Source organism: Lolium rigidum, chromosome 6 (assembly GCF_022539505.1).
Source record: "Lolium rigidum isolate FL_2022 chromosome 6, APGP_CSIRO_Lrig_0.1, whole genome shotgun sequence".
Lineage (NCBI taxonomy): Eukaryota > Viridiplantae > Streptophyta > Magnoliopsida > Poales > Poaceae > Lolium > Lolium rigidum.
Genome location: NC_061513.1, coordinates 65,558,849 through 65,630,937, shown reverse-complemented (window position 1 = coordinate 65,630,937; position 72,089 = coordinate 65,558,849). Strand labels below are relative to the sequence as shown.

The following is a 72,089-nucleotide window of genomic DNA, read 5'->3' as shown; positions in this document are numbered from 1 at the left end:
CTCGGTCACACGTTCGGTGTTGATGAAGATGACGTCCTTCTCCCCGTTCCAGCGGGCAGCGGAAGTAGTAGCTCCTCCTTGAATCCGGCAGCACGACGGCGTGGTGGCGGTGGCAATGAAGAACTCCGGCGGAGCTTCGCTAAGCGTTGCGGGAGAGGTGGAGGAGAGGGGGCGGCTAGGGTTTGGGAGAGGGGGTGGCCGGCCACTATGGGGTGCGGCCTCCTTGAGGGCTTGTGATGGCCGGCCCCCTCCCCTATGCCCCTCATTATATAGGTGGAAGCCCCAAGAGTTGTAGTCCAAGTCTTCGAATAAGACCCCAACACCAAAACTTCCCAAAGGTGGGAAACCTACTCAAGGGGGGAGTCCTACCCAAGGTGGGACTCCCACCTTTTCCTTAGGTGGGGTGGCCGCACACTTTAGGTGGATCCCACCTGGGACTCCTCCCTTAGGGTTTGGCCGGCCAAGCTTGTGGAGTCCCTCCGGGACTCCACCTTCCATAGTGCGTTTCTTCCGGACTTTTCTAGAACCTTTCAGAACCTGCCATAAATGCACCGGATCATTTCCAAACTTGGAATATGACTTCATATATATGAATCTTATTCTCCGGACCATTCCGGAACTCCTCGTGATGTCTGGGATCTCATCCGAGACTTCGAACAATACTTCAAACTCCATTCCATATTCAAGTTCTACCATTACAACATAAAACCTTAAGTGTGTCACCCTACGGTTCGCGAACTATGTGAACATGGGTGAGAACTCTCTCTGACCAATAACCAATAGCGGTATCTGGAGATCCATAATGGCTCCCACATATTCAACGATGACTTTAGTGATCGAATGAACCATTCACATACGATACCAATTCCTTTTGTCACGCGATATTTTACTTGTCCGAGGTCTGATCATCGGTATCTCTCTATACCTTGTTCAACCTCGTCTCCCGACAAGTACTCTTTACTCGTACCGTGGTATGTGGTCTCTTATGAACTTATTCATATGCTTGCAAGACATTAGACGATATTCCACCGAGAGGGCCCAGAGTATATCTATCCGTCATCGGGATGGACAAATCCCACTGTTGATCCATATGCCTCAACTCATACTTTCCGGATACTTAATCCCACCTTTATAACCACCCATTTACGCAGTGGCGTTTGATGTAATCAAAGTACCTTTCCGGTATAAGTGATTTACATGATCTCATGGTCATAAGGACTAGGTAACTATGTATCGAAAGCTTATACCAAATAACTTAATGACATGATCTTATGCTACGCTTAATTGGGTGTGTCCATTACATCATTCATATAATGATATAACCTTGTTATTAATAACATCCAATGTTCATGATTATGAAACTAATCATCCATTAATCAACAAGCTAGTTAAGAGGCATACTAGGGACTCTTTGTTGTTTACATATCACACATGTATCAATGTTTCGGTTAATACAATTATAGCATGGTATATAAACATTATCATAAACACAAAAACATATAATAACCATTTATTATTGCCTCTTGGGCATATCTCCAACACTTGGAGTAGGTGACTCTTGGGATCGGGTCACCTCATCTCCTTGGGCCGGCAACACATGAGGAGGTGTTGTCGGCGGTGTCTGGTTTCTGGTTCCTTTCTACGGTCTCATGGCATTGACCGACTACTGGTACGGGACGGGAATCCAGCGAAAGTCGTGCAAGGCTACGGCCGGTGTGGGTGATGACGACGTCTTCGACGCCATTTACCTTCTTGGAGGCGCCACCAAATGTCCATCCTTTCATGTGGCTCGATCACGCCTCCTTGCAAAACTTGTGTGCTTCTTCGGTCAGGGCGAAATCTTTGTTCATCGACTCTAGGCTCACCCTCTCACCCTCTTTGTGCTTCTCGCCGCAACTGTCTCTAGGTTGCATTTACACGGTGGTTATCCCGGTTCTGTCGGCTACCTAGAAACCCAGGGGTGGTTGTCTAGCTTTGCGTCTTGCCACGGGTGTCGCCGATGATATCTTCTTCAAGCCGTGGACTCAGTGTGTCGTTGGACAAGCGTCAATGTTGCGTCTTTGGGGTGGTGTTTGGGCTAGGGCGAAAGCTCGGCAAGGCCTTAGCCATTGCAGGCGACGTCGACGCCCTTGGGCGCCGTCTTCCTCCTTGGAGGCGTCGCATTCAAGCCCTTGTCCTTCGGAATCTTGAATCATGAAGTCAACCAAGCTCCTTCGGTCACGGGCGTGCTCTGTTTCTGCTTGGGAGGTCTGTTAGTTTGGACAGTGTCGACACCGCGCCCTCTCAGCAGGATTCTTCATCTCTTCGCTGGGCTCAAGATCTCTACCTAGTTTCTAGTTAGCGTTGCTTGCTTGTTTTCCCTTTTTGTATCTCTTGCTGTCCTCCTATATTGTAATGTTGAGTTGGTAACCCCAACAGGTCCTTGTAAGCGTCGATGTACTGGTATCTATCATATCGGGTATTACTAATTTAACGCAGGGCTTAGACCTTCTCTTTAAAAATAAACGACGGCGCCAGTGTAGGATCTATCGTGGTGTATGCTCTTCACCTTCTTAATCAACGACAAGCAACCTGACGCCACCATGATATTCTAAAAGCCTCCTTCTCAGTAAAGTTGAGAGCATGCCTTACAGCGAAAGTTTCAGCTAGTTCTGAGTTATCAGCATGGTTCACATAACCCCCGCTAGCTGCTTGCACAGATCTAACCTTGTCTCGAATTATAACTCCTTTAGCCCATGCGCCCAGACTTAGAGAAGATCGTTGCATCAACGTTCATCATCATGGACCCAACCGGCAGCGGGGACTATTCTTAAAATAAACTCTCTTTAAAACGGATGCAAAAGCTTTGCCTCATCCATTAATTAAGAAGAAGGTGGCCAGGTTTTTAGAGAAAACCGAACGAAAATCTACAAAGACAAGGCCAAGCCCACACCCACCCACACGACGCCGTGAAGGGCGAAGCGCATACCGAGCCACCCTTGCTACCCACAGAAGCTACACAAACGAGAAGCTCGAGTTGGCCTATGTGCCAAACAGATGGTTCCCCACGAAAAAGCCGGTAGCTCCGATTTTGACGACGAGCCCCGGAGAGGAGATGCACAAGACCTGCGCCGAAAAGGACCTTCACCGCCAGACCGCCCCTCGAAGGTCATCGTACACCACCCAAAGGCAGCTTCGACTTCACAGCAAGAGGAGACCAACCTGAAGACATTCGGACACGCCGGGACGGAGCCGACTAACACGGTCTTGAAGCAACCAAACCATGCTCAACACCATTGGCGTTGCCACCCAAGCCCACCGTCGAGAGTCACCTTATCGCCCACGCGACCCAAGGTCAAGCACTCTTGAAGATGACGAACATTCGGAGCCGCCGCTCTGACATACCGCTGCTCCGTCGCGCCCTGCGCGTCCACCAAGACCACCACCTTCCGAGGCCGCCGCCCCGATGTACTACCGCTCGCTCTAGAGCTACAACGCCGAACGAACCGTCAACCCGCAGCCCAAGCTGCACAGGGCAAACGGCCGCAGACCACGGGCATCACACCAACTCATCCGGGGCCGCTGCCCCGACATAACGTCCGACCGTCCTCTCAAGGACACGTCCGCCCGAGCCGACTGCCCTGCCGCCCACGCGGCCAGGGTCGCCACCCAGGCTGTGGCAAGCCGCATCCTCGCACCATAGAGATGTTGCCGCACCGCCTTCCGGGGCCGCCGTCCCGGCACACATCCATCTACCCGAGGCCGCCGCCTCGGCATGCTCCAACACAGACGACAAGGCAAAGTAGCCCTGCAAACAAACCGCCATCGCCGAGTGAAGGTCATTCACTCCAAAGACGACGCCGCCAAGAAGGGGAGCGACGAGACCGCCGTCGTCGCTCGCTCCGGCCGAGGCAAGAGCTTGGGTTTTCACCCGGAGGGCACGAAGCCTCGAAGGCAGGAGAGGTAGGAGCTCCACAACGATGCCTCCAAGAAGGGGAACGGGGCCCCAGGGCGTTGCCATCGCCGGCACCGATTAAGTCGGGCAGAGCTTTCACCCGGAGCAAGCACCCTCCCTCCGAGGACTCCTTCACCGGTAGGACAGCCAGCATGCCATCACCGTCGTCCACCAAAACGACGCCGCTGCCTGGGGGCGTCGCCCCGGCACACCACCGCCATCCAGCTGTCGTTGCAATCCTGCAGCACCTCCATGGCAAGGGCCCCCCGTGCCGGCCTGCCGCAGCATCGCTGCATCGCCCAGACCACCCGCGCCCCCGAGCCAGCCCTCGTGGCCCAGATCCGGCCTGCCGCACACTGCCCCGCGCCAGAGGCCATGCGCCCCATCCCGCGCCACCACAAGCGGCACAGGCCGGTGCCGGAGCAGGCTACCACGCCGCCCGCGCGGCTGCAGCAGCAGGCCACGCTGCCACCAACACCAGTGACCTGGGGCTGCCGCCCCGGCCTACCGATTCTCCCGTGCGAGCCACGATGAGAAGACCCCTGCCCACCTTTGGGGACAGGGCCCGCCGCCACCGCGGCGATGGCCAGCGGCAGCGGCGGTGAGGGGTGGCAGCGGCGGCGGGGCGCTCCTTGGCGGCGCTAGGGTTAGCTCCCGAGCCGCCCAGGTCGAGGGACGCGAGAGCGTTTTTTGTCTCTCTTTTAAAATGAACTCTGGTTCTCACGCCTTGTGTATGTAGTCGATCTAAAATCATTCATAAGGATCAAGATCAAGTCAATATATGCCCTTACATTCCCTATCACACAACAAACATGATGAGGCACGGCCTCCCCATTCCTTGCGCTATTTCTATTTTCCCATATATGCCAAATATAGCTACTGGAAAAACAACCATGTGAGGATCAGGAAGCATCGATCGAAGACCCAGTCCAGTATCCATTGTCGCATGTTGTAGCATCTCCAACTGCTGGGGCTTCCTAGTCCGAAATCCGATGTAACGCCGGATGGATGTAAAACTCGGCCTGGGGAGGTCTATTTTTCCGGCGGCGAGCCCAGGGGAAAGACTGAATGTATTTGAATTCAAACATAAATAGATGAAAAACGTTGAAACCTAGGCAAAATTTAGAGATATTTAATATATATAGGCGAGTTTTTACATATATAGGTTGAATTCGTAATATATTTGAATTCGGCCAGAGGGAAACATAAACTAAAATTTAAAAACGGCGTTCTACATGCCGAAATGGCGGTATAACGCCATGTAGTCGCCGTCGTAGACCTTGACGTCGACCCCGACGAGGCAAACGACTTCATGCGCCGTGGCATCCAGGAGCTTCCGTGTTAGCGCGACACAGAAGGCACCGCCGCCGCCGCCGTCGGCATCCCCAGGATGGGGTAGTTGCCGCCCTAGATGTGCGCGAGCACATTCTCGAGTGTGTGGCCGGGCGCGCTCCACCAGCGGTGGCGGTCGGCAGGGTTGTTACGAGCCGGAGGAGGGGAGGACCGTCGTACGCCGCGAGTTCCCGTTCGTACCGGCGACGGAAGAACTCGTTCCAGGCGTCGTAGTTGTCGGGGAGGTACCGCTCCTCCGGGCGCTGCTCGTCGCTGAGGGTGACGAGCACAGCGTCGATCGCGGCGTCGAGCGCCTCGCCTCCCACCGGAAGCGGCGGGATCGGGACGCCCCCGCGCTCAGGCGCCATCCTCCGGGCGTGCGGAAGTCCGGCGGCGCCGGGTAACCCGCCATGTGCAGAAGTCGCGCCTCCCACTGGTGTAGGGAACGCCGGCCGAAGCCATTGTTCACTAAGCCGTCACCGTAGCCCGCCATTGCTCGCTCGAGGAGGATTGGGGAGAGAAGACTGGGCTGGGGAGAGAAGGGAGGCGGCGGTGGTGAATGCAGCCAGATGCGGTAGTTCCGCGATAAATAGAGGGTCGAGCGCGTGAATTCGAGGCGAAGACTGGCCGGCGGCGGGCTTTTACAGCGCGCGGAAGATGGTGCGATGAGGACGACGATCGGCCTTTCTCGCCGACAAGTCAGAGCCAGCAGCCGTGCGGGAAGTTTTCTCGACGTTTCACGCGCTTTCATTTCCTCCGGACTCCCCGAGCCTCCCCGGGGGGCCGGGGATGACCTAGGCTCTCCGGATGGATGAAAGCCCAAATCCAATCGAAATCGAGGATCCGAGGCCGTGAGTGGACCGTTTTCGTCCATCCGGATGAAAAAAAAGAGGTCCTGAGGGCTTTCCTGAGGACATGGCTGGAGATGCTCTTACTCCCAGATTCCTCTAACATAACGACAGTTGAAGAAACAGGGCTCCAACGTTTCATTTTTGTTGCAATAACCTTGTGGGGATTGAACGGAGATTTTTTAAAACTTGAGGCTGGATAAATTAATAACACCACATTGGTGGAAGATGCAACAGTGCTCATCCTGATTACAAGGACACCCAACACACCCAAGATGAACTAGAATCAAAACATGAACTAGACATCAAAAGTAAACCGGGCCGACCGGAAAGAGCTAAACAGCAAGCTACGCCGAAGATGAGGATCAAGCTGTACGCTGGGGCATTGTCGTCTCGCCTTTAGTCTCTGTCACCGGAGAGAACCCCTGTCTCTGCGCAGACAAGAAACACCATCATCGGTGGGCCAGAGCTCTCCCTAGAGCCCGTGCCGGCGAACCGACGAACACTGCCACCCCGCCAAGACACGAGCACCACCTTCACAGACATCGCCTCCAGGGAGCTTCACCGTCATCGCAAGCACCACCACCAACTGAGAGACACGCCGTTGGCTCCAAGACCGCGCCTTCAGCAAAGGAATGAGACCAAAAGGTTCCGCCGCCGTCCGATCAGCGGATCAAGATTCTCACCCGGAGCAACAGTAGGGGTAGAGAGGAAGCTGCGACGGCGTCTTTGGCAAGAAAGCGGCGCCCTTGGGCGCCACCGCCGCCGGCCCCGGACACGCTAGGCAGATTTTCACCCTAGCCAAAAGTTTGAATCTGAACCCGAGAGCGACCAGCAGCTGCTGGCCACTCCCACAGTTTGCCACTCCCCAGTAGACACGTCGCCCACGCGACCGTGACCACAAGGCAACACCCGAGTCGTCACCCTCGCCAAAGCGTCGCAACTCCAACCGACCAGGGTTGTCGCCCTGGCATCCAAAGGGCCCACCCTCGCCAGCCATCGAAGAAGACAAGCAGCTTGCACGAGGCCGGCCACCCTAGCCACCGCAGCGAGCTCAACTCCAATGCCACCTTCCACTGTCGTCGTCCCCATCGCCCGCACCATCATACACCTCTGTCGCGACCGCCACACGGAGGCAGTCCACATGCGTGCAAGAGGGTCCTGGTTAATTCTCTAAAACACGTGCCTCCTAGATTCTTTGGTGCAGATAACCAACTCCATTATTTCCACTGTAGTTTCTTCCTCCCCTCTTCTACACCTCACCGGAAGTTAGAGATTGTGTTATAATTGAGATGCACAATAAACGAAGAACGAAAAGTAAAACACTGCAGGGGATACGAGATTTTAACGTGTGAAACCCTTGCACCACACAAGGAAAAAACCACGGGCGCCAGCCAGCAAAACTTCACTATTTCGGTGGTGTTTACAAACGCCGTGGGTGTACAATGATGCGACAAAACCCTAGCGGCGGCTTACAGGGAATATATATAGACGGTGGCAACGATCCGTACCGGCTGGGCCTCGGTATGGGCTAACTTCAGACTCGCTTCGCTCGGCCCAAGCCTACCGGCGACGGGCCTCGCTCTGCTCGTCAGAAGTTAGCCTCTTCTTGGAATTTGGATCACAATATAACAAACTCCACCTTGAGACAAATTCCTTGTAGCATGAACTTCAACAATCACCTGAATCAACAAAGAAAACACTTGCCGGCGCCAATAGCCACTTGGGTTAAACGAGTTATACCAACCAAGCTTGAGCAAAGCTCAAACTTTGACACAGGGACGAGGCTTAGTCATCATATCAGCAGGATTATCATGAGTACTAATCTTGCATACCTTCACTTTACCTTTTGCAACCACATCTCTGATTGCGTGGTACTTAATATCAATGTGCTTTGTCCTCTCATGGAACATCTGATCTTTAGTAAGATAAATAGCACTTTGACTGTCACTAAACAACTTAATGCAAGAATTATCTCCACAAAGCTCAGCATATAAACCTTTCAGCCAAACAGCCTCTTTACCTGCCTCAACAATAGCCATGTACTCAGTAGTAGATTGTGCAACAGCATCCTCCAAAGTAGCCTTCCAGCTAACAGCACATCCACCAACAGTAAACACATAACCTGTGAGGGACCTTCTCTTATCCAAATCGCCAGCATAATCTGAATCCACATATCCGGCGAGCCCCTCACCAATCCTACCAAACCTCAAGCAAGCTTTTGATGTGCCGCGAAGGTACCTGAAAATCCACCGAACAGACTTTCCAATGTTCTTTACCGGGATTAGCCATGTATCGACTGACCAAACTCATAGCATATGACAGATCAGGACGTGAACAAACGATGGCATACATCAAGGAACCAACAGCACTAGAATAGGGAACTCGAGACATGTACTCAATATCATCTTCAGAGCTAGGACATTGCAAAGCTGACAACTTGAAATGAGAAGCAATAGGAGTAGTAACTGACTTTGCATCATGCATATTAAAAACGATGAAGTACTTTCTCAATGTACTTTTCCTGACTAAGAAACAACAAACTAGACTTTCTTTCCCTTTTAATTTCCATTCCTAGTAGCAGGACCAAGATCCTTCATCTCAAACTCACTACTTAATTGATTCTTTAAAATAGTGATCTCTTTCATGCTCTTGGCAGCAATCAACATATCATCAACATATAGCAGCAAATAAATAGGTGATCCATTAACAAACTTGATATACACACAACTATCATACTGAGATCTCTCAAAACCATGTGTAAGCATAAATGAATCAAACATTTTATACCACTGTCGTGGTGACTGTTTCAGACCATAAAGGGACCTCTTTAATTTGCAAACAAGATCCTCCTTACCAGGCATAACATAACCTTCAGGTTGGTCCATATATATCTCCTCCTCCAACTCACCATGCAGAAAAGCAGTCTTTACATCTAGCTGCTCAAGCTCAAGATCATGCATAGCAACAATACCAAAGAAAGCACGAATAGAACTATGCTTCACAACCGGGGAGAATACATCATTATAATCAACACCTGGAATTTGATCGAAACCTTTTGCTACTAACCTTGCCTTAAACCGTGAAGGCTCATTAGGAGACAAACCTTCCTTTCTTTTAAATATCCACTTGCAGCGGACAGCCTTCTTTTGTTTAGGCAAGTGCACAACATCCCATGTGCCATTCTTCTCAAGCGATTGCATCTCTTCTTGCATCGCACCTACCCACTTCTCTTTATTAACCGAAGCAATGGCTTCGGTATATGTAGCTGGTTCAATATCATGCTCCACCTGTTCAAGCACAACTCAAAGCATAATCAACAATATCACATTCTTGAATTAATCGGGTAGGAGGTGCAATATTTCTCTTAGGGCGGTCAGCAGCAATAGACCGTCCTTGTCGCTGAACAATAGGTGGTGAAGGTGGAACATCATTATCATCATTGTTGGTTTCAGGAACAACATTTTCATTCTCCTTTGCGTGCTCCACCTGCACGCCAATTCTGTGCTGCTCATCATCAGAAACATCAGGAGAATCAATAACATCAGAAATATCAGTAGACGGACTATCATTAAACATAACCGCCACATTAAAAACGACATTCCTGCTCAACACAATTTTCTCAGTTTCAGGATTCCATAATCTATATGCCTTAACTCCTGAACCATAACCAAGGAAGATGCACTTAACAAGCCCTTGGCTCCAACTTTCCATTATCAACATGAGCGTAAGCATTGCAACCAAAAACTCTCAAATCTGAATAATCAGCAGGCAAACCAGACCATACCTCAATTGGAGTTTTCTTATCAAGTGGAACAGAAGGTGACCTGTTGATGAGATAACATGCGGTGGAGGCTGCTTCAGCCCAAAAACTTCTATGCATCTTTGCATTAGACAACATGCAGCGAGCCCTCGAAATAATGGCCTTGTTCGTTTAGCCACGCCATTCTGTTGAGGGGTGTACGGAATGGTATGATGTCTTAACATCTCATCATTGCTGCAAAACTCATCAAATTCATTTGAACAAAACTCCATACCATTGTCAGTACGGAGTATCTTAACCTTCTTTTCAGTTTGGGTTTCTACCATAACTTTCCACTTCTTAAAAGCATTAAAAACATCAGATTTATGTTTCAGGAAATATGACCACACTTTCCTTGAGTAATCATCAATAATAGTAAGCATGTAATTAGCACCACCATTAGAAGTTCTACGGGACGGACCCCAAACATCAGCGTGTACATAATCTAAAATGCCTTTGGTGGTACGAACGGAAGCATTAAATTTTACTCTTTTATGCTTACCAAAAGTGCAGTGCTCACAGAACTCAAGCTTACCTAAATCGCAGCCATCAATTAGCTCTCTCTTTGCCAATTCTGCCATGCCAAGTTCACTCATATGTCCAAGACGCTTATGCCAACGGTTAGTCTTACTAGATTCATCAGAACTAACAGCAGCAACAATACCATGCAAAGTGCTACCTCTAAGGACATATAATTTTGCAGAATTCATATCACCAATCATAATAATGAGAGAACCTGATGATACCTTCAAAAGTTTGTTCCCACCTTTGTACTTGTACCCGTCACAATCAAGGGTACTCAAATAGATCAAATTCCTCGCCATGGAGGGTATGTGTTTCACTCCTGTCAACGTGCGTGTCATCCCATCATGGGTCTTGATCTAAACAGAACCAATGCCAACAATGTTGCACTGGTTGTCATTCCCCACACGCACAAAATCTCCACTCTGCACAGACTCATAAGAACTGAACCAATCTTTGTTACAGCAAAGATGAAACGAACATGCAGTATCAAGAATCCATTTATCATCACGTGAAACACATGCAGCCAAGACAGCTAAGCAATCTCCATCAGAACTATCACTACCATCATTACCAGCAACAACAGCAGCCTCACCCTTACCGGTGACAACGGTAGCCTTACCATTACCATCATTATTTTTCGGTTGGTAAGTTCCGTTCCTTTTCTCCTTGTTCTACAGCTTCCAACAATCATCAATATTGTGGTTAGATTTCTTACAATACCTGCAGAACTTGTCACGTCCTTTGGACTTTGAGCGACCTCTGTCGCCCTTGCTCTTATCTCTGTTGTTGTGGTAGCAGTTATCTCGCTGCTCAGGCCTGCCACGGACCTCTAATGCCTCCGCCTTGGAGGACGAACTTTCAGCCTGCACCATAGATTTCATTTTCTCCTTTTGTTGGAGAGCATCATAAACTTCCACGAGAGTTAGTTTGTCGCGGCTCAATAATATGGTGTCACGAAAATTACTGAAAGAATTAGGCAGCGAGCATAAAAGAAGAAGACCTAAATCCTCATCCTCATACTTAACTTCTATAGACTGCAGATCAGAAACAATCTCTTTCTAGGAAGATAGGTGATTCATTACCGAACCTCCCTCTTGCAACTTATGCGAGAACAGCTTCATCTTCACATGCAATCTGCCCGTGAGATCCTTGGACAAACATATCTCCTCTAGTTTGACCCATAACTCGGCGGTGGTTTTCTCCTGCTGCACTTCCTGCAGAATATTAATTGACAGATGGAGTTGAATCAACGATAAAGCCTGACGGCCTTTCCGCTTCTCCGCATCGGTCCAGGTATCCTTCGCTTTCTCGCCGAAAGCATCGATCGCTTCATCCAGATCTGAAGATTGGGCGAGAATCGCCCTCATCTTCACTTGCCCCAAAGCAAATCTTGTGGTGTAGTCCAGCTGCGGTAGATCGAACTTCAGTGACGACATCTCGTAAACCCTAGATCCAAAGAACACGGGCTCTGATACCACTTGTTATAATTGAGATGCACAATAAACGAAGAACGAAAAGTAAAACACTGCAGGGGACACGAGATTTTAACGTGGAAAACCTTTGCAACACACAAGGGAAAAACCACGGGTGCCAGCTAGTAAAACTTCACTATTTCGGTGGTGTTTACAAATGTCGTGCGTGTACAATGATGCGACAAAACCCTAGCGGCGGCTTACAGGGAATATATATAGACGGTGGCAACGATCCGTACCAGCTGGGCCTCGGTGTGGGCTAACTTCAGACTCGCTTCGCTCGGCCCAAGCCTACCGGCGACGGGCCTCGCTCTGCTCGTCAGAAGTTAGCCTCTTCTTGGAATTTGGATCACAATATAACAGATTGGTCTCCGCACCATCGGAAAAATGGATATAGAAATCTGGAAGCATCTCATTACATATGTGGCATGGAGGTAGACCTAGTGGCCTAACATATTCTCATCAGCCCTGGCCTTTTGCCTCATTTCCGCCCCGCTCCCCAATGGCAACTGATAATTTTGCAGCTAAAATAATTTAAATAGTGTACATACAAATAAACAACATAGTTCGCAATCAATGTAGTGCATCAAATAACCAACCTAGTTCACAAGAAAATAAATTAAGATGACTGCTGGTTTCTTCCAATAACCAATGATGCTCAATCAGATCCGCTTGAAGTCGACCGTCTGTTTGGTGATCACGGATCTCATGATGCATATAAAGGAACTAATCAAACGTTATCGGTCTAGGGGCGGTGCAACCATACCAATTCACCCTAAAATTGTCACTTTTTGTCATGGAGGCATTCATCAGCCTACCGAGATTGGAGCACACAAAACACCCGCTCCATATCCTTCCTACAATCCTATTGTTGTTTGGAAAACCTCATAGTTTTATGTTCTTGAGGAGCACGGATTATCTTCTCAAGTGCGGACTATTCATGCGGCATGTTGTATGTATAGCTATTCACATAAGCTTTCGTACGAAATGTCTGCTGAGGGATGCACTGTCATTCTTGAGGCAGTGGCATCGCATGATTTGTGGATTTGGCACTCTTTGTATGGAATGAACGGTTCCCACAATGGTATTAATATGCTCCACCTCTCTCTCGTATTAAACCGTCTTCTAGCCTAAGTGGGCCAGACTTGTGAAGACTGCTCGCCAGAAAACCAAGAGGTTTGCCCAAGGCAAAAGACTTGCAGAAAAGATGTGGAGCGAGCATTTGATGTGCTCCAACCTCGATGTGATATTGTTCATCACCCATCTAGAACATGTTCTTGGAGCGTCCTAATGGGCTCAATGACCACGGATGGTAATTTCACTATGATTTGGTCCAACCACATCCTATCCTAGGGCAATAACATGCGAGGAGTTTCTGCATATGAACGTTCAAGTCTCTGATAGCCAAGTTTCAAAACGTTTGTCGGATTTGATTGATCCTATATGTGCATTGGCAAGCCATGAAGAGAACGAGGAGTAGTCAATCACATCTCTTTTCTATACTATTATATTAGAGTTGGTAGTAGGTCGTACAACCCGTTTGGTGAAGGAGATTGGAAGCATCTAGGTCGTCGATCTATATCCGAAGTCACACAGGTTTCACCATGAATAAAAGGTAAGTTCAAAATAAATCACGGGACAAACAGAAATTAGGGATTTGACATGCAATTAATGAGATATAATTAATATCTTTCTATTAATCCTACCGCTGACCTCTCCCTTCCATCATTAGCTTTTTTTTGCGAGATATCCACCGATCTATTAATAATCATCAACAGCAACAGCAGTACAAATAACCCAAAAAGTAAAAAAAAAATTACAAATTGGTACTCAGACCACCTAGCGACGACTACAAACACTAGCACGAGCCGAAGGTGCGCCGCCGTCCTCGCCCCTCCATCGCCGGAGTCAGACAAAGCTTGTCGTAGTAGAGCTTGTTGTAGTAGACGGACGGGAAGTCGTCGTGCTAAGGTCCCAAAGGACCAGCGCACCAGAGCAGCAACCATCGTCAATGATGACAACCGTAGATCGGAAGAGACTATCATGAAACCACACCAATAAACACGAAAACCGACCGGATCCCAGAAGATCCGCCGGGCACACAACTCTGCGCGCCCTCCGTTGGCGCTAGATGCACCACCGGAGCGAGGATAGGGCAGGGAGAACAAATATTCTGACTTCAGGATGTAGCCGCCGCCTCACCGTCCCAAAAAAGAGACTGAAAAGCAAACTAAATTAAGAACGAAAACTCACTGCCGGCGAGGGACCGTGGTCCGCCACACCTCCAAGGCCCCAAGGCCACCGGAGGTGGAGCGGACCGGCGGTATCGCCGGCGAGGAGGACGGAACCCTAGATGGGTTTTGTGGCTTCTTTCCGCCGCCTCCTGGGTTCCTTCGCACGTACCGGTTCCCGTCGTCTATTCTTTTTCGCTTGGAGGTTGACCCTTGATCTGGTACTTCCATCGTTAGCTTTAATCATGCTATCAATCAAATCTACTACTTAACGAAAATAGCATCCCATCCACCACATCCCTGTCCAGTGTGCAGACGCACCGCTGCTTCCCTAGACCAATCTTAAGGGTCAACCACAGCAGAAGCAGACGTCGACCCTTCTCTCGCACATCTTCTGGCCCGTGCTCTTTCTCTCTCGAGCTTGTGGTTCACAGACCACAACGTGACGATGGCCAGGTGCCTGTCGCGCGTCCCTAAGATGAGGTCGCCGCGGCCGGCCACGTCGTGGAGGTGGCAGACCCCCGCGGCCTGGTGTTGGACGTGCCCAAGAAGTCCTCCGATCGGGCGCTCCTCTGCGGTGGCCACGCCTACGACTGGACCAACGAGATGATGTCGTGGAAGCAGTAGCACACAGCGTTCCATTTCCACCCGGAGCAGCACTGGACGGTAGATAATACGTCATCATCGCCATTTTTTCTATCGTGTTCAGTCTGCTGAAATCCATGCGCAACTCCTGGCCATGGTGGTACGAGATCAACGGCGTGTGGACCAGCTCCGCGACTCAGCTTCCCGGCGACATGATCGTGATGCTCTACACTGGCTCCATGGAGGACGACATGCAGGTGCAGAGCCAGGCGCCGGGGCCTGAGTGACGCACCTGCTCAAGACCTCCCTCGACGACGACCGGAAAGGCATTTATGATGCCTGGGCCAACAGGTGGATGCTAATTAAATGATGCGTCAATCGACGTGGGGATCAGACTCCGCTACAACTACGACAAGTTCTACATTCTATGATCTCGTGGGGCGGCGGCGCATGCTCTGGGCGTGGATCGGGGTGTTCGACAGCGAGCGCGCCGACATCCTCAAGGGATGGTCGCGCCTCCAGGTAACAACAATGCACAACCTTTCATTTCGGTTCATTTTATTTCTGGTATTTCGATGTACTTACTGCAATAGTTAGGTGAAGTATACACAAAACCTCCTGTAACTATTTCACAAGAACGAATTGAACGAGACACCGATGATCGACCGAGACTTGAGAGAGCTCTGCACTGTCAACAACAGAATTTGCAGCGTGCAACATTCTGTGCTACATTTGAGACAGGGAATACTGCCCGACAAGATAGAAGCATGCTTACTATGATGCCCCTTTGGCCTAATCCATGGATGACTATACAAGGCCCTGACCCAAAAACTACGCCTTAAACCCATTAACCTGTTACATGTCCTGGAAAACGCTCATTGACTATTCACCGGCCATGATGTGTATGTAGGCGGCATGTAACAAAGCAAGTTGTTCAACAAATCGTTGGGTAGGTCGTGCTTCCATTTATCCAAAACTAGATGCACGTCTTTTGCCTTGCTTAATCAAGCCAATTGTCAAGGGACCCATCAGGATATTTAGGCATCCAATAGGCTAGCGCAGAGTTTGAATTGCTTCTGGAATGCCACATGCGAATTAGCATATCATTTTCCTGTTGTGTGACCGCGACTTCTCTCTGACTGTTAGAAGCATCTTGGTACCGTAGCTAGTTCTGGCCGGGAGGAGCCAGATGCTCCAATCGGGAGGGTTTTACATGTGTAGCATGCTTTGCTTGTGCAGTTGCATTTAGGATTTACTTGACCGCAAAGGTATTGTGAATTTCATCTGCAGTCCACCAAAGTATGTGTGAATTAGGAGAGGAGAGCTAAGTAACTTCTCACATTTTCCTCCAAACTCTTCACCGTAACATCTTAGAGATATATTTTTCCAGATAAGTGAATGTCTCTAAAAATAGACACAAGTATTTTTTGTTCCTTTAAAGTTAACGATGAAGCATTCATCTATGGGAATGCATCTGTCGTGTTATATTTTACATTATGCTCTAATGAGATGTTAAAGTAGTGGTTCATCCAATATGCAGGCTCGGTATCCTACAATGCATTTATTTTCATGTGAATTATATGTGCTAATAAAAAGCATTATTTTACAGGATGTTCACGGACAGAGGAATTTTTTGGTACGCTTGCTCAAGTACCATGAAAATAAAGCAGAATAAAATATCCTTTACATTGTACTACAATATCTAAGGAGCATCGATGAGTACATATTCGTTAATACAAATAATTAGTCGATGTTTTATTTCATGTTCAAACGACGCCAATTATATCGGTTATCAAAATTTACTTCAAACCGGTACAATGTTTTGGATTTTAAGAATATATTGTGGCTTTTTCATGAATGCTAATTTTTTGTATTGACATGTTGCAAAGAAAAACATAGCCGTAGCAACGCACGGGCATTCAACTAGTTATTTGTTAATTATGAATTATACTCTTTCATTTTTCATGCACGACAATGCATGTAAATTTTGTTATTTATTTAAATGTACTAAGTTTGCTAAACATTATATTAAAACATTTGTTTTATTACCTATTTATGTGCCAATTTGGAAAAAATAGGGTGAGAATTAATATAAAAATGCCCAAGCCAGGGGAAATGCGTCGGCCGCTGAGACTACCCGAGCAAATGGTAAATCGTGGTCGGGCAGCCAATTGTGTCCACCATCCTGCCAAAACGGATGCAGACGATCACTTGGCGGATGATCGGGAAAAGATAGGGTGATACGTGGATGCTTGATCTGATGCTGCCAGGACTGGACAACATAGCAGAGATCCATGGAAAAAAAAGAGCTACAAGATGCATGGTACACGGACCAACCTACATCAGCCCGCATGATGTATGCTAGTGGCCGTAGCGTAGCATAGGTAAGGTATGATTACGGCGATCTCTTGACATAACAACTCGGTCTGTGTCCTCCTTGAAGGCTTGACTCCCGTGGACCTCGGGAAGCCCCAGGATCTCGTCGCACAGCGCAGATGTATAGCTTCGAGTAATATACTCCGGCAGTAATAGCATGCCAAAGCTCTACGTATTACCAGATTACACTAACAAGATTATAGGGGGAGCATCTACGTATTACCGGAAAGAAAGACATACGGTGAGAATGAGTTGGTGAGACGGGGTTGGTTTAGGGCAGTTAAACTACCAAATAGTAGCATTTTCGCGTGAAAATAGACACGGGACTTATGATTGGAGCAGAAGTGCAAAACCCGAAAGAAGATAACAACAATCTTATGATTCGCTTCCTTTGCCTTTCGATTCGGTCGGGGGATCTGCAACATGCGCTCAACTAAGTTTGCTCAGGATTAATTTCCTAGGGGCATCACGAGTAGAGCAAAAGGTGAAAAACCCCAATAGAAAATCAACTTTGGTTCATATGTCTAGATATAGCCATTGACTAGAAAACATATTTTGAAGTTTATATAAACTTTGGAAAAATATCTAGGTGTGCATTCAGATATTTTATACTCGGACCTAAAGTTTTGCGAAAAAAAAAGAATTTTTTTTGTTGGATGTATCAAAAGCACTCCAAAATAGCTTTTCATTTTTTTCTTTTATACACATGCCACAAAAAATCTCCAACTTCTGTAGAACTTTGTTTTTCAAATCAGGTTTTTTTTCTCGGCTGTGAATTCCGAAATATCGCAAAAAATCGGAATTCTCGTCCCCCTCTGAGAAATATTGCTACCGTTCAAAACAATTCTGACAAATTTGAAATTAAACTTCCAAATAAGATGCAATTGTCTACACATGGTCCCATAAGAAAGTCGAAACTATTGGTGTAGTGGACATGATTGATAGATCGCAAATATGGGCTAGCAACCTTCTGCTCGTGGCTCACATAGCGGTCTAATTTTGTTTTGGCATAAAAAATATTGAATTCGAAATTCGTTTGAAATAACTGGAATGGTAAAGAAGGGAGATTTTCGAGATTTCGCGGTTACCCGTAATAAAAGGTGCACCTGGGAAAAAGAGTAGCCCGAGAAAAAAGTACCTTGGTGCAAACATAGAATGTCCGCATGTACGACAAAGATTTTTAGAATTTGTTTGGACTTTTGAAATTAATTTAAATGAATTTTTCATAACTGGTGCATAGGACCTATGAGCCAAAATACCATGTCCCAAATTACATGAACAATGTTGGTTGACTTAGGTGCCCATCGCCTCTCCCCACACTGACGCGAGAGGTGAAACCCTAGCCCCGCTAACATTCCCCGACCCCGGCAACCCGCCTGCCACTGATGTTGACGGTGTTGGTCACAATAGTTGTGAGCCGAGCAGCGAAGATGATCGGGCTTGTTGATCTTGGCAGCGGCCCTTGTTCCAATTGCGGTCAAAGGATGGCCAAGGCAGCGTCCCAGGCTGTGCGGCGGAGTCTGACTATTCCTTCACATCATTGGGCTCAAAATTTGCCTTCCAAATTTGTCTCCCTTCCAAACCTGCGCCGCTTCACCACCTGCACCGCTTTGCCCTTGCCCTTCAGCTCTAGCGGGGCGGCGGCTGGCCTTCAGCGCCGCTATAAATAGCGTGTATGCCGTTCTTTTTATAGCCAAGCTACCGCATGCACGCATGCTCACACATCCACCGCCATTGTTGTTTTGGGGCCTTGCTTGCTCCACATACTGCTAGTAGTTAAAACCTTCTGTCCAGACGTCGCCATAGGCTGGGAACGGGTGGATTGGCACGAGACCACTCAACTCGCCAAATATGGCATCCTCCTGCCGCTCAACGCGGAGACGGTGTCCAAGGTTTCCGCAAGCAAGGCAGGGTTCCCGTGTTGCTTCTGCTTCGAAGTACAGTGCAGCTGCTAGAGCAAGAACAGCCTTTAGCTCTCGCACTCGTCCAGACAATTTTGAGAGACGGGCATCTCCAGGGCCATAAATCACACATGGTACTTCTACTTTGAAGATCGAGTATATTAACGCACTTTGCGCAGTGAACAAGCCAAATAGTACTACATATCATCACGAACGGACGGTTGGCTCTCAAACTAAACACAAACTAAACAGTGCGAACGCACATATATGTAGATGGTAAAAAAATTAACAGCCAACCTGGTAACAGTTCCGGCCTTCTACTTAAGAATAAAATTATGCCACATATAATATAACTACCATTGAACCCTAGCTACTTAAGAATATCATGATCCAACATAGTACCACATCAGGTCAAAAAAGCCGCGTTGCGAACAGACAACAAGCCTGGGGTTCCAGCCTTCTACTTGAGAATAACATGATCGCGCACACACATATATATAATTTAACCCTAGCTACTTAAGAATAAATGATCTGCGTATCATCACACCAGTTGGAAAAAACATGGAAACGAAGAGGCTGGGCCGCTGGGGTTCTCTTCACGAAGAAACATCATCTCCAAGTATCTGAAATGAACAAGTCACAAGGACAGTCATCTAAGAGTATCATGCATGTATGTGTTCATAGGATGAAACGGACAGGAAGTGCTGTGTGCAATTATTTATCATCAACACAAAATAGAGGAGTTCATAAAACTATAAAACTCGTTGAGTTAGCAATTATCTCAGACATCATTAACAGTATCTAATAAAGCTCATTGAGAAACTCATAAAAAGATCATGGTTGTGTTTTTAGCATGAGCACTTGACGGCAAAGAGCATACACAAAATTTAGAAGTCGACTGGGACATCATTATGAAACTAATGAGTGCTCCACTCTCAGTTAATATGAAACTAATGAGTCTCCACTCTCAGTTAATATAGTCCAGAGGATGCTAACATCAGGTTGCTCACCTCACTAGAAATCAAACCTGCAAATCTTCCTCAAATGGCCCTTCCAGCGGAATGGATCCGAGAGAACCAGTACGACGAATCCCCCCTTGCCCAGTTGACCGACGTCGCACATTACGCACAATCTCGGAGGAAGATCGGGGCAGCTGGATAATCCTGTGGTCCTGAGTGGCAGCTAAGGCCTGCTGCAGCTGGGCATGCGCCACCTCCTCCTGGAGAGCCCGTAACTCCGCCGAGAGGATGGGCTTCACCGGTGAGTACCCCAAGAAGCTTAGCCACAGGTACTACACCAAATACCAGCGAAGAGTCAGGAAAACCTTTACCTAATCTATTGCTAGCTGAACTAAATTATAGTTGATTCTAGTCTCACCCTGCCAGTCCTTCCGCCATCAAGCATGAAATCAACAAGATTCTGCGACCCAATCAACCTGATGCAAATCTGCAGGACATTTAGCCCTGCAGTTGCCCCGCACAGGGTCTGCAGAAATTAATGCAACCTCAGTCAAGCATAGTCGCGGAGGTTCATGAGAGTTGTCGGAGGACTAAACATGAAAAGTAGTATGAAGCCTAGAGTTAAGTTCAAAGAACAAACCAGCATAGTCCAAAGGCGATCACCAAACTCCTTCTCCTCCCCCAGGAAACTGAAGAAGTCAACCGCCGTGGTGAAGGTGGCTAGGGTAGTTGCGAGCAGCTTCATTTTGAACACAATGGGCTCATCATTCCTGAAGTTATCGTCTTTCTGCGTTGACAGCAAATGAGATCGTTAATTGGGCTACAAACAAACTAGTAGGACAATGAACTGATTTGTATAGAGAAGTAGGAAATTACCAATCTTATCATCACAGGCATTAAAGTTTGAAGGCATAATGCGAACATCACCAGCGCAAAGCAAAAGAAGGTCCCGCGATAGGGCATGTCAAAGTCCAGCTTGGGTAATACGGAAAGAATAGTAGTAAAACCGATGAAACAACCCGTCAGCAAGATCGTCTGCAAGACAAGCCGTCCATGTTAGCTAAATAATACACGCAGGAAAAATCAGCACCCGCGGAGCCTCGAGACTCAGGCTCCACGTACGGCGCTGATCTAACACCTAGAAAAGGACGAAAAAGAACAGGAACAGTACCAGATCTGTGGCAAGAACAGATCGAGTCTTCATCCCTGACATATAGAAGAACAACGCGAGAGTGCTGAAACACATTGAGATGTAGAGTTGGTTGATGGTGTCGTACACCTTCATATATTTCCCCTTTCCGAGGAAAAAAAGGAAGAACATGGTCTTGAGAGCGGTGACGACCAGATCCATGAGCAAGGTGAGCGGCCCAAAACAATCGAAAACTTTATGCCAGTAGCGAGTCGATTCAAACGCCAAGCTGCCAGGAAAAAAAAAAATCAAGCACGAGAAGAAGGGGAAAATAGCAACACTGCAAACGATCCAACATATCACGAACAAGAACATAAAGGCATCAAACGACGCTGGATTGCAAACTTTGTTGAAGAGACTAACAAGGGGAGGAAAGAAGAGGCCACTGACGCCGCGCAGCTCAACATAAACAGCCATAGAGGAACAGCCATCTTGAATCGGCGGAGGAGTAGGGGGAAGAACAGTAGAGAGACTAGAGTCTGGAGAGGCTTTGGGTGCTTTTAACACGGAAGAGAGGCGTGGAAGGAGAGATGGCTTGTCGTGTCACGTGGGTTTGCTCAGGAGGACCGAAAGAGATTCCCGGCAGGGAATTAGTATTGCTTTGCTTGTTTTGTGTTGTACGGTGACCGGTGCCCTAGTTTCAGTCAACCATCTCTCTTCAAAATCTATTTATCACAAAACGAATACAAAACCGGTTCAGGTTGTAAAACCAAAAAAAATGCAGATTGCAAATGCATGAGCCTATGAGTCAACTAGATGCAAAATGATAAATGGTGGGCAACTTGCCATTTGTAGTGGCAAAAAGTATTGGCTACGGACGAGGTTAGGGTTTTTTGCGACTTATGGGCGACCGCGCACCACCGCCGTACCAAAACTAGGATCACCATGAATCTTTGTGGTATTCAGGTATCAGAGGTCAAAGAAGAGTCCAAATCGTGTGGGAGGGGGTCTTTGGAGAGGAGACGCCTCGTTGTTTCCGATATGTCGAAGGAGAGATTGGATCGGGAGGTCTTTAAAAGCAACGTGCAGCAGGAGGGGATCTCTGATACTTTTGCCGTCGTTCACACTCCTCTCTTCGTCTACTACCCAGGCCTAGATGGAAATCATCTGCGTGCTCGACCGATGACTTCTGCTAGCAATGGGGGTAATTATTGGCAAACCGGTGAGGATCCTACCCACCTGAAGTTGCTGATAGGAGGCTCGTTCGTACCCGCGCGTGGCCATGGGAGGAGAGCGGCGGTTGGACAAGACATACCAGACAGCAGCAACTGGTAGGCGGCGGCAATGGAAGGATTGGCATATCTGAATGAGCTCCTAGAAGGGGAGGTAAACATGGAGGACAGTGAGGTAATTGAACTGGAGCCGGATGAGGAGGAACCACCGCCGGAGGTGGTGCAGCGTTGGAGGCTTGTGAGTAGGTACATCTTCAAGAGGAAGCCTGCCATTGACGACATGACGGATCACTTCAATGATGTTTGGCATCTACAATCAGGAGTAAACATTGCCCCTATGGGTAAGAATTGGTTCCATGTTACATTATATTCATAAGGTGTTTTCAATTTTGTTGCTAGAGGAGGGCCTTGGATCTATCGAGGTTCCCAATGGTCAGGCCGTCTGAGACAGTGTTGAATACAGTCCCAATATGGGTTCATGTGTATGTTCTCTGCCTTGGAACAGGCAGAAGAAAGCCATGGCACAACTCATTGGCAACAACTTAGGAAAGTATTTGGAGGCTGGCCTAGGGCTGATGGCTATCTTGAGAGTGTGTGTTGATATCCATGTCGACAAACGCCTTCGTGATAACATCACAACACAATTTAAAGGACAATTCAATGCTATTTGAAAGAGCAAAGTCTTCCCTAGTGTTTTGTGTGTTTGATAACAACACTACAATATAACTTCACCGTGTGCATAGTTGTTGAAATATATGTCGTAGGTACACGGTGTACTCATGACTCACTCGACATCGGAAGACCAAGATCATACTTACATATAGTTTGATAGGTTTTTCGGTTATTTGTGTGGGTGTCTGATACGTCCAAATTGCATCACTATTTTATATCATAATTTGCTGTTATTCATTGATATATTTCATATTGGGACACAATACTTACGTTATTTCATCTATTTTGCATGTTTCATGATTATTTGGAGATCAAGCACCGGAGCCAGGATTCTGCTGGAAAAAGCACCGTCGAATGCAATATTTCGGAAGATCAACTCGTGGAAGGGAGTTTTACCAAAAATCCTATTTTTCCGTATGACGAAGGAAGCCGAAGGAGGGGCCAGGAGGACCCGTGGTGGGCCCACACCATAGGGCGGCGCGGCCCATGCCCCGGCCGCGCCGCCATGTGGTCCGGGGGCCCACGACCCCTTTCGCCTCCTTTTCTTCGCGAAACCCTTCGTCCCGAAGACCTAAGCCACGAGAGGAATCCTCACGAAGGGTTACAGCCGCCTCGCGGGGCGGAGAACACCAGAGAGAAAAGAGCTCTCCGGCGGGCAGGAATCCGCCGGGGAAATTCCCTCCCGGAGGGGGAAATCGACGCTATCGTCACCGCCATCGAGCTGGACATCATCTCCATCACCATCATCATCATCTCCACCATCATCACCGCCATCTCCTCCGCAGCACCTCGTCACCGCCGTAGCAATTTGGGTTTGATCTTGATTGTTTGATAGGGGAAACTCTCCCGGTATCTATTCATACTTGTTGTTGATGCTATTGAGTGAAACCATTGAACCAAGTTTATGTTCAGATTGTTATTCATCATCATATCACCTCTGATCATGTTCCATATGATGTCTCGTGAGTAGTTCGTTTAGTTCTTGAGGACATGGGTGAAGTCTAATTGTTAGTAGTGAACTATGGTTGAGTAATATTCAATGTTATGATATTTAAGTTGTGGTGTTATTCTTCTAGTGGTGTCGTGTGAACGTCGACTACACGACACTTCACCATTTATGGGCCTAGGGGAATGCATCTTGTACTCGTTTGCCAATTGCGGGGTTGCCGGAGTGACAGAAACCTAAACCCCCGTTGGTATATCGATGCAGGAGGGATCGCAGGATCTCGCAGTTTAAGGCTGTGGTTAGATTTATCTTAATTACTTTCTTGTAGTTGCGGATGCTTGCAAGGGGTATAATCACAAGTATGTATTAGTCCTAGGAAGGGCGGTACATTAGCACAGGTTCACCCACACAACACTTATCAAAACAATGAAGATTAATCAGCTGTATGTAGCGAAAGCACTAGACTAAAATCCCGTGTGTCCTCGAGAACGTTTGGTCATTATAAGTAAACAAACCGGCTTGTCCTTTGTGCTAAAAAGGATTGGGCCACTCGCTGCAATTATTTCTCTCGCATTTTACTTACTTGTACTTTATTCATCCGTTACATCAAAACCCCCGAATATTTGTCTGTGAGCATTTACAGTGAAACCTTCATCGAAACTGCTTGTCAACACCTTCTGCTCCTCGTTGGGATCGACATTCTTACTTATCGAAGATACTACGATACACCCCCTATACTTGTGGGCCATCAGTGTCGTGAGGCAACCGTTGGAGAGGGCTTGAAGAGATGTGGAAAACATGTGTTCCAACCATCGTCGGTAGTACCAGTGCTGAGAGCGGTAGTACAACTACCGCCTTCAAGACCAGGTACACGTAAGCTGGAACCTTTGTGACGGTAGTACCGGTTCTCCCGCAGAACCGGTACTACCACTTGAGGTACCGCTGGAGTTACCGGCCATATGGTCCTTGCCCCATGGAAGTATTACGGTATCTGTGCGGTACCATGACCGGAACCACTGCTCGAGTCATCCTTCATGTGATTCGTGGTAGTACCGTTCAAGTACCGTAATTACATCCCAACGTGCGGCACTACCGCACCTAGTACCGCTCTAGTACCGCAAGGGATCCATTACTCAAAATACCTATGTCGGTACCTCGAGCGGTACTTGACCCGGTAATACCGGTCGTGCGGGATTTGCCCAGTTGGTTGGGATAACGGTCATATGGACGCGGTAGTACCGCTCGCTAGAGCGGTAGTACCGGTCGTGCGGGATATGTGGAACAGCTGGTTTTTGAACGACCCTATATATGAGGGGTCTGCTTCCCCAGCTCGCCCAAGCATCTATTCACTCTCTCTCTCTTCCATTGTTGCTGAGCTCAAATCTTGAGGATCTCCCTTCCCATCCAACCAATCAAGCCCATACTTTGAGAAGTGGTGGAGGGGATCTCGATTTATAGTTCCACCAAAAAAGATTCCACCAATTCCACCTAGTCCTTTGTGGATCTTGTATCTAGGGTTCCTTTGTGGGATCTTTTGGAGATGCGCCCCTATGGAGGTTAGCTTGGTGTTGTGCTAGCCCCATAGGGTGTTGGAAGCCTCCGGTGTTGTGGAGCTCGCCCCAACCTTGTGTGAAGGAGTGGCCGCCTCGACCGGCCTTGATAGTGGAGAGGTGAAGACTCCTTTATGGGGTTTTCAAGAGGAACAAGATGAAGCTTTCGTGGCTGTTGGCACCTCCTCAACACAGATGTACTCCCTTTTGTGGGAGGAACTACGGTAAACATATTGCGTCTCATCTCTGCTACCGTCTGCCTGGTTGTTTCGATTCTCTCTCACTTGCTCATTGCATATGATTTACTTGTTCTCTTGCATTGCATGATATCAGGATCACCGTAATTCCTATAGTTTTCATCTTTGCCTCCGCATCGCCTAAAACTAAAAAAGCACTAAAATTGGTATAGCGACCATTCGCCCCCTCCCCCTCTAGTTGTGCCACGATACATTCACCCTTAACATCAGGATAAAAATTAGAATTTTTTGCAACTAACATTGAAGGAGTTCCATATTCTCCTAAGGTTTTGCTAGGCCATGCTGCCTTAGCTGTGATGGATAAGTTTTCCATCATGGTACTTAAACTGTTTACGTCTACAACACGCGAGTTAGCTATATTTTGAATAACTTCCAGACGTCTAGAGTCTTGTACTCGATCAATAAAATTTGGTAGATAAACTCTACCTGAGCGTGTAGAACCTCTGTCCTCAACAGAGATCATCAAAACTTACAAGTGTCAAGAAACAAACACCCAACCCTTAGCTCCCCAACAATGATGCTAGAAAATACCTTGATAGCCAGCAAGAACACATGGTCATTCGTGCATATTTTTGTGGAAGTATTATTTTCTATTTTTATATCGTGTCCCAACAAGAAGCGTAGGAGGATGTTTATCTACGGTCTTTATGTCGCATCCAAGGTGTCACAAGTCTTAGGAGAATTGACTGCAAGAATTGGAATGGAAAATTCTGAATGTAAATGATAGGCTTTTGCAGTTTGATAATACAATAAAATAAAGTGCATAAAAATAAAAAGCTAATAAGAAATAAACGAGTTTATGCAGATGAAATGGTGGGCGCCGGGGATTCAGTTCATGGTGATAGTGAATGTGCCCGGTGTGATAAGTGAAAATGATTCTTCCTATTTATATCTGATAAGGTAAGCAGCCCATAAGAGATAAAGACTCCTCTTGGTAGATTTCATCTTCCTCCAAAAATCCTTCTGCATGTTACCAAAGCCATCGTCAGCGCAACTATTAAGGTGGTTAAACCGGAGTAAAGCTTTAAGCTTGGTGGTTCCTTGCGATTCCTCGAGCATTGCTAGATCCTCTTTGATATCGACCGTGTCACTCGGGGGGGGGGGGGGGGGGGCCGATTCATTAGCACACAAGTAAATATTTATGAGTTCTTGAGATCATGCTATATGGGCCCTTAAATTATATAACAACATTATGTGCACATAAACATTCATACTCATATATAATCGTCTTAATCATAGATTCACAAATAGGTGGAATAAAATTGGCACATCACATCTCACCAATCCCCTACATCTCCCATGTCATTAAGATCTACTCACACATGAGAGGATAATAACATAATGATATCACAGCAAAGTAAATGGAGTTCATATCGATATTACCGTAGAAAGCCACAATAGTTGAAGATCAAATCAAATACAAACCAAGATGGAATAGAGGTTTCAATCCCTAATCTTACAAGTATGAATCTCTCTCTCAGTACAAGTGGGGTGTGATGGATGAGGCGGTGATCTTGATGAGATTGATTTTCGGTGGAGTCGAGGATGACATTCTCCTTCTTCAGATTTGATATGTTTTATTCTGGGGTGAATGGTGGCTGTTGCTCGTTGTGTTTCTCGTCTCCTCTTCTTCATGAAATGGGTTTTGTTTGATAAGGGGAAGGTGGCACCGCCCAGTACAGGCGGACGGTACGGTCAACCTCGCCCGTACCGGTGCCTACTAAAGTCCCTAGATTGCCAGGATCAATTTGGCCTCGAAAGGAAATGTCTTTATTTCGTTGCAGTCAGTTCATAAATGTCCTTAGATCCTCCAGAAATGACGGTTTCCTGAAATACATAATTTAAAAGAAAGGTTTCGCCTGGATTGCGATATTAACATTAGTTGAAACACAAAATCCAATTAAAACTTAATGAAACCAAGAGATAAGTGGTGAAAAATCCATAGTAAAAAGCATCAAAATTTGGAGCTATTAGTGGTGTGGCACAGGCGCGCGGTATTCGACGAGCAATGTACTTCGGGTGAAAACCTAAGATCTGCGGATCGGGCAGTGAATGCACTCTCGTGTCATGTTCTTCTTGAAGACACCGTCTTGGAGATTACAGTGTTTCTTTGGATGATGTTTTCTCTTTGCATGGCGACCTTCAGGAGGCCTTGCGTTGTGCCCTGCTTCCTCTTCGAGTTTCCCTAGTGCTTCTTGTTGGGGTTCGAATGGCGGTGGTCGATGCACAGTGGTGGTCGGCCACTGGTGGCGCTGCCTACGGCGGGGAGTTCTGTTGACGGTGTGTGTGTTCGATGGCTCTCTTTAGGGTAAGCTCCGGCCCGACACTGTTTCTATCTGGTGTCTTCTCTGATTCTTCGTAGGCTTCGTAAGGTTCGCGATTGTCGTTTGCGTTTTCGGTTGTAGCCGTGTTGGCAATTCGTGTGGGTGTGTGTTGTAAGCTGGGTTCAACTCCTTGTACCTTGTCGCCGTTGAGGGCGTTATTAATTTAACTTTGGGCCTTTGACCTTTGATCTAAAAAAAACTTTGACATGATGTTTGAATATCAAATATTCTACCCTGAACAAACAAGTTCATCACTTTTCTCATGTGACGAACATAGCACATGCATTCACTTTATCCCTTGTGAGATAGCAAAATAAAAGGTAAGCCATAATAGATCATGAATTTTTTGTCACTATCCAGTCACTAAAACCATGCTATTCCATTTAACACACATATCACCCCACACGCGCTCTTGTATACAAGTTGGACCAGAACCAATACTTAAAAACGGGGTACATAATATGCATCTATCAATCTCACATAAAGTATATTCATATCTCATATCATCATATCATAGAATAAATATCCACCACATAGGTAATACATATATCACCATAATCATGTTGGGAAGATCATATGGCACTAAGAAATATGAAGAAAATGGGATAAATAGATCAAGATACTGCCACAAACCCTTAATCCAGAGGTGGACTACTCCTTCTTGATCATGGTGATGATGAGGAAGATCTTGGAGAAGGTGATATCCCTCCAGCGGAGGCCCCGGTGGAGTTTCCCCCCTCCATTTTTCTCTGCTGCAACCTCCGTCGTCGTGTTTCTGTGTTTTTGTGGCGCTCTCCTCCAGAGAACCCTCAAGGGTCATATATATAGTGGTTTTTAGGTCAAAATATGTCGATTCGCGAAAGAACCAAGCGATTTGGATGATCGATGGCCGAGAGAGGGCAGTAGCGCGCCCTAGTAGGGTGGGCGCGCCACCACCTCTCTTTTGGGCCTCATGCCCCTCCAGGTGTGATCCAAAAGCCCACGCTACTTCTCCTGATGAAAAAATGACCCTTCATAAATCCTAGCTAAATTTGACTCTGTATAGGTCTCTGAAAGTGAAAAATACACAAAACAGGGAATTCCTGTTCTGCAGAGTTATAAACCAAATAAAGGGGATCATTGTTAAATCCCCATAAATCAATGTAAAACATGGTATTATCATCATATGTGTTGCAAATATGTGGGAATTCATGTTAATAAAGGACATAGTTCATGTATGCATTTTACATGCATCAACATCCCCAAGCTTAACCTATGCTCGTCCTCGAGCATAAAGGTGATAAAACTAACATGAACTTTGGAATTTATTTTGTTGCTTCTGTGTAATCATGCAAAGTCTCACAAGTTTCAGTCAATAAAGAATGACAATAAGAAATATGAATTATAAAGTGATATCTCTCACATTCTACAAATCATGCATAACAATAAATAGCATTCTAAGAAACATCAATGACAAGTATTATGAACCATAAAGCATGCTTTGGAGAATCTTGTAGAATTGTTTGGAATACTCTTTGTCCTCTCTTTTGATTCTTTTGATACTCTTTAATCTCGAACACAAGAAAGTAAGTAGGCAATATATGTGCTAGTCCTCCAACAGAACAAAAAGGTAAAGAGAGCATAAGGTGAGATTTTAAGATGTGCAATTCATATCAACAATACTCATAAGGATGGGGTACCATGCATCTATTTGTTACATAGATATCTATGATTCATGTGTTTGACCTCTTATAAGTAAATATTTCCTCGTCCTCCTGGTGAAGGGTTACACCTCTTTCTACTCAACTTCAGGTTGTCATAGACCTCTCACATATTGTTTCAACCAAGTATGGGGTACCTCCATGCCGCCTGTACAAAGGACCTTAGGAGATTTTGAGTCTCAACTTTATAGGGCATCCATACCTTAGGAGCATCCTCTCTAAACTCTCTCTCTCACTTTTTTCTCTCTATATTTTTCTTTTCTTTCTTTCTTTTTTCCACTCACTCTATTTTTCTTTATTTAATTTTTCCTTTTCTCTCTTCCTATTGAGCATTCTCTTTGCTTATTCTTTCACCATTATTAAGCATGGCTTCATGTTTGTGGCCCATTGCTCTTCTCTAACAAATATGCAAACTCTAGTCCTTATTTTGACAACCCCCATCATTTCGCAAGAGATAACTATTAACAAACCCAAAAGAAGTAAAAATATAATCAAGGTAAAGAACCTAAAGTTGAAAGACATTCCCATGTCAGCATGGTTAAGGTCTAGCTCATACTTATAATTAGTCAAACCCATGACATGCATAGCGGTGTTTTCCTTCCATACCTTATTTTCTTATGAGATTTAAATTACAAAAAAAGGATATTTTGAAAAGGTTGGAGGCATAACACACATATTATACTTGGAATAGAAAGTTTTATGTAGGTAGGTATGATAAATTTTTGGGTTTGAGTTGAATTTAGAAACAAGTCTATGCTTGTGTGAGAATTCATTTTATGGGCTAGCAAGAGATCTAGAAGCATGCAATAGTATCCATAGTGATATTCATTCATAATCAAAAAATTATACTTAATGTTAAACATCTATGTATACTAGTAAGAATCAACAATAAATAAGGAACATAGCAAATCATCACTCAATAAAGCATTTTAAACTAGAAATGCCATGCACAAAATAAATTTCAGCTTTTAGTTGGCATTCCTCTTTTTTATTTTCATTACATGCAACTTATTTTTATTTGATCAATCAGAGATATGAAATTTGAGTACAATATCTCTCTCATAATCATGATAAGTGTTCAATATGATGGTCCTTTTTTATTTTAGAACAAAACTAGACACAAACAAAACAAAGACGCTCCAATTTTCTATGTTGCTCAAAAAACAAAGTTTAGAAATGTCCAAAATGACAGTTTTAAATTAGTCCAGTGGGGTTCCTTGGGCATCCCCAAGCTTATGGTATTCACCATTCTTGGATTTCTCTTGGTGTGGTGTTATTCCATTTCCTGTGGAAAAACTTTAACACAAACATTTCTTCCCATTCTTTTTTATGGGTGACATTAGTGGTATAAGAATAATATATTTGCTAACATTTTCTTCAGAGATAAACTATTTACTTTATGTACCAGAGATCACGTAAATTTCTACACATTCTCATGAATTCAAAAGATTCAAGAAAATTCAGTTTGGAATCCAAAAGAAAGGTGCAAACAAAAGAAGGCAGAATCTATCAAGAAATTTGACAATAGCAAACCTGAATCTTTTTAGACCACTTAGACATGTTAGGAATTTTAGAAAATTATCGTGCATATAGAGGATGAAACGTTACAGCTACTGCAAATTTATCAAGATTTCAGGAGCTACAAGACAAATCACAAAAATCGTGCGCTAAAAAGTGCAACGCAAAAATCAGGAACTCTTATTTTGTTTGCAACTTTATAACATCCAAATGGGTAAAAACTTGGTACTTTATTTAAAAACCAGAGAGTAAACAAAGAAAAATAACATGCTACAGGAAGAATTCAAAAGAGAAACCAAATATAAAACATCTCAGGTTGCATCCTGTGAAGTGCTTTCTTTATAGCCATATAGTTAGGCTTACTTGGTTCAAGTGGTATGGAGATCATGTGGTAGATATAATCTTGGTTCTACCTCATTCTTCCTTGGAAAGTGTTCCATACACTTCTTATGTGGTAATTGGAATTTTACATTCCCTTCTTTTGAATCAATAATAGATCTTGTGGTTCTCAAAAATGGTCTCCCAAGAATTATAGGACTAGAGGTATTGCTACCCATGTCCATGACAATAAAATCCACATGTACATATGTCATGTGAAATTCATCCATACCATAATTAACTCTTCCTAATGCTTTTTTAGTTTAATCATCAGCAAGTAAAATATCAATAGAGCATTTTTACATGTTTTTAAGATTAAGCAAATCATATAGCTCCTGATATAACTGAGACGCTAGATCCTAAATCTAGAATGACATGGTGTGTCTCTTTGTCTATAGAAATTAAAATCTTGGGGATCCAAGCATCTCCAATATTAGGTGGTATCATAGCTTCGTTGTTATATCTTTGTATCTTCTCTTTAATGACATAATTAGCAATATAAGAACCAAAACTAGCTTGATTAAAATTGTTAGTATGATCCTTACAGAATTTTTCAAGAATATAAATTAATTCATGTAAGCTACATTTATTAAGGTCTAATAATGGTTCTCTTACTTCACTAAGAAATTTTCACTTCTTCTATTTGTTTACCGTTTGCAAGCATAAGTGTTTCTTCTTCATTAATAAGTATAGGAGTGCTTTCTTTTCTTCAGTAGGTATAATGAAAAAAATTGAAGGGGAAGACCGTGAGGCAAAAAGCCCCACAGCAATTTTATTACCAATTATGACATAGGTACAAACAAGAAGAAAAAAGAAGAAAAGAAAACCCTACCTGTACAAACTACCACAAGTCCTTATACATTACTGTAAGCTGCCTATCCAGGCTAAAAAGGTTTTGAGATACTTATTCTTTATCCTATGCTCAAGCAAGGATACATCATGCATGAAATTTCTTCTCCAGCCAAAAAAATTAGGCCTCTCCCCCTGAAAGATTATCTTCTACTTCCTTCTCTATAGGTATAGTAATTTATTTTACGTGCAAGGATATAATTATATTCCATAATTCATTGTACGTTTCTTCAAATGAAAGTGTTGTATTTGCTGCAATATTATAGAATTCATACCAATAGCTGGTGGTCCTTGTGGTTTTCCCGCAGACATGCTCGATAGATTTGCTTGGTTGTAAACCAATTTTGATAAAGCTTTGTCTAAATAAGTTGCCTCGTATTGTAGCCCTTTTATTTCAGAGCTTATAAATGCAAGAGATTTAGGCAACTCCTCTATCATGATGGCATGGCTAGCTACTTGTTCAGTAAGTGTTTTATTTGCCTCTTGTTGTTTATCAGGGTCTCCACTCATTTGTGGGACTGTGCTGGACTTCCATTTGTTCTCGTTGGCATTAGGATACGGAAGTAAATTCCGGTTGTTGTAATGGGTTTGAGCATAAGGTGGTCTACCATAAGTATTAGCATAGTTGTTCCCATACCCATTATTACCAAAGTTTCTGGTGTAGTTGACACATACATTTTCATTCGTGTTTCCAACTAATTATTGTAGAGGAACAATATCATTATTTTGCTTTGATATGTAAGATAATATGGCTACATTTTTATTGGACAAAGGGTTTTCTTATTCCATAGAGTGTGCCATTGACTATGATTATGAGACATGCTATCTAATATGGCTTTAGCTTCAGGCACAGTTTTACTCATGATATTGTATTCAACCCATTATAAAAAGAGTGTAGGACGGTCAATTAATTTACTCCATGTGATGGGAAAGTTATAAGCATGTTTTTAATTATTTTCCAAGTTGTTGCTACATGGTCATTATCATTTTGTCTAAATTATAGGATGCTATTTCTATTTTGTAGGATCTTTACAGGTAGGCAATATTTTTCTATGAATGCTTCTTTAAGATCATCCCAGGAATTAATGCTAGAAGTAGGTAATGACAATAGCCATTCTTTAGATTTTCCTCTAAGTGAAAATGGGAATAATTTAACCTTGACAATATTGTTTTCCACATTTTTAAACTTTTACAAATCACATATTTCACAGAAACCATGCAAATGCACATATTGACTAGTGGTGCGTAGTTGACGTGGGAGTTAGAAATCTTTGTGGTGTAACTTTTCTTCAGTTCCCCGGCAACGGCACCAGAAAATATGCTTGATGGCGTGTATTTCACACGTTCGTTGGGCAACCCCAAGAGGAAGGTATGATGCGCACAGCAGCAAGTTTTACCTCAGAAAGAAACCAAGGTTTATCGAACCAGGAGGAGCCAAGAAGCACGTTGAAGGTTGATGGCGGCGGGATGTAGTGCGGCGCAACACCAGAGATTCCGGCGCCAACGTGGAACCTGCAAAACACAACCAAAGTACTTTGCCCCAACGAAACAGTGAGGTTGTCAATCTCACCGGCTTGCTGTATCAAAAGATTAACCGTATTGTGTAGAAGATGATTGTTTGCAGAGAAAACAGTAAAAACAAGTATTGCAGCAGATTTGTATTTCAGTATTAAAAGAATGGACCGGGGTCCACAGTTCACTAGAGGTGTCTCTCCCATAAGATAAAAGCATGTTGGGTGAACAAATTACAATCGGGCAATTGACAAATAGAGAGGGCATAACAATGCACATACATGACATGATAAGTATAGTGAGATTTAATTGGGCATTACGACAAAGTACATAGACCGCCATCCAACTGCATCTATGCCTAAAAAGTCCACCTTCAGGTTATCATCCGAATCCCCTCCACTATTAAGTTGCTAACAACAGACAATTGCATTAAGTATGGTGCGTAATGTAATCAACAACTACATCCTCGGACATAGCGCCAATGTTTTATCCCTAGTGGCAACAGCACAACACAACCTTAGAACTTTCTGTCACTCGTCCCGGTGTCAATGCGGCATGAACCCACTATCGAGCATAAATACTCCCTCTTGGAGTTAAAAGTAAAAACTTGGCCGCAGCCTCTACTAGTAACGGAGAGCATGCAAGATCATAAACAACACATATGTAATAACTTGATAATTAACATGACATGGTATTCTCTATCCATCGGATCCCGACAAACACAACATATAGAATTACAGTATAGATGATCTTGATCATGTTAGGCAGCTCACAAGATCCAATAATGAAGCACAATGAGGAGAAGACAACCATCTAGCTACTGCTATGGACCCATAGTCCAGGGGTGAACTACTCACTCATCACTCCGGAGGCGACCATGGCAGTAGTAGAGTCCTCCGGGAGATGAATCCCCTCTCCCGGCAGGGTGCCGGAGGAGATCTCCAGTAATCCCCCGAGATGGGATCGGCGGCGGCGGCGTCTCGGCAAGGTTTTCCGTATCGTGGTTTTTCGCATCGTGGGTTTCGCGACGGAGGCTTTAAGTAGGCGGAAGGGCAGAGTCGGGGCCCGACGAGGGGCCACACCATAGGCGGCGCGGGCCCCCTTGGCCGCGCCGCCATGTGGTGTCGCCACCTCGTGGCCCCACTTCGTATGTTCTTCGGTCTTCCGGAAGCTCCGTGGAAAAATAGGCCCCCGGGTCTTCGTTTCGTCCAATTCCGAGAATATTTCGTTACTAGGATTTCCGAAACCAAAAACAGCGAGAAAACGAGAACCGGCACTTCGGCATCTTGTTAATAGGTTAGTTCCGGAAAATGCACGAATATGACATAAAGTATGCATAAAACATGTAGGTATCATCAATAATATGGCATAGAACATAAGAAATTATCGATACGTCGGAGACGTATCAAGCATCCCCAAGCTTAGTTCTCGCTCGTCCCGAGCAGGTAAAACGATAACAAAGATAATTTCTGAAGTGATATGCCATCATAACCTTGATCATACTATTTGTAAACATATGTAGTGGATGCAGCGATCAAAACAATGGTAATGACATGAGTAAACAGGTGAATCATATAGCAAAGACTTTTCATGAATAGTACTTCAAGACAAGTATTAATAAGTCTTGCATAAGAGTTAACTCATAAAGCAATAAATCAAAGTAAAGGCATTGAAGCAACACAAAGGAAGATTAAGTTTCAGCGGTTGCTTTCAACTTGTAACATGTATATCTCATGGATAATTGTCAACATAGAGTAATATAACAAGTACAATATGCAAATATGTAGGAATCAATGCACAGATTCACACAAGTGTTTGCTTCTTGAGGTGGAGAGAGATAGGTGAACTGACTCAACATAAAAGTAAAGAGAATGGTCCTTCAAAGAGGAAAGCATCGATTGCTATATTTGTGCTAGAGCTTTTATTTTGAAAACATGAAACAATTTTGTCAACGGTAGTAATAAAGCATATGAGTTATGTACATTATATCTTACAAGTTGCAAGTCTCATGCATAGTATACTAATAGTGCCCGCACCTTGTCCTAATTAACTTGGACTACCGGATCTTTGCAATGCACATGTTTTGACCAAGTGTCACAATGGGGTACCTCCATGCCGCCCGTACAAAGGTCTAAGGAGAAAGCTCGCATTTTGGATTTCTCGCTTTTGATTATTCTCAACTTAGACATCCATACCGGGACAACATGGACAACTAGATAATGGACTCCTCTTTAATGCATAAGCATGTGGCAACAATTATTATTCTCATATGAGATTGAGGATATATGTCCAAACTGAAACTTCCACCATGAATCATGGCTTTAGTTAGCGGCCCAAAGTTCTTCTCTAACAATATGCATGCTCCAACCATGAAGGTGGTAGATCTCTCTTGCTTCGTACAAGACGGACATGCATAGCAACTCACATGATATCCAACAAAGAATAGTTGATGGCGTCCCCTAAGCATGGTTATCGCACAACAAGCAACTTAATAAGAGATAAAGTGCATAAGTACATATTCAATACCACAATAGTTTTTAAGCTATTTGTCCCATGAGCTATATATTGCAAAGGTGAATGATGGAATTTTAAAGGTAGCACTCAAGCAATTTACTTTGGAATGGCGGATAAATACCATGTAGTAGGTAGGTATGGTGGACACAAATGGCATAGTGGTTGGCTCAAGTATTTTGGATGCATGAGAAGTATTCCCTCTCGATACAAGGTTTAGGCTAGCAAGGTTATTTGAAACAAACACAAGGATGAACGGTACAGCAAAACTCACATAAAAGACATATGGTAAACATTATAAGACTCCATACCGTCTTCCTTGTTGTTCAAAACTCAATACTAGATGTTATCTAGACTCTAGAGAAACCAAATATGCAAACCAAATTAACAAGCTCTAAGCATTTCTTCATTAATGGGTGCAAAGTATATGATGCAAGAGCTTAAACATGAGCACAACAATTGCCAAGTATCAAATTATCCAAGACATTTTATAGTTACTACATGTAGCATTTTCCAATTCCAACCATATAACAATTTAACGAAGAAGAAACTTCGCCATGAATACTATGAGTAGAGTCTAAGGACATATTTGTCCATATGCTACAGCGGAGCGTGTCTCTCTCCCATAAAGTGAATGCTAGGATCCATTTTATTCAAACAAAACAAAAACAAAAACAAACCGACGCTCCAAGCAAAGTGCATAAGATGTGACGGAATAAAAATATAGTTTCAGGGGAGGAACCTGATAATGTTGTCGATGAAGAAGGGGATGCCTTGGGCATCCCCAAGCTTAGACGCTTGAGTCTGCTTAGAATATGCAGGGGTGAACCACCGGGGCATCCCCAAGCTTAGAGCTTTCACTCTCCTTGATCATATTGCATCATACTCCTCTCTTGATCCTTGAAAACTTCCTCCACACCAAACTCGAAACAACTCATTAGAGGGTTAGTGCATAATAAAAATTCACATGTTCAGAGGTGACACAATCATTCTTAACACTTCTGGACATTGCATAAAGCTACTGGACATTAGTGGATCAAAGAAATTCATCCAACATAGCAAAAGAGGCAATGCGAAATAAAAGACAGAATCTGTCAAAACAGAACAGTCCGTAAAGATGGATTTTATTAGGCCACCAGACTTGCTCAAACAAAAATTCTCAAATTGAATGAAAGTTGCGTACATATCTGAGGATCACTCACGTAAATTGGCATAATTTTCTGAGTTAACTACAGAGAATTAGACCCAGATTCGTGACAGCAAAGAAATCTGGAACTGCGCAGTAATCCAAATCTAGTACTTACTTTTCTATCAAAGACTTTACTTGGCACAACAAAACATAAAACTAAGATAAGGAGAGGTTGCTACAGTAGTAAACAACTTCCAAGACACAAATATAAAATAAAGTACTGTAGTAAAAACATGGGTTGTCTCCCATAAGCGCTTTTTTAACGCCTTTCAGCCTAGGCGCGAAAGTGTATCTCAAGTATTATCAAGAGATGGTGTGTCAACCTTACCTTGGGCTTTACCCTTACCTTTCTTATTGTTTTTCTTTCCCTTTGGTTTAGGAAATATATGATTTCCCCCTGGTATAGAGGTGAATTTCAGAGTGCCTTCTCCCACATCAATGATCTGCTCCCAATAGTTTCAACAGGGATCTCCCGAGTATGATTTTTCCTGTTTCAATAACAAGATAATCAATGGATATTGTTCTTCCAAGAATGGTTGTATGCAAACCTGCGGCTATTCCCTTAGGAATTATAATAGAGTTATCAATGAGAGTTATTTCTTCTCCTCCTTCATCGACTCCCCAAAGTTTCAAAGATTTATAAATGCTTTCGAGCATAAGGCAAAATTCATACATAATATCACAAGTAGGGCATGAAGAGTTCGATCTCCGATAACAATTTTAACAAGTAGGATCCCACAATGAAAGTTTAGAGTTCACTAAAACTTGTTCAAGACGATTACGAATGTGGCAATAGTTATCATCCAAGCGAGATGTACTTATCTCGAGATTGTTTAATCTACTATATATGCTAGTGAGGGCTGAATCAAAGTTGTTAGCTGAATCATGTGATGCAACCAACTTCTTTATGGCATTAAAAGCTTGATCCCCATTGCAATGAAGGAAATCTCCTCCCACTAAAGTATCCAAAGCATATCTATAGCGAACCATAAGACCAAAATAAAAATTACTAAGGAGCAAACTTAGAGTCATTTGAGGTTCAGCTTTACGATAAGAAGTAAAAATTCTAGACCAAGCATCCTTAAAACTCTCCTCATCCCCTTGTTTAAAAGTGAAGACTAATTCTTCAGGCGAAGAAGTAACAGGTTCAGAGCTAGACATGGTAACAAAAGTAACTAAATATTTTTTTTTGTATTTTTAATATAGAGTGCAAGACAATAAAGCAAACTAGATAAAGTAAATGCAAGTAACTAATTTTTTGTGTGTTTTTGATATAGCAAACAAGACAGTAAATAAAGTAAAGCTAGCAACTAATTTTTTTGTGTTTTGATATAATGCAGCAAACAAAGTAGTAAATAAAATAAAGCAAGACAAAAACAAAGTAAAGAGATTGAGAAGTGGAGACTCCCCTTGCAGCATGTCTTGATCTCCCCGCAACGGCGCCGTAAAATATGCCGGTGCGTAGTTGACGTGGGAGTTAGAAATCTTTGTGGTGTAACTTTTCTTCAGCCTCCCGGCAACGGCACCGTAAAATATGCTTGATGGCGTGTATTTCACACGTTCGTTGGGCAACCCCAAGAGGAAGGTATGATGCGCACAGCAGCAAGTTTTACCTCGTAAAGAAACCAAGGTTTATCGAACCAGGAGGAGCCAAGAAGCACGTTGAAGGTTGATGGCGGCGGGATGTAGTGCGGCGCAACACCGCAGATTCCGGCGCCAACGTGGAACCCGCAAAACACAACCAAAGTACTTTGCCCCAACGAAACAAAGGAGGTTGTCAATCTCACCGGCTTGCTCGTAACAAAGGATTAACCGTATTGTGTAGAAGATGATTGTTTGAAGAGAAAACAAGAAAAAACAAGTATTGCAAGCAGATTTGTATTTCAAGTATTAAAAGAATGGACCGGGGTCCACAGCTCACTAGAGGTGTCTCTCCCATAAGATAAAAGCATGTTGGGTGAACAAATTACAATCGGGCAATTGACAAATAGAGAGGGCATAACAATGCACATACATGACATGATAAGTATAGTGAGATTTAATTGGGCATTACGACAAAGTACATAGACCGCCATCCAACCGCATCTATGCCTAAAAAGTCCACCTTCAGGTTATCATCCGAACCCCTCCAGCATTAAGTTGCTAAAAACAGACAATTGCATTAAGTATGGTGCGTAATGTAATCAACAACTACATCCTCTGACATAGAGCCAATGTTTTATCCCTAGTGGCAACAAAGACAACACAACCTTAGAACTTTCTCGTCACTCGTCCTGGTGTCAATGCGTGCATGAACCCACTATCGAGCATAAATACTCCCTCTTGGAGTTAAAAGTAAAAACTTGGCCAGAGCCTCTACTAGTAACGGAGAGCATGCAAGATCATAAACAACACATATTTAATAACTTGATAATTAACATGACATGGTATTCTCTATCCATCGGATCCCGACAAACACAACATATAGAATTACAGATAGATGATCTTGATCATGTTAGGCAGCTCACAAGATCCAATAATGAAGCACAATGAGGAGAAGACAACCATCTAGCTACCGCTATGGACCCATAGTCCAGGGGTGAACTACTCATTCATCACTCCGGAGGCGACCATGGCGGTGTAGAGTCCTCCGGGAGATGAATCCCCTCTCCGGCAGTGGTGCCGGAGGAGATCTCCGGAATCCCCCGAGATGGGATCGGCGGCGGCGGCGTCTCGGCAAGGTTTTCCGTATCGTGGTTTTTCGCATCGGGGTTTCGCGACGGAGGCTTTAAGTAGGCGGAGGGGCAGTAGTCGGGGCCCGACGAGGGGCCACACCATAGGGTGGCGCGGCCCCCCTTGGCCGCGCCGCCATGTGGTGTCGCCACCTCGTGGCCCCACTTCGTATGTTCTTCGGTCTTCTGGAAGCTCCGTGGAAAAATAGGCCCCTGGGTCTTCGTTTCGTCCAATTCCGAGAATATTTCGTTACTAGGATTTCTGAAACCAAAAACAAGCAGTAAAACATGAACCGGCACTTCGGCATCTTGTTAATAGGTTAGTTCCAGAAAATGCACGAATATGACATAAAGTGTGCATAAAACATGTAGGTATCATCAATAATATGGCATAGAACATAAGAAATTATCGATACGTCGGAGACGTATGAACTAGCACTACCACCAAAGTGTTCCCTAGTTAGTAGATTTAATAACCTAGGACTTACTTCAAAGCTTCCAGGTGTTGTGATAGGCTTAGCAATAAAGTGATCATTGGGAGTGTTTGTGTATTCCCGCATGATTTTTAGAAGATAGTTACTACTAATTTTTTGTGTTTTTGTATTTTAAAAGAAGGAACTAAAAACTAAACTAAAAGCAAGCCAAGTAAAGTACTTTGCAAAATCTAAAAGAGAAACGAGAGCTCACAGTTGTGCAACCTCCACAAGCTTGGGTGTTTGCACTAAGTTGATGATGATGATGACGCCAAAAAATACCTTTGCAGTCACCATGGAAATTGTTTTGCTCCTAGCTTGATGAAGATGCAGTTGTGAGATGCTATTCCCACTCCCCGGTAACGACGCCAAAAAATAGTCTTGATGGCGTTGGGACTCCAAGTGCAGAGTGTTGTGTCAGCAGAGTATTTTCCTCACAAGGGTGACTCGAGAGTTGTATCGAACTCTCGGGGAATGGATTAAAGAGTTATCTCTCCCTCTCTTCTTCTAGCAATCCTGCAAAATAAATTGAAGCCTTGTGTCCCCAACTCCACCGTGTGGTTGTCAAGCACAAGGTTTCGTGTAAGTAAAAGTAAAGTAAAGTAGTAACTAGAGTAAAGTAACTAAACAAGTAAAGTAAACTAAGTAAAAGCGGTAAAGGTTTGTTTGTTTTTTGGGTTTTGAGTGCAAATAAAATAGATAATTAATTTTGTATTTTCGGATTAAATAGTGCTGCAAATAAAAAGTAAGATAAATGCAATGGAAAGGTGTTTCTTATGATTAAAATTAGACCGGGGTTCATGGATTCACTTGCCTATTCTCTCTTTTAAGTTGTAGTGGACAATAACAATTCATCAATGAGATATAAAGAAAATAACTTCATCATGTGTATGATACGCATTCATACGATCATCACATCCTAACATACAGATGATGCAACACATCTCTCTTATACTCCACAAGACAGGAAACACTTCATGCAATCTTGTATTAAGAATTAACAGAGAATAGCCATAAGTACTTTGACATGATGTTTGAATATCAAATATGCTACCTTGAGCAAAGAAGATCATCACTTTTGTCACGTGACGAACATAGCACACGCATTCACTTTATCCCTAGAGAGATAGCAAAAGAAAAGGCAAAGCCATAATAGATCATGAATTTGTTGTCACGATCCAATCAATAAAACCATGCTATTCCATCTAACACACACACATCACCCCACACACTCTTGCATACAAGTTGGATCACAACCAATACTTAAGAACATGGTACATAATATGCATCTAAATACATCTTACACAAAGTATAGTTAACTCATAACATCATATCATAGAATAAAGATCCACCACATAGGTATTACATCATATATGACCATTATCATGTCGGGCAGCTCATATGGCACTAAGAACTATGAAGAACATGAGACAAATAGATCAAGCTACTGACACAAACCCATAGTCTGGAGGTGGACTACTCCCCTTTTATCATGGTGATGATGAGGAAGATGTTGGAGAAGGTGGAGATCCCTCCAGCGACGGCTCCGGCGGAGTTTCCCCCTCCAATCTTCTCTATTGCAGCGTTCATTTTCGTGTTTCCATGTTTCTGCAGCGCTCTCCTCAGAGAACCCTTGGGGGTCATATATAGTGCTTTTTAGGTCAAATTACGTCGGTTCACGAAAGAATCAGGCGATGTGGATGATCGACTGCCGAAAGAGGGCAGGTGGCGCGTCCTAGCAGGGTGGGCGAGCCACCACCCCTCTTTTGGGCATCAGGCCCCTCTAGGTGTGATCCAAAATCCCATGCTGCTTCTCCCAATGAAAAAAAGACCCTCGAGAAATCCTAGCTCAATTTGACTCTGCATAAATCTCTGAAAGTGAAAATACATAAAACAGGGAATTCCTGTTATGCAAAGTTATAAACCAAATAAAGGGGATCATTGGTAAAGAACCATATCATTGTAAAACATGGTATTATCATCATATATGTTGCAAATATGTGAGAATTAATGTTAATAAAGGACGAAGTTCACGTATGCAATTTACATGCATCAATTAGTCTCAACATTGTTGTAGTCAAGCTTTTTAGAGTGAACTAGTTTATGTTGTAGTTTGTAAATTTGTGATGTTATGTCTGAAGAACAATTAGTTTGTGATGCCAAAATTACATTTTCTAGTTAGTCTTGTATGGATTTGCAGTTTCTGGAGCGAAGAACTGAGTCAGATGTAACTGTCTTTATTTTTTCTGCTATATATAGTTATCACTTGCGCAAAATAGCATACCCATATCATGCCCACAAGTATAAGGGATCGCTGAAATCTTTGATAGAAGTACTATCCAAATTTATTGTTCGACTCAAGGGGAACACAAGAATATCAATAAGACTTTAGAAATTGAGACTTCGCTCTCAACCACACCTGTATATCAATATACTCACAAAGCAAGTGTTGATTTGCAGCAGTTGATTCAAATAGTAAACAGTAACAGTAGATTCCCAGTTTTCACCGGAAGTAGTATTTGTTTAACTTTAAGTGGCTAAAGCCTAGGCTTGAGGTAGTAGTGGGGTGTTGTATGGATAATATTGATCGTATAGTGTAATTCAACTAACATACATTCATCTCTAACTCAGTTGTGTGTAGGTGTGTGCTCCAAATATAGCTATCCATACTAACAAAGAGAATTTGCATAACATCTTTTATCCTTCTTGCCATTTTACTAGGGCCAACTTGGCACTACAAGCAATTAATTCTATCCTTTTGAATAGCTTGGAACAAAGCATTAAGATTTATGAACACACAATATCCTCGAACTATCACATATTTCCCTTGTTTTTCCTTATCTATCACCTTAGAGATTCTCAAGGTGAACATAATAATAAGCAATACACCTTGCAAATAGATACCAACCTCATATATATGATAAAGCAATATAGTTTCATTACTGAAATCATGTCACCCGAGCCCGAGTAACAAGCATTAAACATAGCAAAGGTGTACCAACACTCATACACGGATATCTTCAAGAAAAACACCTCAAATCTAGAAACATGTGGATGATTACATGGTCAATCTAATCCAAACCCCATCCACCTCTTAATCCTACAGAGAACTACTCACTCATGGCGATGGAGAGTGAGTCCATGGTGATTGGCGATGACGTTGGTGGCGGTGATGATGAAGAAGCCCTCGAAATCCCACTCTCCGAGGTGGAGAGCAGGATCAATATGGCCCCCAAAATGAAGATCGTGGTCTTGGCGGCGCTCTGTTTCACGAAACGTCTCGTCCTTCCAGAGGGGTAGGTTTTTAAGGTATATAAAGCACAACGCGAAAGGGGGAGGCGAGGCGACGACCGAGGGTCAAAAGGCACAGGGTGGCACGCCCTAAGGTACTGGGCGCGCCACCCGGTCCCTTTTGGGCCTCATGGATCCCCTCTCGTGATACAACTCTAGGCCCTCTATTTTGATGAAAAACTCCCCTGGTATTTTTTCCCAATTTTATTTCTTGCAAAAACTGACAGAATTGAGATTTTGCTAAAAACCGCATCAGATTCAGCAGTTTTTATCCAAGTATGGTGAGATTCCGGAGCAAATCTTTGAGAAAAGTGCTTGGGAAAGTAGATACATTTGATATGTATCTCCATATTGTTTCTATTTACCCGCTGCAAAGAACTACAATGCATTCAACGAAAATGAAAACTAGCATGGCAATATACAATGGAGAAGAGGGGAAGAACACATACTCCCCCAAGCTTGGGGTGAAGCTAGTAGCCGGGGTAGTCGGGGTTCAGCCCCCAACCGTATGATCCATCATCGTAGAACGGCCCTTGCTGCCACCAGTGTGAAGAATAACCATCATTCCCCCATTGGGAAGAATTTCCTTCCCTAGGGCGGTAGTCATGCGCTGCAGGTGCATTCCCCTAGGCGTCCGGTGCTGGAGGTGCGGGCACATACCATGTGTCCTGTGCAGGTGGTGCAGGATCGTACCATACCCCCTGAGGAGGTGAGGGTACCTCTTCCAAACCCTCCTGATGGGGAGGCCCAAGGACCTCCTTCGGCCATGCATCATCCGCGGGAGCTTCAGGAGCCAGCTCCATTCATGCTCTTCTTGCTCAATAATCCACTTGTTTGATAACCTGTCAAAATATTCAAGGGGAGGAAGCACAGTGCAAGTGAAACAACCACGCCTAACCATGAACTTATACATCAAAAATGATTTTTCCACACTCTTACAAGAATATCCATTTTAAGTAACATTGTAGAATCCAACAAGTTCGACTCTAGGACTTCAGTTCCAATATTTCTAAACTTCCTTCTGTAATTTTCTCATAGACCATAGTGTCAATGGCACATCATAGAGTGTTTTAGATTCATTGTGAGAGACAACATAAGACAAAGTTCTAGCAAGGATTATGCCCAAGTTAAAGTTGGGGTTTGTCCCATCTTTTGCACACCTCAACAAATAGATAATGGGACATGTGCAAGCAGTTGTATTCTTCCTAGCTAGGAATGCCCTAACTAGGAACAATGCAAAGTACCTCAGCCCTGGATGTTGAATATGATAAAGTTTACCCCTACGGATATTCAAATGAACATCCACACTATTGGTTCTCCAAAATTCTGGGAGTTGTTCATCAGTCACTAGGAATTTCTTCCTAGCTCCCAACATTTGGGACATTAATTGCCTTGCAAAATTCATCTATGGACATGACAAACCTATGTTGTTTCATAACAAATTTAACATCAAATGTGTTAGGGATGACCTTACCTTTCTTACTTACCCTTTCGTTGGTGTGTGCAAACCTGAATGTAGTGAGAAACTCGCGAGTTATCTCTGCATATGTCTTGTAGGGGTGGCTTGCAAATCCATCCAACATGGTCCTTTCCAAAAAGAAGGCACAATCTTCATGTATGTGCATCTCCTTAAGAATTCTTGGATCTTGCCACCTTGTGGTGTGCACATCCAAAGCTTCCGCCTAATAGATCATATCATCTTCTGTTTGTTGCTCATCATCCAATTTGATGGCCACTCTAGCATTCCTCCTTGATCGTAGGCCACTAAATAGCCTATTTCCTTTATCCATGAGAGTGATACTTGCAGCACTCTAATAAAAAACAAATAAAAATTTAGATGTAGAAAGTTATATATGCTCAAGAATACTCATAGAGGCCCTACAAAGCAAAACTACCAATTTTTTCACCCAAAATTTTGCAAATCTAGGGATTTATCATGCATAATATATGAAACCAAGAACAACATCCTCCTCAAAATATAAAGCATCATATCAAAAATAAACTGGATGGTGGAGGAGTCACATACTGAAGAGTAATTCTTGCAAAGAAATTTGCAAATGGCTGCCCAAATTGATAGATCAAAAATGGAGCAACAATAGGGCAGGGGAAAAAATTCGAAGGATACATGGCTGGGTATTGAGTCGAGGGGAAGACTTGGGCACTTGGCCCTCACCTGACACTCCTTGTGGGGCCCACAAGGCCAACTGGCCTGCAATGGTGGGTGCGCCACCCAGACTCGTTTCTCCCCTATTTGTTGTTTTGTGTTGTCCTTTTTCCTAGTGGATCCTCTATGTAGAAAAACGACCTGTGTATTTTTTGGTGATTTTTAGAACATATTTTATGTGTAAAATTTTCCAGTACTCATAAGCTGTTAAAAACTGGAAGAAAATAATTAAGGGAATTAAATGCTAAGTTGGAAAAATTGCAAGAAACTTTAATACTAATGTAACAATAATGTAAGAGGAATTATAATCTTATCATTATCATGTTAAGAATGAGGTTGATCAAGTCTCATTATTACTATGATATAGATAGAAAAAATGATTCAACAATAATAAAAAAGAAATTTCAGGGTACATCATAATGGATTGGAATTTTTCCAACAATTAATATTTGGTACTTTGATTTTGGAGGAGGAATTGGTATTTCAAAGCTTCCAATTTTAAGAACCTTTGGTTCAATAGCATTGGCACTTTTCTTTGGTAGCTCAATAGAATTCCTCTTTGGGAAATGTATAGTGTGCTCTTTTCCTTTTACATGCAAGGTGACCTTCCTTTCAGTGCAATTTATAACAACCCCTGCAGTATTTAAAAAGGTCTACCAAAAATAGTAGATAAGTTATCATCTTCATGCATTTCTAATAATACGAAGTCCGTAGAAATTTGCACATTAGCAATCATGATATGAACATCTTAACATATACCAATAGGAATAGCAATGGATTTATCAACCATTTCAAGAAAAACCTCAATGGAAACTAACTTATTTAAATTAAGCTTTTTATAAAGAGAAAATGGCATGATACTTACCCCTGCTCCAAGATCACATAGAACATACTTCACACATGTATTCTTAATAGTACAAGGAATAGTAGCATTATCTGAATCTCCATGCTTTTCTGGTTACTTTCCCTTAAAATAATAATCAGCAAGCATACACTACAAAAAAGTTTCCATGGCCGACGAATTGAAAGTCGCGCCTTGGTTGCCGATGCACCAACCCCGACGATTTTTGCTCTCTGTGTGGTGCATGTCAAAGCATTTTTTCTTTGTCATTTTTTTGGCCATCTAGCCCGACGTAAACGTGGAAAACGTCGCGTATGATGGCCCGGGATGTGGTGCATGATGAATTCTCGGGTGCGCCGGCCGAGTCAACGCAAATCCGCACTGCCCAGGGATGTATGGCCCATATGGCAGCGTCTCTAGCGATGTTTTGTTTCTCGGTCGCACCATCTCGTTCACGTTCTCTGATCGAGCCGTTTACGCTGCAGGATCATGGGTCCCGTATGTCATCCTCTATGTACAATCAAGTTTCTTTTCTTGGAGTTATTTTTGGCGCCTGATATTTGGTCACTTGCCTTTTTCTTTCAATCTCGTGTCGCCTTGGAAACGTTGAGACCGCTACTGCAAAATGGGACCCGCATGTCATCCTCTATGAACAATAAACATTTCCTTTCTTGGAGTTATTTTTGGCACCTCATATTTTGTCACTTGCCTTTTTCTTTCGATCCCGTGCCGCCTTGCAAATCTTGAGACCGCTACTGCAAAATGAGACCCGCATGTTATCCTCTATGAATAATAAACCTTTACTTTCTTGGAGTTATTTTTGGCACCTGATATTTTGTCACTTGCCTTTTTTTCAATCCAGTGTCGCCTTTGAAACGTTGAGACCGTTGCTGCAAAATGGGACCCGCATGTCTTCCTCTATGAACAATAAACATTTCCTTTCTTGGAGTTATTTTTGCCACCTGATATTGGTCACTTGTCTTTTTCTTTCAATCTCGTGCCACCTTTGAAATGTTGAGACCGCTGCTGCAAAATGGGACCCGCATGTCAACCTCTATGTACAATAGAAGTTTTTTTTCTTGGATTATTTTTGGCTCCTAATATTTGGTCACTTGCATTTTTCTTTCGATCTCATGCTGCCTCTGAAACATTGAGGAAGCTGATGGCTCATGGGTCCCTCATATCATCCTCTATGTACAATAAAAGCTTCCTTTCTTGGATATTTTTGACCCCTAATTTCTGGCTAGCTACTTCCTTTTTATTTTGATCCCGTGTCGTCTTGGAAACATTGAGATTGCTACTGCAAAATGGGACCCGCATGTCATCCTCTATGTATAATAAAGTTTCTATTTTTTGACTATTTTTGGCTCCTGATATTTGGTCACTTGCCTTTTCTTTCGATCACATGCTGCCTTGGAAAGGTTGAGGAAGGTGCTGGCTCATGGGACCCGCATGTCATCCTCTATGTACAAACAACTTTTTTTCTCGGATTTTTTTACCCCCTTATTTTTAGTCACTTGCCTCTTTCTTTCGATCTCATGCTGCCTTGGAAATATTGAGGATGCTACTGGCTCATTGGTCCCACATGTCAACCTCTATGAACAATAAACATTTCCTTTGTTGGATTTATTTTTGGCCCCTAATTTATGTCTATTTACATTTTTTCTTTTGATCCCCTGCCGTCTTTAAAACATTGAAGCCGCTCCTGCAGAATAGGACCTATATGTCATCCTCTCTGTACAATATACTTTTTCTTTCCTGGATTATTTGTGGCCCCTTATTTCTAGCAAATTGACTTTTTCTTTGGATCCCCTGGCGCCTTGTTAAGGTTGAGGCGGTTGCTGGCTCATGGGACCCATACGTTAGCCTCTATGTGCAATAAACCTTTTCTTTATTCGATTATTTTTGACCCTTTGATTTGGCTACATGGATTTTTCTTTCGATCTCCTGCGGCCTTTGAAATGTGAGGTCGTTGCTACAAAATGGGTCCCACATGTCAGCCTCTCTGAACGGTAAATTTCTTTTCTTGGATTTGTTAAACCCATGATTTCCTGCCTACTTGACCTTTTCTTTCGATCCCATGCCGTGTTGTTGACGTGGCAGGATGATGCGTCCCTAGTGTCAGCCTCTAGGTACAAGAAAGGTGTGATATCTCGATTATTTTTTACCATTGATACTGCGGGATATTTACCTTTTGACCTTGTTATAACTTTGAGGGACGATGACCTTGTTATAACTTTGAGGGACGATGACGTTGTTGGCTGATGGGTCCTGAATGTACGCCTCCTTGTACGATAAACTTGAGATATCTTGATTTTTTTACTCATGATATTGCGGGATACTTGCCTTTTTTCAATCCCTTCCGTTTGATTTTACATTTTAAAAGTGGAGGGACGATGCTGGCTAATTGGTCCCTGATGTCAGCCTTCCCGTACAAGAAACGTGTGATATCTTGATTAATTTGCAGACAATAAACAGTGTCTTCCGCTCTGAGCTATTGCAAATGGATAAATTAAATCTTTATTTTTACATAAAAAACTTACATGTTGAATCTCCTTTTATGTTTTTGCGAAGCATAGGACTTTCCTGTTTTAGAGTGGGCTGAAATTGCACGAGTCAAAAGGCGTCCACACTACAAGGAATATGGTTATATATAACAGTTAAAAAATGTCACGAATCGTCACTATAGTTGGTTTGTGACCATCAGTGATGGTTTCCTTTGGAACGTCACAAACGGTTGTCACGTTTTACGAACGTCATAACTGTTATGAAGTTTTAAAATGTCGTTGTTGACCTTGCTATGCCACGTAGGCAATCCGACGTGGCAAAGATTGTGACGGTTTGAAAACGTCGTTATTTGAAATCAGCCTGGCCCATTCAGTCTTTAATATGGGCCAAGCCCAGTAACGTTGAATTTTTTCCTTTGTTGGGCCATGACCTGTTACGAGCCCAGTTTTTATTGGACATTTTCCTTTTTGATTTCCTTTTTTTTTACCCATTGTTTTTTCGCAGCATGTTGAATTTGGCCTTGGCCTTTTTGAGGTCCATTACAATTTTTGGACTTGGCCTTTTTGGTGTCCATTTCAGTTTTGTGCTCTGGCCTTTTTAGGGTCCAGTTATTTTTTTGGGCTTTTGCCTTTTTCAGCCTTTTTTAATTCCCTCTTTTCTGAAATGCATGCAAATATACTAATAATAGATTTTTTGTTGGGCTGTAGCCTTTTAAGAGCCCATATATTTCCAGGCTACTTTGGGCCTCGGTCTTTTAACATACACCAAATATCCCAACAACACATCATTTAAATTAGAAAATTCAGGGAAGCTAAATACAAAAAATCAACCTTGCAAATATGCATAATTCACATCAGCATCACAACATATATAGCAAAATGACCAGGTTCAGAGGTTCATATATTCACCAACATGTTCAACTACAAAAAGTTCACAGATTCATCAAAATGACCACCAATTCGCAACAAAAAAAGGTTGCACAATAGACCAAGTTTCACAGCAAAGACATAGGACCATCAATAGCTTAATTCATAGCAAAACCCTCTCTAATTCCCAACAGATCTGTTGTTAGCTCCAAACAAGGCCATCATGTGAGCAACCCTAGCATCATTCTCTTCAGTACGCTTGAGCATCGCCTGGTAATCCATGTCACGTTGAGCTTGTGCGGCTTCAGCGACATCTGCTTTTTTCATGATGGCAACCACTTCTTCCTCTAACTTCTTCTTGATGGCAGCCCACTCCTCTTTCATCTCTGCACTTTGGTCTTGTGATCTCTTGAGCTTCTCTTCTAGATCAAGAACATGAGCAGATACATCAGCTGCACTAGACTTATTTAGCTTTCTACTGGAACCAGACTGAAGGCCAACATTCTTTAGGAATGTGCTTTCAACCACCTCAACAGTAGACTTTGGCGGTGTGCCTTCTGGCACAGGAATAGCCATCTCAGCTTCCATCTCGGCCTGGAGATCAGTTTCAAAAGGTGCATGGATTCAGAAAAGCACAGGTGCAAGAATGATTCAGACCTGTGAAATGCACAAGTCACTTACTATTGGAGCTTTAGCTTCCTCAGAGAAACCATCCTTCTTGCTGTAATTGGTAACCTTAAAAAAGTCAATTGCATCAAGCTCTTCACCCTTGCGCTCCTCCCTCTGGAAATGATGTTCACCAAGAATCAGAACATAATCTTGTGTAGATAAGAGTAAATTGCAAAAGGAAATTCTGAAAGAGGGTTCTTACAGTTGCATACACATGAGCAACATAGCTCCGAGAGCCAGTCTTCTGGGCAAATTTGACCGCAGAACGATTATCCTTGTTCTTCATACATGTAGTCTGCAGATGGGCACAATTATGTAAGCTATCCAACAATATGCACACTATAAATATGAGCAATATGTCTAGCATACATACAAAGATACCCTGTCACAACAATATGTATACATTTCTTTCGCTGAAGAAAAAAAAACATACCCTGTGTCTTGGGGTTACCCACAGAGCAGTGAGAGCTTGCCATTCTTCATCTGAGACACCCTTAGCAGGGGACTTGCGCTGACTTCATTTGCTTGCATTTTGTCAAAATAATCCCTCTTGAGGACGTAGCGCCTGTTCTTCGTCACGTTCTTCAGGATGTCACAACAAGCATTCTTGATGATATCCGACTCTGTGTCCATGTTGAAATTTGCCTACAAAGCAAACAAGGGAAATGACACAAAGTTAGTTATCATGAGATTTTAACAATGAGAGCAAGCACCCTATCAGTTAACCAATCAACTGGTGATCAAGAAGATTTTAACGAAGTTGGGCAACATATTCTTGTCCTTCTTGTACTCCTTGAAATGCGGAAAGACTGGCATATGTCCTCTCGCAATCATTCCACCCTCCGATGCAAACTTGGCAGCCAGCAAAGGCTTCTCAGGAAGTTTCATCCCTCCAGGAATCTCAATGGTAACCTTGGCTCCCAACCGTTGGGTAATCTTCTGCAGCCCTTTGCCCTTCCTTTTACACTTGACAACAATAGATAGTGCGGTTGCCACCGAATAGCATACATACAAAGACCATGTCAGAAAACAACACACATCCAAAAGAGTCTAGAAAGATAACAAATGCAGATGATAGTGTGAACAACTGTACAAAGGAACACTTGCATGCATCACTGAATTCAACCTCACGATCAAGAAAGTCATCAGAGTCAAAGTGCTCATGACCCCTGTCAGCAGATGCAGTAGGACTGGGGCCCTGCGCATAATACTTCCTTCATCCATTGACTGAGATCCTTCATCCATCTACAGTGAGCTTCTGTGATTTTTGCGAAGCGGGGTATCTTCATGATTGGTTGCAGACACCTCCGCCGCTGACCTCCTGGCGTCTCTTTTTGAAGGAAGTTCATCAACACAACGTCCAGAGGCCACTTTGTCCCTACTGGAGCATCAGCAAATACTCTTCCAGAAGGCATTTGAACTTGGTGTTTCTTGGAACCTCTTATCCTCCTTGGGGCTGCTGGCATTTTAATACCAACCTTCTTATTTCTACTCTTGCGGATATTCAATACCCCGTACAAATAGCAAAGACAATGGCATTACATAACAAGTTATAGCAAAACAAAAATAAAGCAAGCAGACAAAAGTAATCGCAGCCCTCCAAAAATGATGAGGAGTATGCACCTGCACAATTTCCTCCCCTAAACTGCCTTGAACCTCCTCCTCCTCCTGAGTTACTTGGTCATCTCTCGGATTATAGTCAGAGCTCTCGCCTAGTGTTATGGCAGATGACTCATTGATACGTCTCGAACGTATCTATAATTTTTGATGCTCCATGCTTGTTTTACACCAATTCATATATGTTTTGCTCATACTTCGTTGCACTTTTATACATTTTCCGACACTAACCTATTAACAAAAAAGTTAATATAGGAAACATTCTTGGAATTGGACGAAACAAAAGCTGAAGTCAATATTTTACCATAACGAAGACAGAGTCCAGATGGGAGTCGAAGGGGGGCAGCAGGGCGGCCACACCTACCTTAGGCGCGGCCTGGCCCTAGCCCACGCCTGGGGTAGTGTGGGCCACCCTGGCCTCCACCGACATCGCCCCTCCGCCTATTTATTCACGATCTCGAGAAAACCCTGGATACCCGAGCCTCCATCCACGAAAAGTTCCATCGCGGACGCCACTGCAGAACCCATCTCGGGGGGTTATGAAGCTCTTCCCGACACCCTGCCGGAGGGGGAAATCATCGTCGGAGGCATCTACATCGCCATGCCTGCCTCCGAAGTGATGCATGAGTAGCTCATCCATGGACTATGGGTCCATAACAGTATCTAGATGGTTATCTTCTCCAATTTGTGCCTCATCTTTAGATCTTGTGAGATGCCCTACATGATCAAGACCATCCTTATGTAATCTTACATGTTGTGTTCGCTGGGATCCGATGAATATTGTATACTATGTTGAGGTCGATTATATATTCATGTCATATGTTATTTGTGATCTTGCATGCTCTCCGTTGCTAGTAGATACTCTGGCCAAGTAGATTCATGTGACTCCAAGAGGGGGTATTTATGCTCGATAGTAGGTTCATATCTCTAGTAATCTGGGAGAGTGACACTAAATTCTAAGATTGTAGTTGTGTTGTTCCTATTAGGGAGAAAACAACAATGTTTTATCCAAGGGTAATTCTATTGTTTACTTCACACAAATTGCTTAATGCGACGATCTATTGCTTGCAACTTAATACTCAAAGGGGTTCAGACGATAACCGGAAGGTGGATTATTAGTCATACACGCAGTTGGATTATGGTCTATGTATTATGTTGTAATGCCCAAACTAATCTCATAGTAATCATCTTGTCATGTATGGTCGATATTCTGCCAATTGCCCAGCTGTAATTTGTTCACCCAACATGCTATTTATCTTTCTGGAGAGACACCTCTAGTGAACTGTGGACCCCGGTCCTTTCCTTCACACTAATAAATTCAACCACTGCAATCCTGTTCTTTTACTTACTGCAAAGCTCTGTTCTCTTTAATTACTGCAAACAACTCTTTTCACTCGATACGTTGATACGTCTCCAACGTATCGATAATTTCTTGTGTTCCATGCCACATTATTGATGTTATCTACATGTTTTATGCACACTTTATGTCATATTCGTGCATTTTCTGGAACTAACCTATTAACAAGATGCCGAAGTGCCGATTGCTCGTTTTCGCTGTTTTTGGTTTCAGAAATCCTAGTAAAGAAATATTCTCGGAATTGGACGAAATAAAAGCCCGGAGGCCTATTTTCTCACGAAGCTTCCGGAAGTCCGAAGGAGAGACGAAGAGGGGCCACGGGGCGCCAAACCCTAGGGCGGCGCGCCCCCTTGGCCGCGCCGGCCCGTGGTGTGGGCCCCCTGTGCCGCCTCTTGACCTGCCCTTCCGCCTACAAATAGCCTCCGTGACGAAACCCCCGCACCGAGAGCCACGATACGGAAAACATTGCGAGACGCCGTCGCCGCCGATCCCATCTCGGGGGATCCCGGAGATCGCCTCCGGCCCCCTGCCGGAGAGGGGAATCATCTCCCGGAGGACTCTACGCCGCCATGGTCGCCTCCGGAGTGATGAGTGAGTAGTCTACCCCTGGACTATGGGTCCATAGCAGTAGCTAGATGGTTGTCTTCTCCCCATTGTGCTATCATTGTCGGATCTTGTGAGCTGCCTATCATGATCAAGATCATCTATATGTAATTCTATATGTTGCGTTTGTTGGGATCCGATGAATAGAGAATACTTGTTATGTTGATTATCAAAGTTATGCTTATGTGTTGTTTATGATCTTGCATGCTCTCCGTTATTAGTAGATGCTCGGCCAAGTAGATGCTTTTAACTCCAAGAGGGAGTACTTATGCTCGATAGTGGGTTCATGCCTCGCATTGACACCAGGACGAGTGACAGAAAGTTCTAAGGTTGTGTTGTGCTTGTTGCCACTAGGGATAAAACATTGATGCTATGTCTAAGGATGTAGTTGTTGATTACATTACGCACCATACTTAATGCAATTGTCTGTTGTTTTGCAACTTAATACTGGAGGGGTTCGGATGATAACCTGAAGGTGGACTTTTTAGGCATAGATGCAGTTGGATGGCGGTCTATGTACTTTGTCGTAATGCCCAATTAAATCTCACTATACTCATCATGATATGTATGTGCATTGTCATGCTCTCTTTATTTGTCAATTGCCCAAGCTGTAATTTGTTCACCCAACATGCTTGTTCGTCTTATGGGAGAGACACCTCTAGTGAGCTGTGGACCCCGGTCCAATTCTCTTTCTTGAAATACAATCTACCGCAATACTTGTTTTACTGTTTTCTCTGCAAACAATCATCTTCCACACAATACGGTTAATCCTTTGTTACAGACAAGCCGGTGAGATTGACAACCTCATCTGTTTCGTTGGGGCAAAGTAGTTTGGTTGTGTTGTGCGGGTTCCACGTTGGCGCCGGAATCTGCGGTGTTGCGCCGCACTACATCCCGCCGCCATCAACCTTCAACGTGCTTCTTGGCTCCTCCTGGTTCGATAAACCTTGGTTTCTTTCTGAGGGAAAACTTGCTGCTGTGCGCATCATACCTTCCTCTTGGGGTTGCCCAACGAACGTGTGAAATACACGCCATCACTCCTCCACCCCTGCCGTCGTCGTCAACCTCCTCCTCGATCCACCCCTAGCGTCGGTGAGCTCCACCTCTCCCCTCCCCTCCCTCTTCCTCTACCCCTGCTCTGGATGTGTTGATGTTGTGCTCGATCTGGATGCTTGTTGTCTTGCTGTTGTTCTCTCGGATGTTGATGCTTTGCTCTGGACAAAATTACGGAGAGGATGATGTTGTGCTCGATCTGGGTCTTCGTTGTGCTTCTTGTTGTGGTCATCATGAATAAAAACAGATCAAACATTCTTTTTGTTTCTTGTCGCTGTTAGCTATATATTTTTCTATGCTCTGCTCGTGTGATGCTTGTGTTTTGGAGCAAGCAGCTGGCATGGCATGTGAGAGAGAGCATGAGAGAGTTCTTGGGGGCGGAGATGATGGCAACATCGGCATCGGTCTCGCATTGGTCCTGCTTTGAATTAGTAAGATCAAGTAGTGGCTTGAGTTCTCGTTGGTAACCAATACCAACAGAGAGCTACTTCATTTTGTCCCTGGTTGCCTCCTTAATTGATCCTGCTTTGAATTTCTTTTAAGGACTCTAGCTAGATTAGAGGGGAAAAAGATTGCTGATTTGTTGCCTATGATAATGGATCATCAAATGTTTCCCTTTGTCCCCTGGTTGCCTCCTTAATTGATGCCTTATGATCCAAATGATCCAAGTCCCTTGCATGATCCCATTTGTCCCTAATGTTGCTTAATTAAGATGAATAAATTCCCTCTAATCACCATTTGGAGATCAAGACTAGTTCTTGATATCCATTAGCTAGACTCCAATATTAAAAATGTCTCCCAAATATGGAGACAAACATTTTAACATTACCCCAATGTTATTTCTCTCAAATTGACAGTTTCGATGGTATGCTTGCTCCTCACTTGTACTTTATCAATTCCCTACTGATCCTAAGTACCCATGAATATCCGGTGGTGTTCTTCTCTGTTGTTTAGTTACTTGTCAACACATGTGTTTGCATGTGTGTGTGAGCTGCTTGTAGTGTCACTTGACTATTCAAGTTTCAATGTTGGTTACTTTTCCTCTAGTGCAAGAAATGGTTGAGCAGATGTTTATCCACTTGTTGGCCTTTATTCTTGGGTAGCTCAAAGTGTCATGCACTTACTCGGATCATCAAATGTTTCCCTTAATTTGTCCACTGGTTGCCTCCTTAATTGATGCATTATGATCCAAATTACTATATTATTGGATTGAGTGATATGGCTACTTGCTTGTTTGCTCTCCAAATGCTATATATGTGTATTTGACCATGCTTATGATGGATTTCTTTTAAGGACTCTAGCTAGATTAGAGGGGAAAAAGTTGCTTGCTTTGTTGCCTATGATAATGGATCATCAAATGTTTCCCTTTGTCCCTGGTTGCCTCCTTAATTGATGCCTTATGATCCAAATGACCCAAGTCCCTTGCATGATCCCATTTGTCCCTAATGTTGCTTAAGATGAATAAATTCCCTCTAATCACCATTTGGAGATCAAGACTAGTTCTTGATTTCCATTAGCTAGACTCCAATATTAAAAATGTCTCCCAAATATGGAGACAAACATTTTAACATTACCCCAAGTGATTTACTTGTCGATGATTAGATGGTTGGTCGATCACTCGTACACTCGGGGGTGGAGCAAGTGAGGCTTGGTGTGATGGCACAAATATCAATATCTTGTGCATCCTACCTGGCCTCACTTACTCCATCTCGGGATGTTAATATTTGTTTCGACCAACAAAGTATGAGGCATTCCATTTAGTTGATACCACTTGGCTCTTTCTTCCATTTTAGTGCCGATGATTAGAATGTTCGGTCAATCTGTACACTCGGGGTGTCGCTAGTGAGCCTGGTGTGATGGCACAAATATCAATCTCTTGTGCATCCTACCTGGCCTCACTAACGCCATCCGGGATGTTCATATTTGTTTCGACCAACAAAGTATGAGGCATTCCATTTAGTTCATACTAGCTACTTCTTAATTGCATTGGCCTTTCTTCCATTTTAGTGCCGATGATTAGAATGTTTGGTCACCTATACGCCGCAATATACTTTGTAGACGAGCCCCCTTTCCCTGGCCGCCGTTCCGTGAACGAGTCCTTGATGAGACAACAACGCCGACATGCCTCTCGCGCAGCACCACTTTTCTTCTCTCGCCGTCCAAGTACGTGAACGAGTCCTTAATGCCAAGACGGTGCCAGCCTCCCTAGCATCATGCCGACCCTGTTGTCGCGCTTCAGGCCGTGTCGATCATGCGCCCTGCACTCTTCGCCTTCTTGTCCGGTGAACTAATAGACTAATCGTTGGAATAAGGAAGCCGATGACGGCCGATCGCAATTTAATCTTGCGACCGGCTGTCATCGGTTTCCTTATTCCAACGATCAGCCTATTGGTTCACCGGGCAAGAAGGCGAACAGTGCGGGGCGCGGGACACACGGCTTGAAGCGCGGCAACACGGCCCGGCATAATGCTGGGCAGGCCGGCACGGTCTTTGCATCAAGGACTCGTTCACTGGACAGCGAGGGACTGGCGTGGTTCTGCGCCGGAGATGCAGATCGGCGTTGTTGTGTCGTCAAGCACCCGTTGACGGAACGCCGACCGGGGAAAGGGGGCCAAGGACGACAGCGATGACTACATCTCCTGCATTTTCCAGGAATGGCAGTTGGCCATGGCGGAGGGCCGGGAGTTCGTGTACCCGGCGACGATGACGGACGACGAGATTGCGAGGCTCGGCGTCCTCATCTCAGAGGTGGACCGACCGGTGCAGCCGCCGCTGCCCCGGTACGCCACCGGCATCATGCCGCCAAGACACACGGAGGAAGAGGCCCTACGACGGGCGCTCAAGGACTCTGCCCCGCAACCGGTACAACCGCCGCCTCCACCTCCACCACCGGCGTGGGCTGCTCCACCTACACAACCGGAGTGGGCTGCTCAAGATCCACCACCGGCGTGGGCTGCTCAACCTCCACCACCGGCGTGGGGTTGCTCAACCTCCACCAGCAGCGTGGGCTGCTCCACCTCCACCACCGCCGGCGGCACCGGCGTATGTTCCGCCGCCTGCCAACTGGCCGTGGCCGGTACCGAAGCTCATCGTGATCGCCGCCGACGACTAGTAGGCACATGCGTTCTTAGGTTTTATATTTTATTTTCCTTTGTTTTACTATGTAAATTATGTTTTTATGTTAAAAAAAATGCAAAATCGAAAAAATGTGTCGTGCCGCTGGAGTCACCCCAACACAAACGAACGCGCGGTCGATTTCGACCATTTACGCGACGCAAACGAACGCGCGCGGACATTTTAGGCGTCCGAAATACGTCCCCCGTTGGAGATGGCCTAACTAACCGACACACATGCGCTGCAAAAGTCCTCTACTCCCGGTTACGGTGCTGTCTAATGTGCCGGAACTATAAATACACATGCAAAGCAGCAAGTTGGCTTCATCTCATCTTCTCTCCAGCAAACACAAGTAGTAGTACCAAGCTGACCCGAGCAGGTAGGCATATGGCGCCCAAGCTTGCCGTTCTCGCCGTGCTCGCGTCTTTGCTCGGTGCCGTGTCCTGCGAATTGACAATCTCATTATACGCCGGCTACGGCTTTCCAACCCCGAATCCCAACCAGCCGTATAAGCTCCCACAGGCTTCTCCTCCCAAGAACCCTAACCCTAACCTCAAGGTCGGCTACTATGCCGACAAGAAATGCCCCCAGGCTGAGGAGATTGTGAAAAGGGCTGTGGAGAAAGCCACCGCAGGCGAAAAGGCCGGGCTCATCCGCCTCTTCTTCCATGATTGCTTTGTCGAGGTACCACAAATTTTACTCAGTTCGTGCAGTATTCATATAGTTTTGCATGCAGGATAATTAGAGTAGCTGGCTCACAATGTTGCCTGGGCGACGTGGTTCTCTTCAGGGCTGCGATGCCTCCGTCCTGCTGGCCGGCTCAGAGACGGAGAGGACGGCCATCCCGAACCTGAGCCTGCGTGGGTTCAACATAATCGACGCGGCAAAGGCTGCCCTCGAGGAGGAATGCAAGGGCGTCGTCTCCTGCGCCGACATCGTCGCCTTCGCCGGACGGGACGCCAGCTGCAGCCTAAGCGACGGCAAAATCAACTACGACGTGCCGGCTGGCCGCCTTGACGGGAAAGTATCACGCGCCAACGACACCTTCTTGAACCTGCCCCCACCCTTCGGCGGCCTCAAACTGATCACAGACATGTTCGCTGCAAAGGGGCTCGACCAAACCGACATGCTCGTGCTTTCCGGTGCGCACTCCATCGGCCGCTCTGCCTGCGGCTCCTTCGCCAACCCCTTCTCCAACCGTTTGCAGGCTGACAACTCCAGCACGGCGATGAACCGCACGCTCGCCGACCAACTGAACACGACATGCACTGCGGACAGCGTAAATGTGCCGCAGGATTACAAGACCCCCTACGCGTTGGACCACCAGTACTACAAGAACGTGCAGGAACACAATGTGCTCTTCACCTCCGATGCGGTACTGCTGGAGTCACCGGAGACCAAGGTCTTGGTGGATTTATTTGCCCGTGACCCTTTCTTTTTGTCGGATATTATTCCAATTGGCCGAAACCCCTGGTACGATGCATTCGCTAAAGCCATGGTGAAGATGGGAAACTGGGAGGTGAAGAACAGCACCGTGGGCGAGATCAGGCAATTCTGCGGGAAGGTCAATGACAAGACCTATTAGGGCTTGTTTGGTTGCTGGGGATGGATATCCCTGGGCAGCAAACCCCCACGGGGAATTTTCACGTGCGTACGGGATCCTCTCCCGCCGTGGAAAAGTTGCTTCTACCGTTTGGTCACGGAGAGAAAGGGAAGGGAATGGAATGGAATGGAAGGGAAATTGAATACGGATCATTCATTATTCGCTACAAGTAGTTCTTTTCTTTCACCGAGCAGCAGGTTAATATATACAAAATAGTTCCCTTCTTTCTAAGTATAAAATTTCATGCCAATTTCAGGACATAAAATCTTCTCTCTTCGGACTGTCCTTCCCGCTGTTCGCTGCCGCTCCACTCGCTGTCAGGGGGCTCCCATGGCGGTGTCGTCCCGCCTAACCTTGCTCGCTGTCGGAGAGCTGCCGGGGGCTCGCTCTACTCCACGCATGCGGAGCTCCCTCCTATGGCCGCTCTGCTCGCTGTGTCGCTCCCGTTCCAGCTTTGGCCTCGTCCCCACATTCTCATTTTCGTCCACGACGGGAGCTTGCCCCTAGCAAACAGACTCATCGCTATCGCCCCCGGGCCCATGCTCCCGTTCCAGCGTGGAGGAGCCACGGTTCACCAACAACCTCTCAGAGCCTGCCGCCGGCTCTGACTGCGAGCTCCCAACCACCGAACCGGAGCAGAATCACACAAGGAGACCACCCATCCTACGCACCATCTCCATGCCGCCTAGCTGGAGCAGAATCGCCGGAGGTGGCTCACAGGACAGGTAGGGCTAGTTGTTGTCACTTGTCGGCCCACAGCTAGACCACCATCCCTTCGACGAAGAAGGTGGGGCAGCGACAAAGACTTTTCCCAAGAGGAAGGATGCAGAGGCGCTAGATGCAAGGATGACCTCACCGTGGTCAAAGCAATGATAACTTCAAGGTCGGCGAAGAAGGTTTGGCCTGCTAACTTCACAAACAAATAAAATAAAATAAAATAAGGAGGTCAGTTCTCAGTTTGTCAAATTCAGCAAGAAAGCAAGCTATTCTTATACTACAAGTTTTCCAACGAGAACTGAAAATGAACATGAACATTTGAACATGTTATGGGTCCTACTTACATGTACTAGAACAAGTAGTAGTGTAGGCACAAGTAAATCATACAAATTTTTGCACTAAAGCATGCAGCTCAAAAGTTACAAATTTTTGCACTAAAGCACATGTTAGGAAAGTAATTATATGTTTTGGAACTTCTGTGTATAAATTAAACTAATGTCAGCATGACGACGAGATACACCAGACATGAAGCTGACATATCCTGCCGCGACAAAAATGTCAGAAGAAGCATATACAGAGAAGAGTAGAAAAATGTCGGAAGCGGCAAGAATTCAGTCCGTTAACTCATCCCAGTTGGTTACCATAGCAGAATGAAGTGCAAAGGTATAGCAAATACTACTCACAGAAAGAACACTTGTTGCTAGCACTCCCTGACAATATATATCTCTGAACTTCCTGTGAATTAATCATATGGAGGTTGGATGCTCGACTTTGCCGAAAGCTGAGTACTTCATTGGTGTGATGTTGCTATACAACGAGTCATTGTTCTGCAACGATTAAAATTCAGTGGCCTTCTGCATATAGGTCTAAAGTCAGTGGTCATTAATATACAGCAAAACCATCCATCAGAATATTATCTGCTATGTAACTTTAGATTGTACCTAAAATCTAGTATATCAAATAATCTAACCATAGATGATGAGATTAATTCGAACGCAGCAAGATGGATGGCAGATCTGACTATACACAATCCTAATTCAGAGATTTTTTTCTGGAACATCAACTCCCAGAGATACCGTTGCTCTACTCATTCTACGACTTGCGTCCAAAATAAGCCTTGCACTCCAATGTTTCAGTTAATGCTTCAGGCAACTAAGAATCATGGAACAGGATTTGCATACGGATCCAGAGCAGCACAAAGAACTCTAGCAAGGAATTGGTGCTCACATCCCTAGACCAAGAGCAACAATTCATAAGCGCTAGGGGAAAAACATGATTAGAGAAAGCAAAACAAGGAGGGGAGAATGAGTAGGGGATAACCTTCGTCAATCCCGACCGCCGGCCGTCGTCATCGCCTGAGGGGACAGTAGAATTGCGGCTGCGCAGATATTGGGAGATGGAGAAGAACGGAGGGGGACAGGTAAGGACACGCAGGTTGGGCTCTCGCCTCGAGGTCGGGGCAGTAGCGGCCGGCCTGGATTGGCGGCGGCGCGGTGCGGATCCGGTAGGTCCTGAAGGCGGCGAGTAGTGGAGAGAGGGAGAGAGGGGAGGCGGGGGGTGGGGGGCGGAGGCTGGCGGAGGCTCCGGTCCGATATGTCCTCCGGTCGCCGGAGGAAGACGAGATCGAGAGCATCGCTCCCAGCAGCGTCGCCGCCTCCCGTCGCGGATTCTCTTCCTCGTGTCTCGAGTGGTGGAACGGGCTCCCGGGGATGGACGCGGAAAGGACGCGGAAAAGATGACTCGTGGCTATCCAAACGTTCGTGTGGGCTTACCCGGGGCAGTTCGGCCCAGGGAATGGTGGGCCGGGGAAAACGAGGGGAACCCTTCGGGAAGGGCTGCAACCAAACAAGCCCTTAAGGCCCTATCTACACCCGTTGATCATCAACCCATCTTTATGGAGAGTAACGTTTTCCTAGTATACGGTTTTCGGTTTACTTTTCTTGTTTACTTCCAATGAAAACACGTAATCATGCATAATAAACTTAATATTTGCTAGATGGAGCATGTAACGAGAGAAATTTTATAATGAAAGAATATGCTTAAAACACCATATAGAATCGACACATCAGCTTACTATTCTTCAGAGTTTATTAGACGTGCCAATAAGTATAAAAGTCACTAGGTAACTTCCTTGTAAGAGAAATAATTACGTAACTTCAGTTGAAATCTCCAAGAAACATATTCGGTTTTCAAGCTAACTTGCATGAGATAGCCTATGCTTCCTTATATCATCTATACAATCTTTGTATTCTGTATTAAACCTTCGAACTATGCTGAACTTTACTACGATCAATAAACACGGAGCACCCAGCAAAACGACACTAACCCAGATGCTAGTTTTGTGGAAACAAGGTCAACATTAATTAATTCGAGTGGCCAGTTAAAATATAAGAACTCAATTCGAGTGGCCAGTTAAAATATAAGAACTCAATAGGGTACCCATTTCTTTTCTTCTCCCTATCACAAACTATTGGTCGTGGTAAAATTGTGTTTAAATCTTTCCCGAGGTTGCCTCCTCCCATTCCATCGACGTGTAGCCTCTTCGCCTTCCTCCCACGTGCCACGCGTCGCCGACGAGTCGGCTTCTTCGGCCGCTACAGTATCGGCACCCACCATCATTACGATAGACAAGCACCTCACTGCATCATGGTTCGCACCAAGAAGACCGCTCGGCTTTTCTGCGTCGCATAGTACCCGCAGGCGAAGCGCCGCCGTGTACAACAGGAGACACCGGTGGTGGAGCAAGCGCCTCCTGTGGTAGAGGAGGAGCACTTCGGCTGGTCCTCCTCCGATGATGAAGGCGGAAGAAATCTGGAGGACAATGAAGATGTAGCTATTGCGAGTGATAAAGATGAGTCGCCACAAGCTACAGTGGTGGGCTAATATTTTTAAAATAATACATTTTTTATTTCAATCCAAAAATATTACGCAGATTCACAGTTTTCCGAAAATAATACAGTGTCGTCCTTCGGAACACCGACAGGACTGGTGGGTCACTAGTTGGCCGGCCTCATGTCGGTTACGAGGTGGCTGATCAGGTCCTGGCAGGCTTGCCCACCGCGTCGAGAATCAAATCAGGCAAGTAATTAGCTTATAGTTAGCCGATAGGACTAAGACCTACTTCTTTGGGCTTATGCTTATGGAGAAGCCAGCTTATGGTTTGCGGTGGGGAAAAACTCATGTGAGGAAAAAGCTCGTAGAAGTTGTTCTCCCCTTCATTTGGGCTTATGAAATTTGATGTATCAAGTTGTGCATTGTCCATAATGCCCTTGATATGGTATATGTTAGATAAGTGAAAATACCATGTGTCAGGACATTTTGTATGCCTAACGTCTGATGTGCTGATTTATTGGATATATATGTCGTGCCTTCATGCTGAAAATTTTCAGGGGGGTATTTTCTTCTTCAGCCAGCTATTACAAATGATGTGTTTGCATCTTGTACTAATCAACACATTTAAAAAACGAGAGAGGAGGGTACCACGAACAGAAAGAAAGGAAACATACGCTCGGGTGGGATTTTGTTTTTGCTCCAGCACGGGCTGAATCGAGGAAAACACTTCGTCGCGCTAGGTGCAGTCCCGAGGTAATATCAGGAGCGAACAGGGGCTACAACAGATACCGCTTCGATTTTTCTTGGAGAATCTTGGGAAGCTGCCCTTTCCTAGTTTCTCCCGGCAGCCAAATTTACACTACGTGGAGGCCCAACGGTGGGGACAAGCCGCCCAGAAATTTTCAGTTCTTTTAGGCTTTCTCATAAGCCAAAAAGTAGTGGCCTAAACCGTAACTGATTTGCACGTGGAAATTATCAGTTACATATTAGTTATAATTGAAAAAAATCCCGGTTGCCACCTGTTTGTAACTAAGAGATGACAGTTGCAACACTATTTGCAATCACACTTGCAACTAAAAAAATATCTCAGTTACAACTCTAATTACAGATCCATTTGTTCGGATGAAGCCCGATGATCAGGGGATACGTGAGCACCCCCTAGCTACTCGACACCTGTCTAACGCCATCCATTAATCCGTTAACATAGGGAAGGCACATGTGGGCGCGTCTGTAAAATAGACCACCCTTCTGTCATCTTCTACCTTCTACCTGTACTTTCCTCACCCATCTCAAATAGTACTAGAACCATCTTTATCCAAGCCCCCCGCCGGACCTCGCTGCTTCGCCCGCGGCCGTCCGGGCGACTTGGCCGCTAGAGCTGCCGCGCTGAAGCCCGTCCTCCACGCTCGCTTCTCCACCCGGGCCGCACGGAGAGCTCCCACACGCGCCGCCCGCTCCCAAGCGCTGCGCGTCTCGGCCTCGTCGCGCGGTGCGCCTGCTCCCGCTACTTCGCCGTAGGCCCCGGCGCCGCCACCCGCAGTAGGGCGTCTGTGCTCCTCCCCGTCCCCAACGCGCCGCCGTCCCCCAGGCCGCCACCGACAAAACGACAGTGGAGGAGTTGGCCGTGGCTCTGCAAGGGGGACGAGCGCGGGAGGAGCGGCCAGATGCGGCAGACGGCATGGGCGCTGCAGCTCCGTTGACCAAGCAGTGGACGGGGGCGGGTGGAGCAGCAAGGTGCGGCGGACGGCTCGAGCGCGACAGATCTGGCGGTCACGTCACCGACGAGCGGGGGCGAGCGACCAGGTGCGGCAGAAAACATTGGCGCGGTGGCCATGCTTACCTCCCCTGGATTTCCTCCATCGACGTCCGCGCGGTGGCCGTGCTTACCTCCCATCGGCTTTCCTCCGCGCCACGGCCGGCTCGCAGTTAGAGGAGGCCGAGCAGGCGAGCAGTGCGCAGTTTCTCTGGTCCTGGCGCCGGGAGCCGACCAAATCGTGTATGTCTTCTGCGAGTTCGAGCGCGTGCCGGCGGCGGCAGTCCACGGTGCTGCTGGCTGGAAGGACGGTCCGACGAACAGCGCCGGGATCCAGCCGTTGACTCGATTCAATGCAGGTTTGGCGATCGCGTGCGCGCATAGGGCAATGCCCGCGTTGATTCCTTTTCCGTTGACTACTTTTTATGCTTGATCGGAAATTGCTCAACGATCTTTTCTTAGCATGTTCTCCACCCCTCAACGATCATTTCTTAGCATGTTCTCAGATCGGAAATTGTTACAGGTTGTTCCCCAAAAATTGCTAACGATTCTTCCACAATTTTTTTTGGTACTAATTGATATGTGATGAACTGCTGATTTACTGATTCCCAAAAAAGTGCTATGGAAATCACCGGTCTGTAAATCGCCTTGGCTGCCCCGCGAGCAGCCGCCGTCGCTGGTATCGTTCGTGCCATGCTCGTGGTGGAGCTCGTCGGGCCGACAGGGCCACAGAGGGCGGCGTCGGATGCCGGTCCTGGGAGAGAGAGAGGCAAGGATCCGGGTAAGGCACGTGGGTGGGGCAGCGTTTTCCACGAGACAAAGGTACTCACACCGTATGGTCGCCGTGAGCTAAAAAATGAATCTCAATGTTGATCCAACGGCAGCTAGGAGGTGCTCACGTATCCCCTGATCATCAAATCCACTCTCTCCATTTGTTACCGAAAAATCTTAGTTGCAACCTTGTTTCCAACCGCAGAAAATGTTAGTTGCAAGCTTAGTTACAAGCTCACTTCCAACTAAAAAACCTCTTAAAGAAGTGAGCCTAGCTTAACCGAAGGGAAGTGGATGTACAACCCAGCCACCCAGGTTCAAGTTCCCACGGACGTTGATTTGGGTTCTTATTATTTTAAAAAAAAACCACTGTAGGTTAAAAAAAACCACTGGAGGGGCTTCCCCTACCGTATTCCTTTCAAAAAAAAACTAAAAAACCTCAGTTGTAACTTCACTTGAATCTGTAAAAATCACAGTTACAATCCAATTACAACTAATGTGCAAGTTGTTAAACCTTGTAATCAGAGTTTGTATAGAGTTTGTATATGCCACGTGTGGGGATTTTCCACACATATATTAACACGTAACCCGGCCCAGGGAGAGGGCACGGTTCCATCCCTAGGACTTTGACATGGTATCAGAGCTGCCTCCTCCCACCTCGTGAGCGCAGCCGCCGCATCCACAACCCACCCGCCGGTGAAGGACCCGAAAAAAAAAGCACAACCAGAAAAACCTGCTCCGATCGCCTCACGCCGTCGAGAGTTTCAGACAAATCCGCTCCGATCGCCCTCTGTCGTCGTCGTGAGCTAAAAACCCTAGATCAAACACACACCACAGCAGTCCTAGCCAGTGCGCGCGCGTCGCTCATGTGCGTGCCTCGACTCGACTTCACCACTGGCGGTGCCGCTGCAGGCGAGCTGCGCTTGCCGCTCTTGGTTTGCCGATGTCGGAAAAACTGTCGCGGGACAATCATCGCTTCAGAAGACACGAAGTTGCCGGCGTTCCACCGTGCGCAGAGGCTGTGGGAAGCTCTCGACGGATCTGACCCCGCACCACCTGAAACAAAAGAGATTGAAGATAAAGATAAAAAAGAAGATCCAAGTTCCGAGCCGGGCCTATGTTGTCTGGTTTGCTCGGGATCAAGCACTGATGAGCTACCTAGTTAAATCTCTTGATCAGGATCTCTTGGCTCAGATGATCGGATTGCAGCATGCTCATCAAATTTGGTCGACAATTCAGAGCTTGTTTGCAGCACAATCTCGAGCTCATGTGAACTTTCCCGCAAGTGGTGCCATTGGTCAACACCAAGAAACGAGGATATGTCGGACTCCAGCTAAGTTCGTGCACACGCAGTGCAAGGTTGTCCGAGAACTTCGTGCCCTTGGAAGAACTGAGTCAAGATAGGCCCCAGGCGGCTATCGCTACCCGGCGGCCTGGATGGCAGATACGCCACACCCTTTGTCCCATCGCCGGTTATTGCAAATCCTACCACTACTGCGTTGTTGATGTGCTCGCGGCTTCAAGCGCTTTGATGATACGCCGGACACGCCCTCTCGCGGTGCGGCCGGAGTGGTGCTTTAGTTTCGAGCCAGCTCGCGAACAACGCTTCACGTGGTGGTGGTGGTGGTTCTTTTCAGCGCCGAGATGACAATGTCCCTTCCCGACGCGATTACCAGCGTCGTGATGACCGTGGCTACAGATCTGATGATCGTGATGGCTACAACGAGCCGGAATGACGGTGTCGGCGGTGGTGGTGGCTTCTGCCCGGGGATGGCGAGAGATGGCCTCTGCAGCAGGGATGGTAGAGGATGGCTCCCCAGCGGGGCGAGATGAGGCGGGATGACGGGGCAATGTCGGCGGTGGCCGTGATGATCGGGGGGTATAATAGGCGCGATGACGGTGTGCTGCGGTGATGGAGGTGGTGGTCGGTGGCGGCCACAGCCGTGTGCACGTGGGCGTACACCTACTCGCTATTGTTGCCACCATGCGCAAGATTTGCACCTAGTATGGGCACCACTGCATGTGATTGTTGGTGGGCGTTCTCGTGGTAGTGATGATGAGGATCGCCCTCGCAATGAGAAGGGCGCATATGGAGGATGGATACCAGGCTGGTGTCATGGACAACAGTGGTACTGGATCACATCACGGGACAATTCAGCCAGTGTTCACACTCTCGTGACCCCTATAAGGAGTGGTGATCCAGTTCCCAAACTGCCGGGTAGTGGTGTGGCAGCATCCAGCCTCTTGAGGTCATTCAAACTTGTTACACTTACCCCTCATAGCTCATTGCATACGAATAATATTTCTCCATGTGTTCCTTGTGCCCACCAGGAAATTTGTTATCAGCTCATAGAATTACCTTATACAATAATGCTTTTGTTGAAATTCACCCTTTCTTCTTTTGGATAAAGGATCAGGCCACCAAGAAAATTCTGTTTAAGATTCCTTGTCATGATGGCCTCTACCCCCTTGTGCCCATCTCCAATGTTCTGTGACCCCCAAACATGCCTTCATCACCATCAAGCCGTCTTCATCCACTTAGCATCGTCGTCTAGGACATCCATCATCCTTTATTATTCAACAAGTGCTTAGGAAGAATAATTTAGCATACACCACGGAAATAGAAATCCATATGTGTGTGATCTTTGTCGACAAGCAAAGAATCATCAATTACCATATCATGTTCCATTAGTGTGTCCTACTTGTTCCTTTAAGAACAAGTGTTTTCGATGTATGAGGTCCTGCTCCGGCCTGTTCGTTGGAAAACATCGGTATTATGTCGGCTTCATTGAGTGGTCATAGTAAGTTTGCATTGGATTTGTTTGCTGGAAAGAGATGTGATGTGTACCAAGTTTTTCTCAATTTTCAGCGGCTCATTTGAGCGAGAAATTCAATAGAAAAAGTGTTTCCTATGCAAAGCTGATGCGGGGTGGTGGCAGATATGAAAAACTCCACGGTTTCTTAAAAAAGTAGGCGTTACTCATCATGTCCTGCTTGTCCGCATGCTCACAACAATAGTTCACTGAGGCTGCAGCACCAGAACCATGTTCTTACAAAGTTTGGTCTTGCTCTTCTTGTTAAGCCCCCTCCCTCAAGTTCACGGGTGAAAGCTTTCCACCTTTATACCTTCCTCATAAATTTACTGCCTACTAAAGTTCTTGATCTCATGTCTCCAGCTGAAAAATTACTTGATGTCAAGTCGAACAATGATACCCTTCGTGTCTTTGGTTGTGCCTGCTGGCCTAACCTTTGCCCATACAATAAACACAAGCTTTCTTTCTGATCAAAACTGTGTGTTTTTCTTGGCTATAGTCCTCTACATAAGGGTGTCAAGTGTCTTGATGTCTCCACTGGTCGTATTTACATATCTCGTGATGTAGTATTTGATGAAATATTTACCTTCAAAAGTATCTTCATCCCAATGCCGGTGCACAACTTGGCTGAAATCCTTTACTATATGTACTTTATTATTCTCCAACTTTTTCTGAGGAGTAACTATTGATGATCTTCTTCTCTTTGTCACTGTTCAGTGCTCTTGCCCAAGTTTCTGGTGATAGTGCGGCCAATATGTTCAAGTCAAAATTCCCAGGTGCATTTACGATCACTTGGTTCTAACAAGAAATGGTGACAGGAAGAAAACCTCATAGAGCCACCCATTTGATTCCCAGATCCTTGATCTAGACTGATCACTTGCCGGCTATGCGCTGGTCCTTCTTCCTCTCATGCAGCAATGTCTGATGACAGACCAGATACATAACAGGAGGATGCAACCAAATTGAGGCAGCTGGGCTAAAGGAGATTAGGAAGGTTTGTGGTCAAGTGGATGAACTTGGATACTTTTTCCTCAAAAAACATGCATTTGGAGGTAGAAGAGAAAGAAAGACACAAGGAAGAACTCGCTCTAGATCTTTCTCTTCATTGATCTCAACATGGTACGAGGTTTGTGTTTACGAGATTTCTCTACCAAAGTTGGTCCTCCTCCTATCACACCCGCATCTTGGGTTTATCTCCTCATATATAGAGGGTGGCTTCAAGGAAAGAAACCTAATGGCATCTTACATTCGTCAAACTACTTGCACAAAGTTACTTTAATCATAGATGATATAAGGTCTTATTTTATCAGGCTGACGTCCTCAAAACTATTTAAACGTATCTCTTCTTGTTCTTAATTCAGGAAGCTTGTTAGCTACTTTGGTTATCTCTTTGTCTTCTGCTGGAGGGAATCACGGCCAGTCACATTACTCTGGTGTACTTCTGCGATAGCGAGTGTGCTCTCTATGGTTAGGTATACCCCCTCTGGGGATCTTAGGCTTAGCTCATGACAAACTCTTAACTTCATGCTCACGTTATAAACATGACGGTGTCTTGATGGCCTAAACCATCACAGGTTTTATGCCTTCAGCATAGAGGTCATCCCCTAACCTGCCTACTCCCTTCAAGTCCAGTAGTGGCGTAAGAGGCTATCACATCACTGTGGCACCTTTGAGGAGAAACCATGACGTCTCATAATTCTTCCAGAGGTCTTCTTAGAAAGCCATCAATAAGTAATTCTTACTCATATCTGTGTTTATGATAAATGTTTATAACTACCATTACTATAATTATTAAGCGAAAACATTATTTATGTGTATTATATAACTATAATGGAGTCCTAATGGCCTCATGCATAACTAGCTTGTTAATAAATAATCATAATTTAGTCTGAACATTGGATGTTATTAATAACAAGGTTATGTCATTATGTGAAAGATGATGTAATGGACACACACTTTAAATCATGTAGCATAAGATCAAATCATTAAGTTATTTGCTATAAACTTTGATACACTTAGTTACCTAGTCCTTTTTCGACCATGAGATCATGTAAATGCTTCTTAGGAAAGGTACTGATTACATCAACGCCCAGCAATAAATGGGTGCAGTTATAAAGTTTGATTAAAGTATCTGGAAAGTATGATTAGAAGCCTGCTGGATCAAAAGTGAGGTTGTCCATCCATTAGCTGAGATAGATATACTCTGGGCCTCTGGTGAATATCATCTAATTAACAAAGCACCTTGTGATATGGTTATAAGAGACCACATACCATGAATGCGAGTAAAGACTACTTGTCGGGAGGCGGTGAACAAGGTATGAATGCAGATGGTCAGCCTGGGATGGTAAAATATCAACGTAATAAAAGAATAAATTATAGTATGTGAATGGTTATTGATCACTAAGTCATGTTCAAATATGTGGGAGCCATTATGGGTCTCCGGATCCCGCTATTGGTTGTGGTAGGAGAGGTCTCTACCATGTCTACATAGTTCGCGAAGCAGGTAAGGGTGACACACTTAAGGTTTGATGTCGTGATATTAGATATTGAATATCGATAGAGTTGAAGTTTTATTTAAGGAGTCTGGATGGGATCAGGACA

General features: G+C 44.9%; 1 protein-coding gene and 1 long non-coding RNA gene across 2 annotated transcripts; one reads left to right on the top strand and one right to left on the bottom strand.

The window, feature by feature from the left end:
* The first annotated feature begins 59,386 nt into the window (after positions 1-59,386).
* On the top strand, positions 59,387-60,584 carry LOC124662722 (peroxidase 2-like). Its single transcript, XM_047200527.1, has 2 exons — positions 59,387-59,683; positions 59,790-60,584. The coding sequence occupies exons 1-2, from the start codon at positions 59,387-59,389 to the stop codon at positions 60,582-60,584; spliced, it is 1,092 nt and encodes a 363-aa protein (XP_047056483.1).
* Positions 60,585-60,724: 140 nt separating this feature from the next.
* Positions 60,725-63,172, bottom strand: LOC124660102. The gene is made up of 2 exons (XR_006989793.1): positions 62,640-63,172; positions 60,725-62,550 (listed from the first exon to the last, which is right to left on the bottom strand). It is a non-coding gene; the product is annotated as an uncharacterized LOC124660102 (long non-coding RNA).
* Positions 63,173-72,089: the final 8,917 nt, after the last annotated feature.

What these genes read in the sequence shown, in the direction of transcription:
- LOC124662722 (XM_047200527.1), top strand. Translation starts at nt 59,387, where the DNA reads ATGGCGCCCAAGCTTGCCGTTCTCGCCGTGCTCGCGTCTTTGCTCGGT. An exon ending in TCCATGATTGCTTTGTCGAG is followed by an intron (nt 59,684 to 59,789) that starts GTACCACAAATT and finishes GGTTCTCTTCAG; the next exon opens with GGCTGCGATGCCTCCGTCCT.